The sequence below is a fragment of the Tamandua tetradactyla genome, chromosome 5 (genome assembly GCF_023851605.1).
Source record: "Tamandua tetradactyla isolate mTamTet1 chromosome 5, mTamTet1.pri, whole genome shotgun sequence".
NCBI classification, from domain to species: domain Eukaryota; kingdom Metazoa; phylum Chordata; class Mammalia; order Pilosa; family Myrmecophagidae; genus Tamandua; species Tamandua tetradactyla.
The window spans coordinates 39,037,542-39,096,900 of record NC_135331.1 but is presented as its reverse complement, the minus strand read 5'-3'; the positions used below and the strand labels follow the sequence as shown (position 1 = coordinate 39,096,900).

General features: G+C 37.6%; 1 protein-coding gene across 1 annotated transcript; it reads left to right on the top strand.

The window, feature by feature from the left end:
• Nucleotides 1–8,765: 8,765 nt before the first annotated feature.
• Nucleotides 8,766–51,040, top strand: PLSCR2 (phospholipid scramblase 2). The gene is made up of 7 exons (XM_077159131.1): nt 8,766–8,876; nt 10,765–10,877; nt 25,102–25,144; nt 29,584–29,804; nt 40,164–40,325; nt 44,676–44,837; nt 50,895–51,040. Exons 2-7 carry the CDS (start codon nt 10,785–10,787, stop codon nt 50,922–50,924), a joined length of 711 nt encoding a protein of 236 aa, XP_077015246.1. The 5' UTR covers nt 8,766–8,876; nt 10,765–10,784; the 3' UTR covers nt 50,925–51,040.
• The last annotated feature ends 8,319 nt before the right edge of the window (nt 51,041–59,359 follow it).

Below are 59,359 nucleotides of genomic sequence, written 5' to 3'. Positions count from 1 at the left end.
CTTGTCTTTTGCACATAAAGGCATTCATTTGTTTTTTATTTAAATGGAACCGAATTTAAATGTACTTGAAATCTTAGTGTAGAGTGCTGGATCTTTACTATCATTTCCCTGTCTTCAAGTTTCTAAAGTCACGTTCTTCATTTTCATCTGAGCCTTAACCTACAGTGCCATTAACATCCATATTTCTACCATCAGACCGTATATGACAATTTAGGTGATTTTTGAGACATTTGTCTTACCTTTAACTAGCTCAGTAGCAATCATCTCTAGCAACTAGCTTTTATAAGCATTTTCAAATAATTCAGTCTAGTTTCCGTAAAAGCAATTCTTTTCATATTTATACTTAAGTAAATAATATTTACTTTCTGTAATTACAAAGTAGATATCAGCTTGTATAAACTGATTTGAGTTCTTTGTAGTGACAGAACTCATTTTTAGTAGTGATAGAATTCAACTTGTGAAAGCAGATATACCCAATTAGTAAGGAGCCTCTAATTTCCTAGTCCTGTGTATTCAGCATGATTTGGGCATCATGAATACATTTACAGAGAGAATAAGGAATGTCAACCCAGTGAAGTTGGTAAGTAAAAATCAGTTAAGAGACTGTTATCTTGACTTCCTTTGGTAATTAATTATTTTCTGACAATAAAAACAACTAGTTAGCTAGCATAACAAAACACTTTTATGATATGATTTGAAGCTTCCCTAAAATGCTGCTTGCTTTACAAATCTCTCCTCCACAGCAGCACAAACTTTCTAAATGACTTATATATATATATATATATATATATATATGGTAATTTAGATTAAATAAAACCAATAATCACATCATTCATTTCCCATTTGCATAAAAAAGTTTTTCCCTATAAAAACAAGTCACTTTGATGTAGTAATAGAAATAGATATGTGTTGTTATCTGAGCATGTATGCGTATTGTCCTCTTTCACTAGAAGTAATGACACATCAGCAACAATAAGCACACCCTACTTTCTGATCATGATTTCTAAACTCCAGTCTCCATGCAAGGAATCAGGTTCCTTGGAGAAATGGCTCATTCCAGGGATGGACAGGAAAAATGCAAATGATCTTTCCTCAAGTTTTTAAAATCACATTCTTCATTTTCATCTAAGCCCTAACTTACAGTGCCATTAACATCCATATTTCTACCATCAGACCATATATGACAATTTAGGTGATTTTTAAGATGACATATTTTTCTCTACCATGTGCCCCACTTTCTTCTGAGGTCTTACTAGCAATGTCATTAATACCTATTTTTATGAGTGGTGTTCAAAGAAAATTAGGCTTTTTCTAACATGTTCTCCAAAATTCCTCATCTTTAGGTATTTGTTACAATAGCACCCCACTTCCAGGCACCAAAATATGTATTAGTTTCCTTTTGCTGCTATAACCAATTACAGGTGGGCCATGGTGGCTCAGCAGGCAAAGTTCTCACCTGCCATGCTGGAGACCTGGGCTCGATTCCCAGTGCCTGCCCATGCCAAAAAAAAAAAGTATAACCAATCACCACAAACATAATGGCTTAAAGCAAAATGTATTTATCATCTTAAGGTTTCAGAGAATGAAAGTCTGAAATGAGTTTCAGTGGCTAACATCGAGGTATTAGTAGGGCTGTGTTTCTTCTAGGGGTAAACTCATTTCCTCTCATTTTCCTTCTTTTAGAGGTCATCTATATCCCTAGATTTGTGGCACCCTTACATCTTCAAATACAGCGAATGTGGTACTCCAACCTCTACTTCCATTGTCCATTGTCACATCTCCTCTTACTCTGACTCATCTGCCTCTCTCTGCCATGTTTACAGGTCCTTGTGATTACATTGGGCCCACTTGCAAAATCCAAGATAATCTCCCTAATTTAAAGTCAGTTGATTAACAGTTTCAATTCCACCTGTAATCTAATTACTGCTTACCATGTGCGCTGATTTGAATCTGTGGTGGGCCTCAGAAAAGCCATGTCCTTTAATCCTCATTCAGTATTGCTGGGTGGGAGCATTTTGATTGTTCCCATGGAGATGTGACCCACGCAATTGTGGGTGGTAACTTTTGATTAGATGATTTCTATGGAGGTGTGTTTCCATTCATTGAAGGTGAAGTTGCTTACTGGAATCCTTTAAAAGAGGAAACATTTTGGAGAGAGTCCCTTTTTGTAGAGCCACAAGAAAGCCAGCAGACACCGCCATGTTTGCCATGTGCCCTTCCAGCTGAGAGAGAAACAGTGAACTTCATCGGCTTTCTTGAACCAAGGTATCTTTCCCTGGGTACCTTTGATTGGACATGTCTATAGACTTGTTTTAACTGGGACATTTTCTCAGCTTCAGAAGTGTAAACTAGCCACTTATAAAATTCTTCTTTTAAAGCCATTCCATTTCTGGTGTACTGCATCCTGACAGCTCACAAACTAGAACACCATGTAACATAACATAATTGTATGTTCCGAGGTTTAGAATTTGGTCATCTTTGGGGTAGAGGTGGAATAGTCTGCCTACTACAGGAATTCAATCACACACACCCCAAGAAATGTTTACAGGAACTATCTGAATTACTTTCAGCTAGCTTGAAACTGTTTCAAGATTTATTCTTTTATGAATTATAAAATAACTACATTTAATGCCATCATTCAGGTGCTTGAAAATACCCATAAATTGTATAGTTAGACATGGAGGGAGACAGAAACACTAACTTCCATTTAAGAAAAAAAAAAAGATGGTTTGGAGATTTTATGGACCCCAAAACCATCATGTTCTTAAAGCTAATCCGTTCCTGTGGGTGTAGTCTGTAGTGGTTGGAACCTTTTAATTAGGTTACTTTAGTTGAGGTGTGTGCCAGGCGGGTCATAATCTTCTCACTGTAGTCTTTATAAGAAGATGAGACAGACAGATATAGAAAGAAGTTAAGAGAGACCGAAACTAAAAGAGAGAAACACACACAGGCTCAGAAACAAATCCACAGTTGGAGTATCCAGAAGATGAAAGCAACAAAGTGTGGGAGAGAAGGACTAGCAGACGCTGCCATGTGCCTTCCCATGTGACAGAGGATTCCCACATCGCCATCAGCCTTTCTTCAGGAAGAAGGGATCAACCTGTTGATGCTTTGATCTGGACATTTTCATGGCCTCAGAATTGTAAACTTGTAAACTAATAAAACCCCATTGCCTCAAACCAGTCCATTTCTGTTTGATTGCACTTCAGCAACTTTCACAAGCTATAACAATGGTAAATTAGTTTTGTCATTTTTTGTTCTTTACTCCTCAGCCTGTTCATTCTCCTATGCTGAAGAATTCTAAATTGTGTATGTAGGTACTCTGCCTTCAATAGGATAGAGCATAACTCCCCACTCCTTAAGTATGTGTGGCACATAGTAACTTCCTTCCAAAGAGTACTGCATGGAAATAGGGAGGGGAAAGAGTAACTTTATCATGGAGAAAATATTATTATATAACATCAATAAATAACAGACAAATTGCAATAAAGGGACATTCTATAAAAGAGCTCACTAGCACTGCTCAAAAATGTCCAGATATGACCAGGAAATGTCTAGATATAGCAATGAAACGCAAAGTAGTATCCTGGATAGGATCTTGAACAGAAAAAGGACATCAGGTGAAAACTAAGGAAATCTGAATAGAGTGTGGATGATAGCTAACAATAGTGTGTCAATATTAGCTCATTAATTGTAGCAAATGCACCACACTATTATATTAATAATAAGGAGAACAGGTATGAGTATATGGAACTCTCTGAACAAGGAGACAGAGGATGAAGATCCAAAGACTACTTGGGTAATTGAGCCATTGCAGGGGTTACGAATGGAGTGGGAGGTGGCCAAGCAGGGCTGTGTTCTCAGTTACAGCTGAATCAGTGCGAGCCCCATTCACACCCACCCTGGCAATAGGAAACCCACCGCACCCTTCTGCCTGATCCTAAGGAAAATGTGTGCACTGAAGTCAATAATATTTCAGTGTAGCCACATGTGAAGTAAATGGTTTCCCCACTGGAGGATACTTTTGGGAGAAATTCCTCCCACAAAGGAAAGAGAGAGTAAAGGAAGAATCTGAGCTATGTAAAGAAAGAATCTGAGCTATGTAAAGAATCTTGTCCTTGCACACGTATGTGTTTCCAAGTTTTTCAAACCTCTTGATTCCCCTGTGCACCAAAATCTTTTGGGTATATTCATGTTGTCTTTGCTTCCAGACATGAAATATATTTATTTGTGTGTGTGTGAGAGAGAGATTTCTTTTAATGGGTGGTACTCCTTTTGATAAAGTATTTATGAAGGGTTTAACTTACGTGGTATTGATTTTTCATAAGTATTAGTTGCACAATAGTAGAGAATAACTTAAGGAAAAGATCATTAAAACTATAAAGAGCTTGTATTTTGTGTTTTTCTTATTTAAAGTTGTATGTAAATTGAAATTCAAGGTAACATGTAAAAAAAAATACCTGGGATTGATTCTCCGGTTTTATCATACATGATGTTTCTGTAATTAATATTTTTTGCAGTCTTTAGTAATGTGGGAAGGAAATAGGAATTGAAGGTTGAAAAACTGGGACTTTCAAGCAACAGAAATACAAATTTAAGCTGCTGGCCTTTTTATGGGAATCCCCCCAGCAGTGCTGTTCACTGATATACGGGTAAGGGTGAGGTTGTATTTCATGGCCACCTGAACTCACAGGATGCCCAAGCCCCTTCCCGTGGTTCAGGGAGGGCTTACACGCTTGCGGGACACTTGTTCTGTCCATAGCCAAAGGACTCACGCATGAGCATGGCTTACCATAACATTATGGCATTCTGTTTCCAGGTCATCATGTATTCAAAGTTTCTCCACCTCTCCTCCACTTTTTCAATAAATAATTGAGTTTTAACTTGGGGAATTTTGTTGCCACTTTTATGGGGAGAGGGACAAAAGTGCAAGCTTTTGACTGAGCTCTTTGCTCTTTGCTATTCGGCAAGGCCTCTTAATTATTGCCTAGCTCTGTTCATCCTCATTGGCTTTTTTTTTTTTCTCCTTCAGTTCCAATTTTCATCCCCTTTACTTTTTCTTTCACTTTAGTCCAGATTCAGAGTCTCTTTTAAAGGTGGTGGAGCTTTGATGGTTGGAGATAATTTAGAGGCCCTCAAGAGGCACACACACACACACAGATGTATGACAGAAATCATGATTTCTTGTTTCAACTTTAAGGCTTAAACAAGGAGCAGAAAACAAGACCACATGTAAATTTCAACTGACTTTGGGCCAAACAGTTTACTTTCTTGAAGGAAATTTTCTTATAAAACAAAATATTTGTTCACTCTATTGTGCTGGTCTGAATCTGTTGGGTACCCCCAGAAAAGCCATTTTTCAATCCTCATTTGATATTGCTGGGTGAGATCTCTTTGATTGTTTCCATGGAGACGCGATCCACCCAATTTTCGGTGGTGCTTTTTGATTAGGTAGTTTCCATGGAGTTGTGTCTCCACGCATTCAAAGTGGGGTTGCTTACTGGAGCCCTTTTAGAGGAACCATTTTAGCAGAAGCTCGACGCCATCAAAGCCCACACAGCCAGACCTTGGAAGATGATGAAAGAAAATGCCCCTGGGGAAGACATTTGAGGCAAGAAGCCAGAGACCCCAGCATACGTCACCAGGTGCCTTTCCAGCTGACAGAGGTATTCTGGACCCACTGGCCTTTCTTGAATTAAGGAATATTTTACTGGATTCCTTAGTTTGGACATTTTCATGGTCTTAGAGCTATAAACTTGCAAAATAATAAATCCCCCTTTTTAAAAGCCATTCCGTTTCTGCTATATTGCATTCCAACAAACTTTTACAAACTAAAACACCTATGCTCCAGAAATTCCACTCATAGGCATTTATCCAAGAGAAATTAAAATAAATGTGCACAAAAAAAGTGTCTGTACCAGTTTGAAAGGATTATGTGCCCTGGAGAAACCATGTTTTAATCCTGATTCATCTTGTGGAGGCAGCCGTTTCTTTTAATCCCTATTCAGCGCTGTGTGTTGGGAACTTGATTAGATTATCCCACAGAGATGTGACCCGCCCAATTGTGGGTATTAACCTTTGATTAGATGGAGATGTGACTCCACCCATTCCAGGTGGGTCTTGATTAGTTTACAGGAATCCTTTAAAAGAGGAAGCATTTTGGAGAGAGAGGAGGAGAGTCATGGGAACCACTAGGGCCCATGCAGCCAGAGACCTTTGGAGATGAAGAAGGAATACACCCCCAGGGAAACTTCATGAAACAAGCCTGGAGAGAAAGCTAGCAGTCGTCACCTTGTTCACCATGTGCATTTCCAGATGACAGAAAAAACCTGAATGTCATCAGCCTTCTTGAACCAAGGCATATTTCCCTGGATGCCTTAGATTGGACATTTCTATACACTGGCTTTAATCTGGACATTTTCACAGCTTTGGAACTGTAAACTTGCAACTTAATAAATCCCCCCTTTTTAGAGGTCATTCTGTTTCTGGTATATCATATTCTGGCAGCTTGCAAACTAAAACAGTATCCAAGAATATTTATAACAATATAATTTATAACTGCTAAAGTCTTGAAACAGCCTTTAATTCTACCAATAGCACAATGTGTAAACAAACTGTTGTATATTCCTACAATGGAACACTTCACAGCAATAAAAGGGAATGAACTACTGATACATGCAACAACTGGGATGAACCTGAAAAACAATATGCTGAATGAAAGAAGCCCTCTGTATAAACTACATACTGTATGATTGCATTTATAGAATGTAAAACTAGGCAAAAGCACCTTACAGTGGATAAAACTTAGCACAGTAGTTGCCTCTGTAGGGTGGGCAGTGTGAATTAACTAGGAGAGAAGACAAGGTGGCACTCTGAGCTGTGGCTAAGATTCAGTATGTTGAAAATGGTTTGAATGGCACAAGTGAATGCATTTTTTAGGAATTAATTGCATAGTACACTTAAGATTTGATTATTCAAGTTTAACTTAGTCTTCAAAATAAGTTTCATCAAAGGTGTTAATTTTATGGTACTATGATCGCTTGGTTTCAATGATAATATAGGTTAGATGGTTCTTTTATCCATAATTATGGGAGCATCCATAAACTTGGTAATATACGTGCCTAGGCATGGGAAGCAAGAACTAGAAAGTAGATCTAAAGGAAATGAAATCCATCATCAAAACTGCAAAAGTAAAATATATGCCTTTTGACAATAAAGCTTTTATAATAATCTTCGCATACAAATGCTAAGTAATTTTAATGAAAATAATTATTGAAGGATAATATATTTTATAATATTTGATACTAATTGAGCCATCCTAAAAAAAATCATGGAAATTAATTATTGAATATGTAGTGTACTCAACTAAGTCTTTCAGTGGTCATTGATTTGATGAAGAGATGAATGCTGAAAAGGCAGATAAAACAGGAATCCCTTCCAAAGTTTTCAGGATGAAAACTCCTGATCAGGGTGGTGGTTGTGGTGTAAGGATTTAATGTGTTCATGATGTTTAGACAAACATTTTCTGGGATCTCAAAATGAAAATATCCCTGCTTCTTGCCAGAGCAGATAACAGTCCTCTTGGCTGGAATAAGACTAGACATGTAGATGCTGATGATACGCAAGAGACGAACATTGGGGCAAGTACAGACAAATGGCAAAACCACCAGATAGCATCCTGAGACTAAAAAGTCATAAGAACCACTTGTGCGGTTGCAAGGGCAGAGCCCAGGGAGACAGCAAGATTTCAGAGAAATATTGGCTGGATTGTAAGTCTAGCCAGGTGTGCCAGTTTGAATCTGTTGTATACCCTAGAAAAGCCTAGTTCTTTAATCCTCATTCAATATTGCTGGGTGGGATATTTTTATTGTGTCCAAGGAGATGTGATGCACCCAATTGTGGGTGGTAACCTTTGCTTAGGTGGTTTCCATGGAGAAGTGTCTCCACCCATTCAAGGTGAGGTCTCTTACTGGAACCCTTTAAGAGCAAATCATTTTAGAAAAAGCTACAGAGCCAACAAACCCAGAGACCTTTGGAGCAGAAGGAAGATGACCCCGGGGAATGAGGAAAGAAAGCTAGCAGACATCGCCATGTGCTCTCCCAGCTCAGAGAGAAACCCTGAACTTCATCAGCCCTTTCTTTGGAGTTAAGGAATCTTTCTTTGGATGCCTTAATTTGGACATTTTCACGACCTTAGAATTATAAACTTGCAACTTAAATTTCTTTTTTAAAAGCTGTTCTGTTTCTGGTGTATTGCATTCTGGCAGCTTACAAACGAAAACACCAGGGAACAATAAATGCCTTGCAGGGTTTCCGTTTAGCACGTGAGGTGTGGAATCAGCAGTGTTAATTTAGGAGCACTCAAAAGTGGTATAAGATTAATGAAAGAACAGTTATAGGTACCACTGCTGTGCAGATTTCCATGGTGATCTTAATAGGCCAGTGATTGGAAACCAGATGGAAGGAGTGACACAACAGGTATCAGAGTGAGCCACAATCACTGAGGACCAGATGGACGCCTTCAGGAATTGTCAGCACACCACAAACTTCTTAGATCATAGGATGACAGAGCCTTTAATATTTAGTTAGACTATGGGGAAGTGGTCCCAACTCAGTTAATTATTCAAATTCAGAGCGTGTAGTGCTTGGCGGTCTGCTTTATGCCTCTGTCCAGACTGCAGGACAAATACCAGCTTTATAGCCTAGTGCCCATATAAGTATGCACTGGACTAATTAGCTTCAAAGTTCTGTATGGAATGTATGTTGTCATGGTTACTTAGATCTCCCTATCTTAGACTCTTCCTAACAACAGCTCTAAGACGCTGTGGACGTGGGTCAGACAGAGGACCAAAGTCTCTTCAAACCTCACAGCCCAGGTAACCATAGCATGTGTAATTTCCCAAAATTAATATTTTGTTTCACCTTTACATCTCCATAGATGACTTCTGCCCTTAGTTTATACCTATGGTCTGATCTATGTCCCATCTAATGGGGGCTTTACAAATAATGCGAGTCAACTGTAGTTTTTTCAGACAAAAGGAGCCAGACCTTTGCTAATGCTTCCATACTGCCAGTATATCAGTACCGCTACCTCTGATGTAACAGAAAATCTTGCTGCCATTTTGGCCAAGATGCCCAATCTCTGAGCTTCCAGCTTGGGTGGTCAGCATCCAAAGAAGGAAGACATTTATGCCCTTATCTAGTGAGCAGAAAAACAGTCATAGCTGAGTAGTAACAAAGCCTCCCACCCATTTTATTCTGACTTATAATTAAACATATGTTTAAATTATATCTGACATTTCATAGGACTCTTTTTCCTTTCCTGAAACACTCTTTGGATTCATACATCACACCCCATTCCATGGTCCATCTCAAATGCTCCTGCATAAATAATGTACTCACTTGTGGATACCTGGCTTCTCTTTCTAGTTCTTCTATTAATGAATCTAGGTAATAGAGTCACAAAAATGTGAGGAGCATTTATTCAAGAAAAATGAGAAAAGCTCAGGAAGAACAGTGAGTTTGGGCCATTTTAAATTTCCCTGTCCCCATCTCCCTCTCCCTACTTCCACAGAAGTCTTAAAAACCAATAGCCTCATAATCAGAGTAACCATAGTGTGGTAGACCAAATAATGAACCTCCAAAGAAACCCATGTACTAATCCCCCAAAGCTCTAAATATGCTAACTTCGGTGTGGCAAAAGGAACTTGCAGATGTGATTGATTTAAGCAACTTGAGATGGGGAGATTATCCTAGATTGCCCAGTGGACACAATGTAATGAAAAGGATCCCTATAAGAAAGAGGCAGAAGGTCAGAGAGGAAAGAAGATACTACGCTCATGGCTTTGAAGATGGAGGAAGGGGTCTTCAAGCCAAGGAATGCAGGCAGCTTCTAGAACCTGGAAAAGGCAAAGAAACCCTGCCCTAGCCCCTCAAGCCTCCAGAAGGAACTCATGCCTGTTTATTCATTTTAGACTTCTGACCTCTAAATATGTAATACATTTGTGTTGTATTAAGCACAAAAGTTCATTACAGAAGCAATAGGACACCAGTACAGATTTTGATATGTGGAAACAAGGTGTTGCTGTAAAAAAATACCTAAAAATGTGGAAGTGGCTTTGCAAATGAGGAATTGGTGGAGACTGGAAGATTGATGAGCTTAATAGAAAAATCTTAGATTGCCTTCAGCAGGCTATTAGTAGCAATGTGGATATTAAAGAACTGCTGATGAGGGCTCAGAAGGAGATGAGCATGGTAGGGAAAACCTTATTTCATCATAAAGAACACTTACACCATCAAACAGGTTGTTGGCAGAACATGTTTGCTTAAAGTACTGAAGTTAGGGCTCAGAAGGAAATGAGGAAAACAAAATTGAAAATTGCAGGAAAGAGGATCCTTATCATACACAATGTTTATTCCAGAAAGCTTAGCAAAATTATTGAATTAATAGAATAACATCAGGTGGGACTAAATATATATGTATATATATATGTAAAGCAGAAACCTCTTCACAACTTACACACAGTTTACCATACTGGTATAAACTGGAATTTCTTTTATTCTTGGGGTTCTTTTTTGGTTTAGTTGAAAGATAGGCTTTGTACATAAAATAACAAAACATAGTTAAAGTAAAACATGGATGATGTCTACACCATTGAAAGAAGAAAAACTAAACTTTAATGTACCTGTCGCCAGCATGTGAATATGTTTCTGTAATTTTAGAATTCAAAGATAGGATAAATCTGTTCAATTCTAACACTCTAGGAAATTATATAATCCAGTTTATGGATTTTTACGATCTACAACCAACGATACAATGGATGCCAGCACTAGATCCGATACCTAACTGTCCACCTGGATTGGAATATTTGACTCAGGTATGATAATGTGCTTATTAAAATATTTGATCCATAGTAAGATGAATCTATATAGTTTTAGGGAAAAAACTGAGCCATAAGAAAAATTTTTGAGGATAGATTAAAGTATTATAACACTAACATTAGATTTTTACATTTTACATTTTATTTGAAACTAAATATTTAGCTTCAATTGAGGTAGTAAATATACATTTTAAATATTCTAATTTATTATTTTCAAATTATTTCCTGGAAAGCCTATTTAAAAATAAATGCAAGCTTTTTAAAAGACCAAATTAGATTTTGAAAATTTAATTTAAAATTGACGTCGGGAATAGACCTTTCTTCTAGTGCTTAGGTATTAGAAGCCTGATAAGCAAACACAAAATTCAGACATTGATATTAGGAAACTGTCTCTTGTTCTGTACCAGATTCTGTGAGAATTTCTTCTCCGGGATACCTCACCTTTTGCACTTATGGCCTTCCACTGATCTTATGAGACCCACACACATTATCCAGTATTGAAGTAATTAATAATTAGTAATTAAATTAAATTAAAATTTAAGTAATTTCTTTACTTAAATTCAGCTGACTGTAGATGCTAATCACATCTGCTAGCTACATTCACAGCAATGTCTGTCCTACTGTTTGACTAAACAGCTAAGCACCATAGTTCTGCCAAGTTTACACCTAAAATTAACCATCACATTCCACCCTTTGACAATGTATAAGTATCTCCTTAAACCACGCTTCACCTTCCAATAAAGACAATAACAAAATTTTTTGAAATTCTACTAACATGATACAACTGTGCTGCCTACTATGGAAAATGCACTCTTTCCTCAGATGATGATGCAAAGCCCTTGGGTAACATTCACACTTCTCTCGGATATATTGTAATTTAAAGACAATGATGTAAAGTTAAGACATCTTATATGATAGGAAAAGACAGAGGAAAAAACAAAGATATTTGCTTAATATTTATCATGCATGTTCATTACAAAATAAAGATGAAACACTCAACAATTACGTCCTCATTTCTGCTACTACTCACATGGTCATGGCTGGCATATTCCCTTTCCCCTCAGCAACCATCTCAGCTGGTCTTGGTTCTTTTCTTGGTAGGACAACCCAAACTTTCATCCCTGAGGAGTCTGGGCTCTTAGTGGTCTTGCCTGATTGGGTTGCTGTTGTTTTCCACTGCCTTCAGTTATAGGGCATTAGAGCACCAAATGGTGCCTGAAGGGATCTCCTATATTCCAGACATACCCTTGTTTACCTCCATTGTATAGTAACTGTCCAATTTTCTCTTGGTAATCAGGATCAGTTATCCACTCAGTATGGTAATTCCCTTCTCTTCCTTTTGCTTCAGAATAGTGAGAGCCCAGAGTAGCATGGTGGAATTCCAGTGCAAAGGAATTATTGTTTTGTCTCCTGGCGGAAGCAGTAATCCTTTTGTAACTAAGCTTTCTGGCCAGCAGAGTATAAGGTCATGAGAACAGGAAGTAAAAATCTTGTTAGTAAGTTAGGGATAATAGTGAGTGGTGCTTCTCTCATTTCCATGCCTTGATACTAGGTCCATGGATCAAGGACTTGGGAAAACCAGGCTTATATACTTGATGCTGATTTAGAGCATATACAACTTCCTGAAGAACACTGCTCCAGTCTTACATGGTGTATCCACCTAGCTGTTTATAATCGAGTCTTCAAAAGGCCATTCCACCATTCCATCAAACTAGTTGCTTCAGAATGATGAGGGACATGGTAAAACCAGTGAATTCCAAGAACATGGTCCCATTGCTGTACTTCATTTGCAATGCTATGTGGAATATCATCACGGTGGATAAGGCATTCTGTAAGTTCACAAATGGTGGTTTGGCAGAAGCATTGTATGCAGTGAGAGCAAATCCTATTCAGAGTAAGTGTCTTGATGGATGCCATCCAAATGTTATCAATCTGACACCAGGAAGCTGGCTGATCACTAGTGACTCAGTGTCTGTCTCATTGGAATTTGGGGCACTCAGCAATGGCTATAGCTAGAATGGCATTGGTTAGTGAAAGTGATTATTGCTGAGCCCATGCATAACCTAAATCCCTGTCACCATGGCTACTTTGTTCCTGAGCCCATTGGGCTATTTCAGAAGTGATGGGGAAAAGTGACTAACTGATTGTAGTGGTTTGAAATTGTTATGCACCCCAGAAAAGCCACTCTCTTTTAGTCCAATCTTGTGGGGGCAGACCTATTGTTTAGGTGGGAGCTTTTGATTAGGTTGTTTCCATGGAGATGTGGCCCTGCCCATTCAAGGTGAATCTTAATCTGCTTACTGGAATCCTTTAGGAGGGAGGCATTCTGGAGATGCAAACAGATACTTGGAGAGTTGACACAGAGAGCAAAGAGATGATGCCAAGACAGTTGTTTAGAAATGCTAAGCTAAGAGATGAAAAGTGTTTACTGCATAGAAGCTAAGTGAGGGCCCACAGATATTTAGAGAGAGAGCCACTGGAATCAGAAGATGAATCAACAGAATCAGATGCAAGGATAAGCAGATGCCAGCAACATACCTTCCCAATGGACAGAGGTGTCCAAAAGCCCAGTGGGCTTTCTTCAGAGGCAAAAGAGTTCCCTTAGTTAGAGGTATCTTTCTGGATGCCTTGGTTTGAACATTTTTATGACCTTACAACTGTAATCTTATAACTTAATAAGCTCCTTTTGTAAAAGCCAATCCATTTCTGGTATATTGCATTCTGGTAGCATTACCCAACTGAAACACTAGTTTTCACAGAATAATATCCTATCAATTATGTTGTTGAAATCCTCCTCTACTGAGGTTACCCTTGGGTAAGCATTCTCATGCCATACAAATATATTCATGTTTTCTACCCATTCTGAGAGGTCTACCCACATGTCTTTTCCCCAGACTTCCTTGTCATCGATTTACCAAACATTGTCCTTCCAAATCCCTAACAATCTGTGCCAGTTTGAAATTATGTGCCCCAGAAAAGCCATGTTTTAATCCTATCCAATCTTGTGGGGCAGCCATTTCTTTACTTCTGATTCTATATTGTGATGTGAAACCTTTGATTAGATTATCTCTGCAGAGATGTGAAGTGCCCAATTGTGGGTGTGACCTTCTTATTAGATGGAGATGTGCTCACCCATTCAGGGAGGACCATCACATAGTGATAATCTACTTAAATACTTTAAAAGGGGAAAACACTTTGGAGAAACCTCAGATGCAGACATTTGGAGAACAGTTGCTTCAGAGCTGACAGAGTCATGGATGTTTGGAGATGCTTGGAGTGCTGACAGAGCAGATGCCTAGACATGGGCAGAGCCCAGAAGAGTCAACATGTGCCTTCTCATGAGAGACTAAGCAGGCCAGAACCAGGGTTTTGTCCTGGAGGAACTAAGTGAAGGCCCATAGATGCTCTGAGAGAAAACCACTGGAATCAGAAATTGGAAGCAATGGAACCGGCAACACGGAGCAGCAGATTCCAGCCACATGCCTTCCCAGCTAATAGAGGTGTTCTGGACAGTGTCAGCCTTTCTTGAGGTGCCTTGTTGGCACCTCTTGTTGGTGCCTTGATTTGGACATTTTCATGGCCCTGGAACTTTATATTTGTAACATATTATATTCCCTTTATAAAAGCCATTCAATTTCTGGCATAGTGCATTCCAGCAGCTTAACAAACTAATCCACCATTCCATCAAACTATTGGCCACAGCCCATGAATCTGTATATAAATGCACCTCTGGCTATTTCTCCTTCTAAGCAAAATGAACAAATAGGTGCACTGCTCGAAGTTCTGCCCACTGGGAGGATTTCCTTTCACCACTATCTTTAAAAATCCCAGAAATGGCTCTAGTGCTGAAGATGTCCGGTTTTAAGTGCTGACTCCGTATCATACAGAATGACCTGTAAGCCAGGTCAAGTCTTCTCTTCCTCCATCACTGATTGTAGGGGACTCCTGATGAGACCATAAGTAGAAAAAGGTTCCTAGATTGTAAGCTTTTACAGCAGTCACATCTATTCCAGAAAATTCTGAGATACTGAGCTATTTGAGTATAATCTGGTCCTTCTCAAAAACTTTGGGTATTTATGGGGTACCTGCAACTCAGAGTCAGAGCTCTGAAGCTATGAAAGTCAGCAGTACCCATACAGGAACTGTTTTAAAAGTTGGAAAAGTGATTAGACTTCAACTAGAAATATGAATGAAGTTGGCCTGGACAGGGCCAAGGTAAGTCAGAATGCAGGGTAAAGGATGGTCTATATTTCAAAACTTCAACTTCTGTGTGAGACCAGAAGGTGAGATGTTTATTTGGTGCAAAATTTATATTTTGGGTAGCACATTGTCTAATTTAACTTGTATGGTCAGTTTATTTGAACACCATAATTGCATGGAATCTTGAATAGGGTGTGAGATCTTTCTAGTTTGTACAAGTTAGAGTGATGTTGTGATATATCCCAGAGTAATTTGGGGAGAGAATGAAAAGTATTTTTAAAATCCCCTTGAGGGACTTAGGAGAAAGGAGGAAATATTCGTCTTCTCCATCTGGGGAATTCCTGATGTTCTTGCAAGCAGTGGGAACAACCAATTCAATAGACTGAGCCCTTGATCTTGTGATTTGACCCCATGAAACTTATTCCTGCAAAGGAGAAGCTAAGCCTACTTATAATTATGCCTAAGAGTCACTCCCAGAGAATCTCTTTTGTGCTCAGATGTGGCTTCTCTGTCTAATCCAACTCGGCGGGTGAACTCACTGCTCTCCCCGCTGTGAGTGACATGACTCCCAGGGCATAAATTTCCCTGGTAACATGGGATGGAACTCCTGGGATGAGCCAAGACCCTGCATCATGAGATTAAGAAAGCCTTCTTGACCAAAATGGGGAAAAGAGAAACGAGACAAAATAAACTCCGTGGCTGAGACATTTCAAACGATGTTGAGAGGTTATCCTGGAGGTTATTCTTATGTAGATATCCCATTTTAGTTTATGGTGCATTGGGGCGGCTTGTGGGAAGAACTTGAAACTGTTGAACTGTGGGCATTTAGGCTTCTAACTCACACAAATTATATGTACCTTCAGGGCCTTCTTAATTGGCTTCATGATTAGCAGCTCCAAGTTACATGACGATGCTGTCACCTGGTTAATCATTAAGTCTTTACTAAGGTCCAGTAGCAAGCCAATAAAAATTTTCTCAAAAGGATGGTAGTCTCTGCAGAGGATTCAGGGCTTTGCTCTAATATCCTAAGGGTCTGCGCTTTGAGTCACCCACATGAGCCTGACAAAGACTCAAAACAACTTCTATGTCCACCACTGAACTTCAAGCCCATTATTTCTGCTGGATCTTATGGCAAGGTTGCAGAGCAGTTACACTGCAGCCTGGCCCTCTTGCAAAATGTTCTCTTGTTCTTGATCCCACTCAAAACTGATAGCTTTTAGATCGCTAAGTATACAGTTGAGACTAATGTACCCAAATGAGGCACATGTTGCCTTCACATTCTAAAGTTTACTAGGTTGTGTGCCTTTTTGGGGATCACAGGAGGAGACCATGTAACAATTTATCCTTCAGATTAAAAGGAAATGCCTTGGCATCTATACCACTAGATCATCAGGAATTTCACTGATGTGTAAGGACCCTGAAATTTCTTTGAATTTAATTCACACCTTCTGACACGCATGTTTTAACAATAAGCCTAGCATTGTTGCTATTTCTTGCTCACTAGGTCTAATCAGCATAATGTCATCAATGTAATGGGCCACAGTGATGTCTTATGGAAGGGAAATCATGTTCTCTGTGAACTAGATTATGAAATAGAACTGGGAAGTTGATATACTCTGGAAATAGGACCTAAAGTATACTGCTGATCTTACTGGCTGAAATCAAACTGCTTCTGGTGGTACTAACAGGTAATGAGAAAAAGCATTTTCCATATTAATAGCTACATACCAGATACCAGGGATGTGCCAATTTGTTCAAGTAGTAAAACCATATCTGGAACAGCAGCTGCAATTGGAGTCACCACCATAATCCACTGCCATTATCCAGCATACATCTATTTCTGTACAAACCAATTAGGTGAATTGAATGGAGTGTGGTGGGAATCACCATTCCTGCAACCTTCAAGTCCTTGAGGTGGTATTAATTTCTGAAATTCCTCAAGAAATGCAGTATTGCTCTTGGTTTACTATATTTCTGAATAGAGCCAGTTCTAATGACTTTCAAGTGGCCTTTCCTACCATAATGGTGAGCTCATAATTTTCTTTCTCTACTTTCTGTAGCACAGTTAGGAGCTAATCTCCTTATGCCAGCCAATCTCATTATACCCATTTGTATGGAAAAATAGGTTCTAAGGTATCAAGTACATTGTCACTCAGAGCCTTGCTTCATTAGTATTTGATTAGGAATATCCAATGGTGATGTTCTACATATCTCTATTGCCACATCATGCCTTATTTTCCACTTTAAATAGAGTCATTAGTGCCTTTAAATAGAGTCACTAGTGCCTTTAAAGATCATCAGATTAGAAAACCAATTCCAGAAAACCCAGAACCGAATCAGAAAACTCATTCTTTTAAGTTTCTTTTCTTCTGAAACCACTCTTGGTAACAAAATCCATATCACATAGGGTTATCAGAGGGAAGAGCCAATAGAATGCACCGCACACACACACACACATTCACACAAGATTCATTTTCAGGAATTGGCTCACATGAGTGTGGGCGTTGAGAAGTCTGAAATCTGTAGTGCAGGACAGCAGGCCAAAACTCAGAGAGGAGCTCATGTTAGCGTTGTGAGGCTAAATTTCTTCTTCCCCTTGAAACTTCAGTTTTTGTCTTAATGCCTCAATTGATTGGATGAGGCCCACCCATATTACTGATATTAACCCTTACGTAAAGTCAGCTGATTGCCTCACAACATCTAGACTACTGTTTCACTGAATGATTGGACAGCAGAGCCTCCCCACATTGACATATGTGCGGGTTTGAACCTATTATATACCCCAGAACGGCCATGTCCTTTAATCCTCATCAGACATTGCTGGGTGGAATCTTTTTGAATGTTCCCATGGAGATGCGACTCAACCAGCTGTGGGTGGTAGTCTTGGTTAGATGGTTTCCATAGAGACGTGTCTCCACCTATTCAGGGTGGGATTGCTTACTGGAGCCCTTGAAGAGGGAACAGTTTTGGAAAAAGCTTTAGAGCCACGAAAGCCACCAGAACTAACAGAGTCAACAGAATGGACAGAGACCCAGGGAAGCCATTGAAAATTCCTGGAGAGAAAGCTGTGCCTTTCCAGCTGAGAGAGAGACCCTGAACATCATCAGCCTTCTTGAACCGAGGTAGCTTGCCCTGGATACCTTAGATTGGGCATTTCTATAGACTTGCTTTTACTTGAACATTTTCACAATTTTAGAACTCTTAACTTGCAACTTAATAAATTCTCCTTTACAAAACACATCTCATTTTTGGTATATCGCATTCCGGCAGCTTACTAACTAGAACAACATATAAACTACTGCACTTATGCTATCAATTCTGGTTTGATTTTCTGTAGTATTCTCTCTGAATAATTAACTTTGGAAATTAAGATAAGTATAATAATTTGCCATTTCTTATTTTGCCTTTCAATATTTATAAAGGTGTAATATATTCCTTCTTGACAAAATTGATTAAATTTCTAATGCTTGACTATTTTTTTATACACAAACTGTTTATAAATCTGACTATAAAATATTTTAAAACTTGGGTAAAAACTATACAAAAATACTTTTTTTTTAATATTTTTTTATTAACGGAAAGAAAAAAAAATTAACACAACATTTAGAAATCATACCATTCTACATATGAACTCAGTAATTCTTAACATCATCACATAGATGCATGATCATCGTTTCTTAGTACATTTGCATCGGTTTAGAGGAACTAGCAATACAACAGAAAAAGATATAAAATGTTAATATAGAGAAAAGAAATAAAAGTAGCAATAATAGTAAAAAAAAAAAAAAAACAAAAAAAAAAACCCTATAGCTCAGATGCAGCTTCATTCAGTGTTTTAACATGATTACTTTACAATTAGGTATTGTTGTGCGTCCATTTTTGAATTTTTGTATCTAGTCTTGTTGCACAGTCTGTATCCCTTCAGCTTCAATTACCCATTGTCTTACCCTGTTTCTAACTCCTGCTGGACTCTGTTACCAATGACATATTTCAAGTTTATTCTCGAATGTCCGTTCATGTCAGTGTGACCATACAGTTTTTGTCCTTTAGTTTTTGGCTAGTCTCACTCAGCATAATATTCTCTAGGTCCATCCATGTTATTACATGTTTCATAAGTTTATCTTGTCTTAAAGCTGCATAATATTCCATCGTATGTATATACCACAGTTTGTTTAGCCGTTCTTCTGTTGATGGAGATTTTGGCTGTTTCCATCTCTTTGCAATTGTAAATAACGCTGCTATAAACATTGGTGTGCAAATGTCCGTTTGTGTCTTTGCCCTTAAGTCCTCTGAGTAGATACCTAGCAATGGTATTGCTGGGTCGTATGGCAATTCTATATTCAGCTTTTGAGGAACCGCCAAACTGCCTTCCACAGTGGTTGCACCATTTGACATTCCCACCAACAGTGGATAAGTGTGCCTCTTTCTCTGCATCCTCTCCAGCACTTGTCATTTTCTGTTTTGTCGATAATGGCCATTCTGGTGGGTGTGAGATGATATCTCATTGTGGTTTTTATTTGCATTTCTCTAATGGCCAGGGACATTGAGCAACTCTTCATGTGCCTCTTGGCCATTTGTATTTCCTCTTCTGGTAGGTGTCTGTTCAAGTCTTTTTCCCATTTTGTAATTGGGTTGGCTGTCTTTTTGTTGTTGAGTTGAACAATCTCTTTATAAATTCTGGATACTAGACCTTTATCTGATATGTCATTTCCAAATATTATCTCCCATTGTGTAGGCTGTCTTTCTACTTTCTTGATGAAGTTCTTCGATGCTCAAAAGTGTTTAATTTTGAGGAGCTCCCATTTATTTATTTCTTTCTTCAGTGCTCTTGCTTTAGGTTTAAGGTCCATAAAACCGCCTCCAGTTGTAAGATTCATAAGATATCTCCCTACATTTTCCTCTGTTTTATGGTCTTAGACCTAATGTTTAGATCTTTGATCCATTTTGAGTTAACTTTTGTATAAGGTGTGAGATACGGGTCTTCTTTCATTCTTTTACATATGGATATCCATTTCTCTAGGCACCATTTATTGAAGAGACTGTTCTGTCCCAGGTGAATTAGCTTGACTGCCTTATCAAAGATCAAATGTCCATAGATGAGAGGGTCTATATCTGAGCACTCTATTCGATTCCATTGGTCGATATATCTATCTTTATGCCAATACCATGCTGTTTTGACCACGGTGGCTTCATAATATGCCTTAAAGTCCGGCATCGCTAGACCTCCAGCTTCGTTTTTTTTCCTCAAGATGTTTTTAGCAATTCGGGGCAACCTGCCCTTCCAGATAAATTTGCTTATTGGTTTTTCTAATTCTGAAAAATAAGTTGTTGGGATTTTGATTGGTATTGCATTGAATCTGTAGATCAGTTTAGGTAGGATTGACATCTTAATTATATTTAGCCTTCCAATCCATGAACACGGTATGCCCTTCCATCTATTTAGGTCTTCTGTGATTTCTTTTAGCAGTTTTTTGTAGTTTTCTTTATATAGGTTTTTTGTCTCTTTGGTTAAATTTATTCCTAGGTATTTTATTCTTTTAGTTGCGATTGTAAATGGGATTCGTTTCTTGATTTCCCCCTCAGCTTGTTCATTACTAGTGTATAGAAAAGCTACAGATTTTTGAATGTTGATCTTGTAACCTGCTACTTTGCTGTACTCATTTATTAGCTGTAGTAATTTTGTTGTGGATTTTTCTGGGTTTTCTATGTATAGTATCATATCGTCTGCAAACAGTGATAGTTTTACTTCTTCCTTTCCAATTTTGATGCCTTGTATTTCTTTTTCTTGTCTAATTGCTCTGGTTAGAACTTCCAACACAATGTTGAATAATAGTGGTGATAGTGGACATCCTTGTCTTGTTCCTGATCTTGGGGGGAAAGTTTTCCATTTTTCCCCATTGAGGATGATATTAACTGTGGGTTTTTCATATATTCCCTCTATCATTTTAAGGAAGTTCCCTTGTATTCCTATCTTTTGAAGTGTTTTCAACAGGAAAGGATGTTGAATCTTGTCAAATGCCTTCTCTGCATCAATTGAGATGATCATATGATTTTTCTGCTTTGATTTGTTGATGTGGTGTATTACATTAATTGATTTTCTTATGTTGAACCATCCTTGCATACCTGGGATGAATCCTACTTGGTCATGATGTATAATTTTTTTAATGTGTTGTTGGATATGATTTGCTAGAGTTTTATTGAGGATTTTTGCATCTGTATTCATTAGAGAGATTGGCCTTTAGTTTTCTTTTTTTGTAATATCTTTGCCTGGTTTTGGTATGAGGGTGATGTTGGCTTCATACAATGAATTAGGTAGTTTGCCCTCCACTTCGATTATGTTGAAGAGTTTGAGGAGAGTTGGTACTAATTCTTTCTGGAATGTTTGATAGAATTCACATGTGAAGCCGTCTGGTCCTAGACTTTTCTTTTTAGGGAGCTTTTGAATGACTAATTCAATTTCTTTACTTGTGATTGGTTTGTTGAGGTCATCTATTTCTTCTTGAGTCAAAGTTGGTTGTTCATGTCTTTCCAGGAACCCATCCATTTCATCTAAATTGTTGTATTTATTAGCGTAAAGTTGTTCATAGTATCCTGCTACTACCTCCTTTATTTCTGTGAGGTCAGTGGTTATGTCTCCTCTTCCATTTCTGATCTTATTTATTTGCATCCCCTCTCTTCTTCTTTTTGTCAATCTTGCTAAGGGCCCATCAATCTTATTGATTTTCTCATAGAACCAACTTCTGGTCTTATTGATTTTCTCTATTGTTTTCACATTTTCAATTTCATTTATTTCTGCTCTAATCTTTGTTATTTCTTTCCTTTTGCTTGCTTTGGGATTAGTTTGCTGTTCTTTCTCCAGTTCTTCCAAGTGGACAGTTAATTCCTGCATTTTTGCCTTTTCTTCTTTTCTGGTAAAGGCATTTAGGGCAATAAATTTCCCTCTTAGCACTGCCTTTGCTGCGTCCCATAAGTTTTGATATGTTGTGTCTTCATTTTCATTCGCCTCTAGGTATTTACTAATCTCTCTTGCAGTTTCTTCTTTGACCCACTTGTTGTTTAAGAGTGTGTTGTTGAGCCTCCATGTATTTGTGAATTTTCTGGCACTCTGCCTATTATTGATTTCCAACTTCATTCCTTTATGATCCGAGAAAGTGTTGTGTATGATTTCAATCTTTTTAAATTTGTTAAGACTTGCTTTGTGACCCAGCATATGGTCTATCTTTGAGAATGATCCATGAGCACTTGAAAAAAAGGTGTATCCTGCTGTTATGGGATGTAATGTCCTATAAATGTCTGTTAAGTCAAGCTCATTTATAGTAATATTCAGATTCTCTATTTCTTTATTGATCCTCTGTCTAGATGTTCTGTCCATTGATGAGAGTGGTGAATTGAAGTCTCCAACTATTATGGTATATGAGTCTATTTCCCTTTTCAGTGTTTGCAGTGTATTCCTCATGTATTTTGGGGCATTCTGGTTCGGTGCGTAAATATTTATGATTGTTATGTCTTCCTGTTTAATTGTTCCTTTTATTAGTATATAGTGTCCTTCTTTGTCTCTTTTAACTGTTTTACATTTGATGTCTAATTTGTTGGATATTAGTATAGCCACTCCTGCTCTTTTCTGGTTGTTATTTGCATGAAATATCTTTTCCCAACCTTTCACTTTCAACCTATATTTATCTTTGGGTCTAAGATGTGTTTCCTGTAGACAGCATATAGAAGGATCCTGTTTTTAAATCCATTCTGCCAGTCTATGTCTTTGATTGGGGAATTCAGTCCATTAACATTTGGAGTTATTACTGTTTGGATAATATTTTCCTCTACCATTTTGCCTTTTGTATTATATATATCATATCTGACTTTCCTTCTTTCTATACTCTTCTCCATGTCTCTCTCTTCTGTCTTTTTGTATCTGACTCTAGTGCTCCCTTAGTATTTCTTGCAGAGCTGGTCTCCTGGTCACAAATTCTCTCAGTGACTTTTTGTCTGAGAATGTTTTAATTTCTCCCTCATTTTTGAAGGACAATTTTGCTGGATATAGGAGTCTTGGTTGGCGGTTTTTCTCCTTTAGTAACTTAAATATATCATCCCACTGTCTTCTAGCTTCCATGATTTCTGCTGAGAAATCTACACATAGTCTTATTGGGTTTCCTTTGTATGTGATGGATTGCTTCTCTCTCGCTGCTTTCAAGATCCTCTCTTTCTCTTTGACCTCTGACATTCTAACTAGTAAGTGTCTTGGGGAATGCCTATTTGGGTCTAATCTCTTTGGGGTGTGCTGCACTTCTTGGATCTGTAATTTTAGGTCTTCCATAAGAGTTGGGAAATTTTCAGTGATAATTTCTTCCATTAGTTTTTCTCCTCCTTTTCCCTTCTCTTCTCCTTCTGGGACACCCACAACACGTATATTTGTGCGGTTCACATTGTCCTTGAGTTCCCTGATACCCTGTTCAAATTTTTCCATTCTTTTCCAGATAGTTTCTGTTTCTTTTTGGAATTCAGATGTTCCATCCTTCAAATCACTAATTCTATCTTCTGTCTCTTTAAATCTGTCATTGTAGGTCTCCATTGTTTTTTCCATCTTTTCTACTTTATCCTTCACTTCCATAAGCTCTGTGATTTTTTTTTTAGTTTTTCTATTTCTTCTTTTTGATCAGCCCATGTCTTCTTCATGTCCTCCCTCAATTTATCGATTTCGTTTTTGAAGAGGTTTTCCATTTCTGTTCGTATATTCAGCATTAGTTGTTTCAGCTCCTGTATCTCATTTGAACTATTGGTTTGTTCCTTTGACTGGGCCATATTTTCAATTTTCTGAGCGTGATCCATTATCTTCTGCTCGCGTCTGGGCATTTAATCAGATTTCCCTGGTTGTTGGACCCAACAGGTTGGAAGATTTTCCTGTGAAATCTCTGGGTTCTGTTTTTCTTATCCTGCCCAGTAGGTGGCACTCGTGGCACACGTTTGTCTGCGGGTTCCACCAGTGAAAGTTGCTGTGGGTCCTATAACTGGAAAATTCTCGCCGTAGGGGAGGTTCGGCAGCTGAAGCGTCTTGGAAGAGTGCCAGCCAGCCCGGGGTTCCAAACGCGGGGAGGGTCGCCGGCCGCCGCAGCACGGGAGAGCGTCCGGCCGAATTACCTAGTCGGCCTGGGGCGCCAAGCGTGGCGGGAGGGCGCCAGCTGTCGCAGCCCGGGAGAGTGCACTGTTGCCAGCCAGACCAGGGAGTCACGTGTTTGGAAGGAACCCCCCGGTCACCGTTCTCTGCAGTCTGGGGATTTCCGACCCAACTCTCTCAGTTGGTCCGGGGGGCCTCGCGTGGTGGGGGCACCAGCCGCCGCAGCTCAAGGGGAACGCCTGTCCAATTCTGCCAGCTGGCCTGGGAAGGAGGAAGGGAGGGACTCCGGCCGCTTGCCATCCCACCCAGGAAAGCCCGCGCCCCTCGGTGTTCTCACCGGAGCTGGTTCTCCCAGACAGTCAGCCCTTCCAGGATGGGGTACGCCATCCCTTTGATCTCCATCGTGGCTACGGGAGCTGCTCTGTATTGTCTCCACTCCCCCAGTAGCTGTTCTGGAGGAGAAAAGGTGAGGGTGGCAAGGCTGTCGAGGCCGGTGGCGGAGGAGTCGGTGAAGGCGGAATAGGGGAAAGGAGGGCGGGCGGGTCGGCTGCTGCGGGGCGTATACCAAAATACTTTTAAGAAATTTCTCATGATTAGATTTACTTCAATTCAAGATAGAAATTTGTCTCTGAAAATTCTCTTAGCCAAAATATTGAGCACTATGATAATAGAGGAAAAAGAGATCACTTTTAAAGACTCATAATATTTTTGTATTTGTCATTTCCTATGTTAAAAAATATTAAAATTTACTTTAAAATCAGTATAATAAATAAAATGTGACAGAAAAGATTAGAGAGGTTGATAATAAGTTCATTATTTTAAATATCTGAAATATAAGCATTAATTTGTATTTTTTTAAATGGGCTTTAAATTTAGTTTGATAACATCACTTATTTTCTACCTTAATAGATAAATCAATTACTAGTGTGTCAGCGTGTTGAACTTCTGGAAGGTAGGTATCAAATGCACTAATTTATTTATTCTTGTAGATGTAATTTGTTTTTCTTCAGTTAGATCAATCACTATAAGTTAAAGTACTTATGTCTCCGGGAAACTAAGCACTGGCAACCTGAAAGGAATATAATGACGGTCCTTAGATAACGAGAAAGCAAATGCAGGAGAGTTTTTTTCATGGGAAAGGCAAAAGACAGTGATTCCAGAATCACTCCTGACAATTCTGGTTTACACTTTCAGTTCTACTAAACACTAGGTCAGATTCCCAAAGAGATTTTTCCCATCCTGAATTCCTCAGATACGGGTATTCTAGAGAAGCAGTGACTCCAGATTCTTCAGGAGTTCTGCTAGTAGAAGCATAATTTGGGTAAGTTTCTGATTCTAAGTTTGAGAAATTAATCTAATATTGTGCTTTAGAATGCAGTGCTCTCTATCACCTCACTTATATTCTACTTAATACAGATAATGTCTTTCATGTAGATGAAGCTGTAATATATGTAAATAAAATTGATGTATAATTAAAAATTGTATCATTATTGATGAATTTTTTTATATTGATTAAAAGATCTGACACTAATATAGGCATTCATTCTTTTAAGTAATTCACAAAGCTTTTCTAATTTAGATGTGTATATAGAATAACATTTTCTTTGCTTTTTTCTTTCCATATTACACTAAAATATTTTATTTTACGAAAGACTATTCTAGAAACACCATTGACTGCCTATAATTAAGAAAGTTTACTAGGTGTTTTGACAGAATCAAAGAAGCATCAGACTCAGGTTTACCCTGAAGGGTTAGCACAGAAATGTGAGGGGTGAAAATACTTAACTATATGCATGAATATGGAACTGATTCTCTAAACCAGTGGTCCTCAAAGTGTGACAGTTTGATAGCATCACCTAGAAACATGTTAGAAATGCATATTTTCAGGCTCTATCACAGATCCCACTGAACAAGAAAATCCACGGTTGGGGTTCAACAACCTGTGCTTTAACAACCCCTCCAGATGATTCTGGTGCTGGCTAAAATTTAAGAACTACTGCTCTAAATAATGATACCATCCTATAATTTGACTATGCAGTTATTAACAAGAAAGAGACAACTCTACAGAATTGTTAATAATGTATCCAAAGTATTGCTAAGTGTAAAATGCAATTTCAGAGTGAGGTATATGGTATTCTGTGTGTATGCATTTAAATATATATATATATTGCACATGTTTGGGATATCTCTGGAAGGATACATATAACATGGAAGAAGAAAGGGGAAACAGGATAGGGATGAGTGGAAGAATTATTTTTATTTTGTGTCCTCATTTGAATTTTTAAAAGATTTTTGCCATGCATATGGAATTCATACACATAAAGGGAAATTAATTGTAAAAGACAGTAAGAAAACATTATTTTCATAAGTTTAAAGCCACTATTTATCTTTCAAACATGCAATAAAAATAAAGGCCTTTCCCACTATAATCCTACCTTCTTTTATAAGAAGGAAGCAGTAGGGTCAGAGTCAGAGAAGGAGATGTGAGACTGAAGCAGACGTCAGAATGATGCAATTACTGATTTTGATGATCAAGAGGATTTTGAGAAAAGGAATGCAGGTGGCCTCCAGAAACTGAAAAAGGCAAGGAGACAGATTTTCCCCACAGCCTCCAGAAAGAACCTAGCTCTGTCTTTTGTGGCTCAAAATTTAATCCTTGCCCAATAAACACAGAGTCAATCAGTAGACACTGCAATTTTGAGAAGAGAAAAAGTTATTTAGCAAAATCTAGCCTCACGAAGACGGAAGGGAAGTCCTCAAATCTGTCTCCCCAAAATGGAGAAATTTTCAGTGTTGTATACCATTCAAACAAAGGCAGGCAGGTTTAGGAGATAAGCAAGGTAGTTTGAGATGAGGAGGTCAGGTTAGTGTAATTATTGGGTGTGTGTAGAGCGATTACATACTTAAGTTACTGCATACATCAGGTGTGGTAATTTTTATTAGAACTGGCTTGGTTCAGCAAGATAGTTTAAGAATTTGGGGTGTTTAGTTCTGGGCTGACTGATATTAATAATAAGGTGTTACTTGCAAGGACATTAAATTCTAGGGCTGCAAAACAAGATAGGGGATACAAACAGGGCCAGTCATGAGGTGTCTTGTATTGTCCAGTTATAGGATGCAGCTACCAAAACACAGCAGCAGCAAAACAAGGTTACAGCTCAATGGGTATGCTTTTTGCCATTATAATTGCGCAAAGTTTTTCCTAGGTTAAACTTCTTTTTAAGTGTGCATATTTTGGAGTTTAAAACCAATTAAGGCTGCTTGCCCTGGGACTGTCAAAAACATGAATTTATCTATGAGGTGTGTGGGTGGGAATTTGGAGATCAGACAAAAGAGAAATGGAAACATTTACAACCTAGTCAGTGGGGAGTGGCTTCCGGAAATGGTCAGCAGTGAGGAGAGGGGGCTAATGAAAGACACGTCAGGGTCCACCACATGTCCACCTATTTTAGACTCCTTACCTTGAGAATTGTCAGATAATAAATTTGTTGCTTTAAGCCACTGAAAACATATTCAAAATAAGTACCTTTTAAATACATTGGTAAAATATAAAAATCTAGTTGTGTTCATATGCCCATTAACATAAAAAAGTAAGGAAGGTCAGTGATTATCTATTTCAAAGTTTAACATTAAAACAAAATATTGAATATGTCTCAATAATAGAGTAACATATACTCATTAAAAAGAACATTTGAAAAATTTAGAAAGGTAGGAGAAAAAATCATCCAGAATCTTTTTAAAAAATGTTTCTTATTTATATTTTTATTATAAACAATGAACAGACATACAAACATTCTTGTCATGGTTACGATCAAGGGCTAACAATAGCATCACATAGCTGTGTATCAATCACCATGATCGTTTTTTTTGAATATTTGCATCTCTCCAGCAAAAGAAGGAAAAAAGAAAAGAGAAAAAACTCATACATGCCATACTCCTTACCACTTGCCCTTTCACTGACCACTAGTATTTCAATCTACCAATTTATTTTAACCTTTGTTGAATATTTAAACTTTGTTCCCCCTATTATTTATTTCTTATCCATATTTTTTACTGTCCATACTGTGGATTAAAGGAGCATCAGACACAAGGTTTTCACAATCACACAGTCACATTGTAAACATTATATCTTTATACAATCATCTTCAAGAATCAAGGCTTCTGGAATACAGTTCAGTTTCACGTACTTCCCTCTAACCACTCTAATACACGATAAACTAGAAAGGGGATATCTATATAATGCGTAAGAATAAATTCTCCAAGATCACTCATTAATGTTAGTTCATATCAGTGAGACCATACAGTATTTGTCCTTTTGTTTCTAGCTAATTTCACTCAGTGTAATGTCCTCAAGGTCCATCCATGTTGTTACATACTTCATAACTTTATTCTGTTTATTGCTGCATAATATTCCATTGTACATCCATAATCTTTTAAGAAATTTATATATTTTTAAAAATCCACTTTTAATCAGTTACATGTGATTGCTCTATTTATTCTCTTAATGTTGTTTTTGTTATTTTTGTTTTGTCTTAAATAGAGCATTTTAAATATCGACCTAATAATTCTCAAGAGGGTATACTACATATTGCCTCTTATTGATGGATATTTACTTTGTTTCCTTTTAGGAAAAAATCCAAATAGGGCAGTAATAAATATTTGGGTGCAAAAACTTTTTTTTTAATTTTAAGATTTTGCTTGTAGGATCACAGAAGTACAATTATTGTAACAAAAAAAAATCTCTCCATTTCCTTAGAAAAGAGATGAATTGGGGGGTGCAAGGGTAGTTCAGGAGAAAAATTCTCACCTGCCATGTGGGAGACCCTGGTTTGATTCCCAGCCCATGCATTTCCCATACAAAACAAACAAGCAAAACAAACAAACTGAAAAATTCAACAAATGGTGCTGCAGTAAGGGGATGCTCACGGCAAAAAGAATGAAATGTGACTCCTGCTGTATAGCATGCAAAAGAAAAAAAGAGAGAATTGATTATCTTATCTCGACAGTATATGAGAGGTTTTCTGTCCTAAATTAGTGAAAGTAAATTATTATTTCTTGATGTGGAAGCCTATTATGTTCTTTTTATATCCTGCAAGAAGGAAAATATTAAAAATTATAATTCAAAACATAACTGTAACAGGGAAACTTCTCTGAAATTCAAAAAAGGAAACAAAAAACCATGTACAGAAATTGAGTACTGAAATGATCAAAGAATAGTTAGTCCATCTCTTTCATTTTTCTATATGTGGAAACTGAATACCACTGAAAGTACAGAATGGAATGCCAAGTAGTTTGTTGTCCAACATAAGTTGCATGTTTGAAGGTGCTTTGATATACAGTTTACACAAGTTTGCATAAGTATCCTTAATAATTCAATGCATTGCTTTTTAGTGCTCACTTGTCTTGAAACCAGTAACAAATATGAAATCATGAACAAACAAGGACAAAGAATTTATTTTGCAGAAGAGAAAAGTCATTGGTTTCTCCGGCACTTTTGTGGTCCTCGGAGACCATTCACTATGACAATTTACGACAATGTCGGCCGAGATGTGATTGCTCTCCATAGATCCCTACGGTGCAGCTGTTGCTGGAGTAACTGCTGCTTACAAAAGGTGGGTGAATCTGACTTAAGTCACGAGGTTTAGAATGTGCTTGAGTTCCTTCACAGAAACCTCAACACGGGGAAGTATCTTCAAATTTAAACATTGGGCTTAGCCATGAAGAATTGACTGGAATGAAATATTCCAGAAAGAATTCAATTTTGGCACCACAAACCAGCAGGCTGAGAATCATTCACAACGCTATAAATTTTTTTTTTCAGGCAATGACGATTGTAAGATTTTTACAGGTTTTTTCTCTGAAATAACTAAACATCCATCCAAAGCTTCATTTCTGACCTATGTTCATTTGTGAGGTAGATTAGTCACAGTTTTGAGTTTCTTTATTTTACATTTCTTGGAAGGCTTTTATACTGTAGAGCCCCAATAGCTTCTTATCAGAGGCATGTTTTATGCTCTTCAGTAGACGTGGACTGCACATTTGTTGGGCTTTTGTCCAGTAGTTTGCTATTGTAAACAGAGATGTTATGAAATTTCATGTACACATCACTGTGTAGGTATTTAATTTGTTTTGTGTATCTAAGAATGGCATTTGTGGGTCATTTGGTAGGTAAATGTATGTTAACTTTATAAGAAACTGCCAGGTGGTGTTCCAGTGGGGTTGTACTCTTTCACATTTCCACCAGCAATTGCATGAGTTCCATTTGTCCTCCATGTGAGCCCATATTTGGTTCTGTCTGTCTTTTAAAATTGTAGCCATTATAGGGGGCATATAGTGGCTACACACACACACACACACACACACACATATATATGTGATATTTCATTTTCATTTACCTCCATGTGCTTACTGACAATGTAATGAATTGAATGTCTTCTTTTGAAAAATGTTCACAATTTTTGTCTATTTAAAAAATCAAACTATTTGTCCCTTATTATTGAGCTAAAAGATTTATTTATATATTCTGAATATAAGTCCTTTATCACATATTTATATAACTAATATTGTCTCCAGAGTTATGGCTTGCCTATTCATTCTTCTTACAGTGTCCTTGGAAAAGGAAAAGATTTCAAATTTCAGGCAATCTAATTATCATGTATATCATTTTATGGTCCTTTGTGTATGTGTGTTCAACCTAAGAAATCTTTGCCTACTAGAAAGTAACAAAAAATCTCTCATGTTTTCTCCAGAGTTCAACATTTAAATCTGCGTTCAATTTCAATTAAATTCTGTGTACATGTGAGGAAGGTTTGATGTTTGATGTTCATCTTTTGCCAATTTGACATCCAGTTATTTGAACAGCATTTTTGGGGGAGAAAGACCATCTTTTTTCTTTAAACTGTCTTGATACCTTTCTTGAGAACAACTACTAATATATGTGCATGTCTATTTCTGATATCTATAGTTCCATGGGCTTATATATATTGATTTACATATTAATCCTTATGCCAATATTAAGTTGTTTTGACCAACCTAATTTTAGAGTAAAATTTAATATCAGACAGCATAGGTCTTCCAATTTTGTTTTTATTTAATTGTTTTGGTTCTTCTAGGTTCTTTGCATTTTAAATAAATTTTAGAAAAATATTTTATATCTTTGTCTTTTTGACTAAGATATTGATTGGGAAGGCATTGACTCTATTGATAAATTTGGGAAGAATTAATGTCATAATAGTGAATTCTCTATTCAATAACATGTTACTTGTGTGACTTTGGTATTAGGGTAATACTGGTGTCATAAAAAATATTTGAAAATATTTATTATTCTTTTCTTTTTTTAAAAAGATCACGTAGAATTGAGATCCTTAAAAATTTGATTATATTCCTCAGTGAAGCCACTTCAGTCTGGAGCTGTGTGTATAAGTGATTTTTGTTTCAAAATCAAAAGTTTCTTAATACATATAGGGATGCTCCAGGTCTTCTACTTTTTGTAATTTGAGTCTTTCAAAGAATTTATCAGTTTCATTTAAGTTGTTGAATTTATTGGCATAAAGTTGTTAATATATTACCTTATTATCCTTTTAAGCTTTTAGATTATATACTAATAATTCCTCCTCCATTCCTGACCTTAGTAATTTCTGTTTTATTTCTTTTTCCATGCTTAGTTTAATGAATGTTAGTAGTCATTTCGAGGTCACATTTGATTTCATTTATTTTCCTTATTTTCTGGTGCATTTCCTATTCCATTGGGGTTTTTTTTCCTTTTAATTGTTATTTCTTTCCTTCTACCATTTTTCTCAACTTCTTAAATCAAAACTTTTATCGTTGGTTTTAAATTTTTCTACACTTCTAATATAAGCATTTATTATATATAAATATATATGCTGGCATATAAATCTCTCTAAGCATTGCTTTAGCTGCAAATTCGGTATGTCCTGTTTTCATTTTAATTCAAATAAAATATTTTCTAATTTATCTTTGAAGTTTTTACCTTATGGTATTAGTCTGCATCCAGTGGGAAGACAGAGACCTCACAGTATTCTAAAGAGGGAGATTTAACTATAAAGAATTTTGAAACTATGACAGGAGGAGACTTATGATGCTGTAAAGAAAATTCTAAAGGCTCCCAAGAACTGGAAGAGAGTAGCCATGGAAGGGCGGGGCTTGGATTCATTCCTGCTTGGAGGAGGTATAACTGCAGCCCAGTGTTGGCTGAGAAGTTCACCTGTTTCTCAGATCAGAGTTCGTCCACCACCAATGGGCAAGCAGCAAATCAACTTCCAGAGGGAAGGCAAGTTGTGGTCGGTGGATAGGTGCACAGATGGGGCTGGGATTCTCCTGCGGGTGTGAGGCCTGGGCCACGCAGAGGCCCTGTCCGGAGTTCCACAGGAATGAAAGTGGGTGTGCAGAGGAAGGTGGGGCACCACTGCAGTTGTGAATCCTGGAATAAATGTGCCAGTGCAGAAAGGGTTGAAGAAAGCAAACCTCCTAGGCACCGATGAGCCACATCTGGGATGGAAAGATGCAGGGGTTGTAAGGCAGCCTTGGGTGTGCAGACCCGGATCATGCAGTGAATGCAACAGGAGGTCCCTGGGAGGGTGTGACATCCCAGGCCAGGGGTGCACGTTTGCAGAAGAGGGGCGCCCTCTGAGTCCTTGCTGAGCAGAAAATCACCGTGGATGGTCTCAGAAACCTGCACTGCTAAGCAACCATGAAGAAGGAACAAGAGCAAACAAACAAATGAACAAATAAACTGCTTTTTAATTTCCCTTTAGTTAGGGAAATAAAAAGCAGTCAGAAGTAGGAAAATAAGCACATTCCCTCCTGCAATAACCCTCCAGTGACCTCCGTTGACAAGGGTTCACACAGTGTTCAGTGTGTAGAAGAAATAGAGCCCGTACATTATTGCAGAGCTGGTGTTAAAGAGTGAATTTGGATCTGAGAAGCAATACGGTGATAACAGATGCAGTTGTTTAGAAATATATTGCTTAACTTCTAAATTTTGAGGGATGTTCAAAATATTCCTCTTATTGATCTCTGGTTAAATCCTCTTGCAGTTAGAGAATATATATCATACCATTTCAATCCTTCTAAATTTATTGAAAATTGTTTATTGGGACAGCACATGGACTACTTCATGTGAACTTGAAAAGAAATTGTGCACTATTGTTGAAATGTTGTGTGTCACCGAGACCAGTTCAAGAAACAGTATATTGAGAAGAAACAGTATGCTATTGCTGTTGGATGAGCTGTTGTATGTTAGTGAGATCAGGATTTTTGTTAAATTGAGTAAATTTCTGATATTCTCACTGATTTTCTAGCATCACTCTATAGTGTTTAATTAGTGCATGAAAATTACCCCAAACTTTAGCATTTAAAAGCACAAAAATTTACTATCTCACTTTAAGAACATCAGAAATTTGGAAATGGCTTAGCTAGATGATTTTGGCTCAGGATGTCTCACAAGGTTCCAGTTAAAATGTCATCTGGGGTGGACCACAGTGGCTCAGCAGGCAGAGTTCTCACCTGCCATGCCAGAGACCCGGGTTCATTTCCCGGAGCCTGCCCATGCAAAAGAAAAAGTCATCTGGGCTGTAGTCTTTGGAATGTTTGACTTGGGATAGAGGATGTGCTTCCGAGATGGCTAACGGACATGGCTGTTGGCAGAAGGCCGCAATCCCTTGATAACCGCTGGCAGGAATCCTCAATCCTCTGCCACAATTTGACTTTGAGCACCTTGACTATGATGCAACTAGGTGTGATTTTCTTCATATCTATCCCCGATGATATTTTATGAGCTTCCTGAATCTGTAAATGTATTCTTTTTCACCAAATTTGGGGATTTTTAATCACTATTTGTTTAAGTATGTTTTCTGCCCCATTCTCTCATTCTGTGACTTCAGTTATTGCATGTTAGGCTGCTGGATATGATCCTACAAATCTCTGAAGTGCTACTCATTTTCTTACTATTTTTTCCTTTATTCAGTTGGGCAATATCCATTGGTTTGAGTTTGCTGACTTTTATGTTAATGAGCCCATTCATTAATAATTTTTTATTCCTGAGATTTTATTTTTCAATTCAAGAATTTGCATTTGGTTCTTTTTTTATAGTTTTATTTTACTGCTGTAATTTCTTTATGTCTTTTTTCCTGATGAGCACATTTGACTTAGTTTTTTTACATAATTTTATGTAATGATTAAGTTCACGTGTCGACTTGGCCAGATTATGGTGTCCAGTTGTTTTCCAAGCAAGCACTGGCTTGAATGCTGTTGTGAGGCTTTCATGGACTTAAGCCATGAGTAACTTCACTGCATCTACGGTTGATTGCATCTACAACCAAGTGAGGAAATTGCCTTCAACAATGAAGTGTGTCTCATCCAGTCAACTGAAGGCCTTGAAAGGAGAAATGATGATTTCAGCAGTCGGAAGGGAGAATTTCCATCTCTTCTTCAGCCAGCCAGCTTCTCCCAGGAAATTTCATTGAAAACACTCATTGGCATTCCCAGCTTGCGGGTGGCCCTGTGGAATTTGGACTTGCCCATCGCTACAGTCACATGATGCAATTCTGATAAAAAATCTCATGGTATTTATAGATTCTCCTGTCAATTCTGTTAAGCTAAAGAATCCTGACTAATACAGCTTTGGTGACAAGAATGATTCTTGAGAAACAGAATATTAAAAATGAGTTTTCTGAATTGGTTCTGGGGCTTTTGGAATTGGTTTTTTAACCTGATTAGTTTCAAAGGCACTAATTATTGTATTTCTAACAATCAAGATGGCACTGATAACCCATTGCATGAGCTACCAATAGAGATACACAGAAATTCACCACTGGATACGGCTACTAAAATGCTTAAAGGAATAAAGGTAAAGCTCTGGATTGGAAGGATTTTGATACCTTAACAGAATATTTTGGAATTAAAAGGTATAATTATGTTGGCTAGTTTTTCCTACATACACTGGATATAGAAGTAAAAGAAAGGGATGGGCTCAAATATTCAGATTCTCAACTTAGGAGCCACTTGAAGGATGTGAAATTTTCCAAGTGTGCTCTGAAATAAAATCATATTCCATGTAATCACAGACTTGAGATTTCTGAAAACTATACCCAGACTTTCATTGTGTGAGTGGCTGAATCACAGCACAAACTAAATTCCCAAACTTGCAGGGTATTTGCTGTTAAAGCAAGGGCCTTGATTGGAAATGAGCAGGATCCTGAAAATTGGAATGGGGACATATCAACCCAGATTCTGGTCTTTGCCAGATAAAACTGTAATGGTCTGCTCTGAAGAATCAGCCTCTCAGCCTCCAATCTAACTTGAGGAATTTGCCTGAAGAGATTAATCCCACTGTGCCTGATAAACCTGTAACCCCATCCTCTGAGGAAACAGTCTTGATGCCTCTGTTTGAACAGATTAATCCTCTCACACCAGATGAAACTGCAATGGCATGCCCTGATATAGTTGGCTTGCAAGACACTTCTAATTCTTTTCTTCCAGACATACAACTAGCATGAAGTCCCAACAGGCCCCAAAATGGGAATTCAAGAGGAGGTGCACTACATGCCAAAAGGATTGAATGATTTTTCCATTTTTTCTAAACAAAACTCAGAGGTGTATACATGTAGGAATGGGCTTAAGGGTATGGAATAATGACGGGAGTAACATCAAGTTGTATCAGGCTGAACTTGTTTACATGGGTTATGGGTCAACTAAGCAGAGATTCTGGATTCATTGTTTTAGCGTGAAGGGTTAGAAAAGGCTCTAACAATTTGAGTGATTGGGTGAAACATGGACAAAAGGGTGGCCTACATTGCCTGAGCTCAAAACGCCAGAAATGCCCAGGTATAATGTAGATGGGGGAATCAAAAGACTTACAGGGCGGAGGACTTCTGGGGAAGAAGCATAGGAAACTCTAGGACTCACTCCTCCTCCAAAAACAATAGTGGACATGCTAAAGCTGTCTGAAGCGACTGTCCTGGGGTTCTGGAGGCTAGAGATGCAATGTACAGCATCCAGGGAAGAGTTAGATGAAGACTTGGAGAAACTGCATTGAAGAATCATGAGTAACTCACTCTTTGAAACTGCCAGTGCCCATCCCCCACACTCAAGGTGAGCCACCTCAGGTCCTGTCCCTGGCTGGCTGGTGCAGACAGTGAGGGAAGTGGAAGCCTTCTTCCCAAAGAACAAGGTTGGGGGGCTGGGGAAAGGCTAAGTACTGATCACAGCTTTTGACCGGAAAATTTAGATTGCTGGGTCCCAGTTCTGAATCACTATTTTAACCCACCCCAGACAGGGCCACCACAGCCATTGTTTCAACTCCAGCTGCAACAGGGGTGAAGCAGTGGAGGTTTAAAGATTCAGGTTCTCTTTAAGGCTGCAGGAAACAGTTTGCTGAAGAGTGCCATCTCCTCAGCAGACCAGGAAGCGCAGCTTAGAGGAGCCATCAAAACGGCATTTTGGTGCCGTTCCTGACCTTCTCCTCGAGACTCTTCGGAAAAATCGGTCTGTGTCCAGTACGTGGTTGCCCGGCCTTGTTCTGGCTGGGAAATACTGATTTCTGTTAGTCCTCTCTGGGATGACTCTCACTCCAGAATTTACTCTCCAGACAAAAGAGCTAAAAGCAATGAAGGAAGAGTAAAAAAACAAAATAAATAAGAAACAAACAAACAAGCAACAACAACAAAAAAAACCTAGGGAGGCCAAACAAAACTGGAAGAGACCAATATTCCTGAAGAAACAACTGAGGAAAGGAAGCTTTCTCTTGGGGGTGAAACAATTGCATAAACAGTGCAATCTTCAAAATTCTTCAGCATACCCAGGGTAAGAGTCAGATGAAGAAGAGAAGGAAAAACATGATCAGTTAAACATGGAACATGAGCAATTCTAAAGGTCTAGAAGCCTTATCACAAAGCCAACCAATGATAGAACCCTAGGCAAGAGAGAGAAACTGTCAGAGTAAACTCATCAAGATAGCAGATGCTTACACATCAGTGAAATATGACTATAGAAGAAACAGGAAAATATGACCAGTTAAGGGAACAAATTAAAACTTCAGTGGAGACAAAATTTAAAACAACTTATCAAAAATGTTTAAACAAATCTCCTAAGTAAATACAAGGAAAATATGGCTAAAGATATGAAGGATATTAAGAAGACACTGGGTGAGCATAAAGAAGAATTTGAAACTATGAAAAGAAATGAATGAACTTATGGGAATGAAAGGCACAATAGAGGAGTTTAGAATACAGTAGAGGCGTGCAACAACAAACTGAAGAGAAAGTCGAAAGGACCAATAAACGAATGACAGCATGAGGCACACAAACCTGTGATTCGTGGATGTTCCAGAAGGAGAAGATAAGGGAAAGGGGCAGAAAAGAACATTTGAAAAAATAATCACCAGAAATTTCCCAACCAATACTGAAGAAATAAATATGTATGTCTAAGGTGTGAACATATTCCAAAAAGAATAAATTCTAATAGACCTGCTTCAAAACACATACTAGTCAGAAGTCAAATGCCAAAACTAAAGAGGGAATCCTGAAAGCAGCAAAAGAAAAGAGATTCATCACACACTAAAGAACCACAATAATATTAAATGCCTATTTCTCATCAGAAGCCAGGGAAGCAAGAAGACAGTGATATATTAAGGTACTGAAAGAAAAACGGTCTGCCAAAAGTTCGCCACCTGGCAAAACTGTCCTTCAAAACTGAAGGATAATACTCACAAACAGAAACTGAGAGAGTTCATCAACAAGAGACCTGCCCTACCAGAAATACTAAAGGGAATTCAGCAGATTGAAAGGAAAAGACAGGAGAGAGATGCTTTGAGGAGAGTATAGAAAAGATTATCAGTAATGGTAATAAAAGTGTAAAAAGAGAGACAAAGATAAGATATGACATATACAATGAAAGAATAAAATTATTGAAGTGCTGACTTTACAGAAATTGGAAAGAATACAGGGGTCACCAGACCCAAACAGTTCTGAAAACCTGCAGGGAAAACTCCATTGGATTTCTAATTCTGAGAGCCATTTATCCTCAGGGCTTTAAAAAGTGGCAGTCTCGCCTTTCCAAGGGCCTATGCAGAGGCCCTGCTCTCTGCAAATGCTGGGGTAAAGCTTGTATCACTGGAATCATTGGGAGGACCATTTTTTTCCTCAGTTCCACCCTCTCCAAATATCAGGGCAGCACCCAGGATCTCTGCCATCTCTGGAGCACATGCCCAACTGCTCCAAAATAACAGACTGGCAGCCAGGCTTCCCCCAGTCTCTGATTTGGGTGCCCCACCTTCTCTGAGGCCTGGGGTCAAAAACCTCTCCCTGACCAATGAGGCAGAAGGCTCACCCCCTACTTCCAGGGCACACTCACCTCCTCCATGTGTGTGGATGGGTCCACTCTCCTGTCCTGAATTTCCTGGCTCCAGACCTTAGCCTCTGAGGTTCTGCCTCTGAAGTTATTATTTCCTTAAGATTGTCCCTTTACTGTCCATTTTAGTACAGATTTGCAGTAGTTCCATTCAGACAAATCTCGGGGAAAAAAATATATAGATTTCCCATGTAGCACACAGGGATCAAAGCATTCAGACAATAGAACTTTCCACAGATCCTTTCTAGATAACTCCATTTCTAATCTTGGCTTTTCTGAAATGGAAGATTGGCTCCATCTTTGGTTAAATACTCATATGGGGCTCTATTCACTGGGGTCTCCCATTCTGGAAGCCCATAATTTTCCAGACCATCAATTTCTATTTTCTTTGTATTCAAGAGTTCAGTTTTCAGCTTATCTCTTCCCTGTCACATTTCACTATAAGTTGCAAAGAGAAAGTAGGCTGCACTTTCCTCATTTAACTTGGAAATCTCTTCAATTAAGCATCCCTGCTTGTAGCTTTTAAAATCTGCCTTCCATCTAAAACCAGTACTCATCTTTGCCAGATTTCTATTCTGCAATTTACTTTTAACATATAGCAATGTAACAGAAGATTATATTGATATGTATAGTATGTCTTCATTATTTTCAACAACTACCTATTAGTTCGTTGCATGGATGACCATAATTTATTCATCCAGACACTATTTATTCTACTGAACAGGTATTTAATTGACAATGAAGATAAAACATTTCAAGTAATTCATATTTTCATTGCCATAGAGGTATAAAAATACTTATCATGTTAGGTAATAAACATTTTTTGTTTGATTCTATTTTAGTTTGCTATCCTGCTCAAAGCAGGAACCATGCAATTCATTGGTTTTATAATGGGAATTTATTAGCTTACAAGCTCATTATTCTTAGGTCATGAAAATGTCCAAATCAAAGCATCATCAAGACAATGCCCACAACCCTGGACCACTCTCTCACAGGGCAAGAGCAGTGACTGCCATTTGCCAGTCTCTCTGTTCTCTTCCAGGTTCCATTGCTTGAAGCTTCTTGCTTCTGTGGCTTTCTCTCTTCATCTGAATTTCATCCACTTATAAAAGACTCCAGTAAGAAGACTAAGACCTACCCTGAGCCATGCCATTACTTAATCAAAAGTCCTACTTAAATAAGCTTACAGCCTCAGGAATGGATTTGCTTTAACACCATGATTTTCTGGGGTCCATACAGCTTCAAACCATCACACACAGGGATGGCAATTTACAAAATGATCCTCGTAAGATTCTGAAATGGAACTTATTATTATCCGTCTTTTATAAATGGAAAGTGTCATTCAGAGAGTTTAGTGACTTGTGCATGTTTCATGCAGTTAGAAAGCTGGAGAGCCAGGTCTCAATTCAGGAGTTTCAACACATAAATCCTGAGCCATTTCTTTCCATGCTTATTCCCAAATAATAAGACATGACAGAAACACTTACATTGCTGTTCAAATATATAAAGTGTTAGGTAAAAGCGTAGCATATAACTAAACATAAAAATGTGTTGCTTATAAATCTATCTGTTTTGATCAGTATTGTATTTTCATACTTTTGCAGCTTAAAGTTGAGGCTCCTCCTGGTGAAAAAATTGGATATGTTTATCAAAGCTTTCACCCATTTTTCCCAAAGTTTAAACTAAAAAATGAGAATAAGGAAGATTTAATGAAAATCAGAGGTCCATGTATGGTTTCCAGATGTCTCATGAATGTAAATTTTAATGTGAGTAATTCATTATGCTTTAAGATTATCATGTTCAATTAGTTCATAAATTTGACTATTTTCTAATGCCTAAAATGAATAAATGTGACCAAAGTCATAGAAAATTTAATTAAACAGGTTGTTATGTGTTACTATAACTATTTGCCTATTTTTTTCAAAAAAAAGTTGACTTTCTATTTCAAAGTGTCCTAGTTTAATTAAGACTTACAAATTCAGGCTTCTTGTAAAGCATATTTTTAAGATATCTTTTAAGTATACAGTTATCAAACAACAAGTTTGGCCTTTAATATTTTATTGAAAGGAAAATTGAGATCTATTATAATGGACAATGAAATAATCTGGAGTTACAGATAATATTAATGCTTATTAAGGTAACTTTTAATTTTATAAAATTATAATATTGTGATGATATAATTTTTAAAACTGTAAGTACTTACAAATTTACTCGTCAGACCATGTACAAAATTTAACTGTTAATAAGGGGGTTTAACCACTAAAATGTACTGTATATAATTTTAAAAACTGAACAACCAATGTATGTTGCTTCCTATTGAAACGGAGCTCGAAGGATATTAAGGAATGATGAGAAAAAAAGAAAGGAAGAAAGAAAGAAAGACACAGACGGGCTCAGGGGGTCTGAAGCTTCACTTTGCATCAGACATCAGACTTCAGACAACTTTATTCTTATCCAGACCCTGCTTTAACACTGTAGGGTGACAAAAGGCATGCATGCATTGCTTGAAAGAACAGAGAGCTTATTTTTCAGTGCTCTCTTCCTTCATACTTAAACATAACCATTTACGGTAAACATTTTCTTCCCAGACTGCTCTACGTAACAATCTCCACAGTTTACTGCCATCTCCTGAGGCCAGCTGCTCCCAACAAATTCTGCAGGTCTTGTTTTTAACACTTGGCTCCTACAAATGTACTTATTTAAAGAAGTAGATTTCTAAACAACAGAGAATATTTTTTCAATTTGATTAAAGGTTACATATGAAAAAGAGCAGTATTAGCCAATCTTTCATCAAGGATATTTTAAAAAGCATCAAAATGCTTAATCAGAAATTTGGCCATAGTCTAACTAAAATGCTACAGAACTTTTTTCTTCTCTAGAATTATGTCAATTCATCTTAGTGACGCTGATTCTGATTGACAGCTTCATGTACTGATTAATTAAAGCATATTTAAGCAAATGAATTATAACAATAATATTGTATAGTTCAGAAAATAATAAAACGGAAACCCAGGACCCTATTCTTCTCTAAGAAACCAATGGAATAGTGTGGTCTTTACAAAAAACTTGAAGCCAAAGACACTGGTTCAATTTTACTGCCATCAGCTAATAGGGTGTTTTATCTTTTATTATAAAAGTGCATTGTTGGGAGCGGTGCAACAGTGTCTCAGTGGCAGAATTCTTGCCTGCCATGCCAGAGACCTGGGTTTGATTTCTGGTGCCTGCCCATTTAAAAAAAAGTGCATTTTTTTGTAATTTTCAGTATGACGCAATAAATTTTACTTTATTTAGTTCCCAAGAACTTTCTCTAAGATGTATAAAAAAGTTCTTGATTCTCCTAAGTTTGAAGGAAAACCATTTTAAAGCTGATATTCTTGAGTAGACTCCAAAAGTGAGAAAAGTGGAAGGGAGGTCACAGATTCATGAGGAAGTCACTGTGTGCCTGAATGTGGACACCCCCTTTACTACCCTGGGCTATGGGGACGAGAAGAGAAATGAAGCGGTAGTTACATATAAGGCTAGGTCTGGAGCGAGGCACGTCAGGTACTCACCTCCGGCTCAGCATTTAAGGGGGCACCAAAACTCCCAATATTTGAGATAAATAATACTTAAATGCAATATTTTTAAAAATAAAAATTCAGGCAAAAAAACCCATGTTCAACAAACCCCCAAAATTTAAATAAAAACGGGCACTTTCTCTGTATTTGTGTAACTTGCCTTGCTGCCTTACTGAATGGGGGAGCAGAGTAGAAAGGGAGGCATTTTATGAATGGTGCATGCTTAATATGATTGGCTTTTAAAGGAAAGTAACCAAGACAGAAAGATAGTGGAGGTGCAGCAAAGGTTGCTGTTCTAGTCTGCTAGCTGCCGGAATGCAAAATACCAGAAATGGAATGGCATTTAAAAAGGGGAATTTAAAAAATTGCTAGTTTACAGTTCTAAAGCTGAGAAAATTTCCCAATTAAAACAAGTCTACAGAAATGTCCAATCAAAGGCATCCAGCGAAAGATACCTCGGTTCAAAAAGGCCGATGAAGTTCAGGGTTTCTCTCTCAAGTGAGAAGACACATGGCAAACACAGTCAGAGTTTCTCTCTCATATGGAAGGGCACATGGTGAACACGGCATCATCTGCTAGCTTCTCCTGGCCTCCTGTTTCATGAAGCTCCCAGGAGGTATTTTCCTTCTTCTCCAAAGGTTGCTGTCTGGTGGACTCTGCTTCTCATGTCTATGTCATTCTGCTCTGTCTCTCTGAATCTCTTATTCTCCAAAATGTTTCCTCTCTCACAGGACTCCAGAAACTTATCAAGACCCACTCAAATGGGTGGAGACATGGCATCACCTAATCCAGTTTAACAACCACTCTTGATTACATCACATCTCCAGGAAGATGCTCTGATTACAGTTTCAAGCACACAGTATTGAATAGGGCTTATTCTGCCTTTATGAAATGGGATTTAGATTAGAACATGGCTTTTCTAGGGAACATACATCCTTTCAAACCAGCACAGTTGCCTACTTAATGAGCCTAGCCTCTGACTTGGCATGGGACCTAAGATGCATTTATACAATTTGCCTCAAACTGGCACAGAGAATCCCATTCATCACAACAGGAAAGAGGCAGGAAATGTTAATGTGGACACAATAAGTTCACAGGTTTGCTTTATGGGAGCTTAGTAAGTTCATTCTCAGTGGCTCCTATTTTCATTGCAGTGTAAGATATGAAGATGAAGGGTATAGCATTTTCTTTTCAGAGTTCTGAAAAGACTGGAGTGAGGTTTGACATGGTTAAAATAGAGAGTGAGAGACAGTGATAAGAATACACACATAGAAGGATTGTCAGCATCACTGAGGGCCCAATTGAAAAGCATAACTTTATAGTGAAACAAATATTCTGCCTTATTTGTTTTCACAGAGAAGTTCACTAGAGAGTGGACATAGATAAGGAAAGCAGTAAGATTTGTCCCAGATAAGAGTTTAATCATGTGTTTTTTGCAAGGAAATTCAGGATATTGATAAATCCCTTTACCTCAAATTCAATGTGGAATTCATTACCAATCCATTATCTACTGACTATCCCTCTCAAATATCTCTCAAATCTATTCAACTCCTTTTCATTTCTACTGCACCATCCTAACCCAACTCTGCATTATCTCTTGTCTATACAACTGCAGTAGTTTTCATATTGTTCTTGCAATATCAATCCCTGTTCTTTCTTCCATCTTTTGCATTATGGCTAGACTTCTTATCATAGAAATGCATATCCAATAACTATCTCTCTACTTAAAACTCTTTCATATTTCTCTTTCCCCAAATTACTTAACACTACCTACCAAGCCATGTCTGACTTAGGCTTGTATACCTCTCCTCACTCATTTTCTCCAACTAACTTTGCTCCTGCCATCCTGTCTCCCAACTCAGGGCCTTTGCACATATTGTTGATGCTCCCTAGAGTTGCTCCCTCACTAACTGCTACTGATATTTCCAGTCTCTGCTTAAATAGTGCATTCCTCAAGATGCCTTCTCTAAAACCATCTCCCAAAGTGTAGTCTATCTATTATCTACCTGTTGTGCTCCAGCATATCACCTTACCTTTTCCTTTATGGCACTCATTGCAAGGCATTATTATGATTTATCCTATGCTAATTATTTTATAATTATTTATTTTTTACATTAAATGAATGAATGTATGACTGTTTCTTGGTTATGAGAAGTGAGGGGTAGGAAGTCTGACTGGGTAAAGAGGAAATGGTAGAAAGATTCAGAAAATTAATATCTCTTATTAAGTGCAATAGTACAGATAGCTGTAAAATAGTTGAAAAGTTGGTGGTTTTCATTTTGTAATTAAATTAATGATCAGATAAATTTATACTAATTATATGTATTTATTTTATTTATAATCCTGATCAATTGCATATAATAAATTGTCAAAAATCTGCTTTTAGATTAAAAAGTCTATAGATGTGGCAGGCTATTATGTGTCCATGTTGCATCTTCTTTTTATTGCACTGTGATTATAACTCAAAAGGCCCATGTTTAATAATTAAAATTGCTGTGGGGATATTTTTTCTTTTAATTTCAGAGATTTTCTCTTATGATTATAATTTCTTCCTTTTAGATATTGTCTCTGGATGATGAAAAGGTTATTGGAACTATTTCAAAACAATGGACCGGGTATGTGACAGACATGTTTACAGATGCTAATAAATTTAGGATCCAGTTTCCATTTGATCTTGATGTTAAAATGAAAGCATTAATGCTTGCAGCAAGTTTCCTTATTGTAAGTCTATTTTTACTCTATTTCCCACATTGAAAAAATTGTACTAAGCGCCTTCTTTTACATTTCATTTAAAAATTTATGAATGGTTAATGTAGAAACTACAGATATATAGAAATGAAAATGTCAATCTTATTTATAATTGTATCTTAGAGGCAAAATGACCACAAGAAATTACCTCCTGAATCCAATTATGAAATGACAGAAAATTAAACAGTATACTCTTAAAACCAAATGAAACAATAAAGGATGTCATTATCAAACTTCTAAAACTTGGAGAAATTTATGAAATATGTAAGACATCCAGGAGCAAATCTCTTGTTGGAAAAAAAGAAATAACACACAAGGCAAAGCATGTTCAGAGTAAGACTTCTGTGGTTCTAGAGAACTCCAAGGCAGGTGTCAACATGGAAATAGAAAGATGCCTTGAAAACTTAGTCAGAGTGGTTAGTTTGGCAGCTATATTCAAAGCAGCTACTCTTGTTCAACCCTGTACCCTCACTCATTTATTAAAAGGAGTAGGTTGCAGGAAGAGGCTGCTAGTCATTCAGTCACCCTGTTTCTTCTTCCTGGTACACAGCTTGACTTCATTTCTCATGGATGGACAAATGATTGCCTTTCTGTCACGGAAATTGTGAATAGAAATAATGTGCATCTTTTCCAGTCCCAATTTTTATAAAATTCCCATTCGGTGTCCTTGATATTTTCCCCTTATAGTTGGCTGGGTTTTGATGCCTGGGGATACTCTGAAAGGAACATACTGAAATTGGCAAAGTCTCCTTTATCATGCTCCTTAACGATTATGTGGAGCAGGTTTCTCTGCCATGAACATAAAACCACTTTGAACTATTACATAAGAAAAAAGTAAAATGGAATTGTTTTGAAGCCTCTATGCATTTTAAACTGTTGGTACTAACAATCAGCTTGCCCTCACTTATACTGTCATCTCCAAGAATGGAGAGAGAGGGCATAATTCAAGGAAGGATTAAAAAAAAAACTAAAGGTAGAAGATGAACTACCATCACTGCAACCCTACTAAATCTTGATGCTTACACGTAGTTAAGAGTAGCAAAGAGCAGTTAATACAAAAACAGGAATAAAGAGTCCCCCAAATAAATATAATGTGGGGATGCATGGGTGGTTCTGTGGTAGACTGCTCACCGTCCAAGCGGGAGTCCCAGGTTCGATTCTGGGCCATGCACCGAAAAAGTAAATAAATATAATGTGATGACAAAACAGTTGAGGAAAGACAACACCATGAGACAGACGCATCAAATGCAGAAAACTGAAAAAATAACATTAAGGAGGCAGATGAAATTGAGCAAAGAAAAGACACATTAGGATATGTATTGTTAATAGCACGCAGAGTTTCAAGCTACGTCTTATTCCAAAAACAAACAGACAATGCTATGGAAATCAAAATGTACTAATTGAAATAAGAACTTTTTTGCTGAAGAACAAATTAGTGAGCTGGAAGATTAAGCTAAAGGATTCCCCAAGAATTCAAGGCAAAATATGAAGATTTGGAAAGTGCACGAGGAAATCTGAGACTTAAAAACCAAATTCTGAAATTCCAGCAGCTACATTAAATTCTACCAGAAGGAAACAGAGTGATTGAGAGGGAGGAATAATCAAAGAAATTATAGAAAAGTTACTTTCACTTCCTAAAGTATAATAGACCCAATACTCTTATGGACCCAAACTACAAATCAACCAAATTCTGTATAAAATATATAAGCCTCCACCAAAAACTAAAACAAAGCAGTGCCAAAAATGTGAACTAAAACTGAAGTTGGAGGATGAATGGAGGAAGAAGAAAATATCTTTGAGGGAAAATGCCAGGAACAGCATTATTATTTGAAAACTGAGCCTTGGGTGATTCGTAGTATAGTGAGGAAGCTAATTATAAGACATTTAAAATATGCCCAGGACACTGGGGAAAACACTAATGAAATGTCCGATGGAAGTGTCCCTTTAGTACCATAAGAAGTGGAAGCAAACTATTTCTAGAGGAAAGCCTCTCCACCTAAAGCCCAGGAAATTCCCATAAAATAAGATCAAAGTCTAGCAAATATGAATTCACAATCAACTACCAATAAACACTCAAGCAGGCAAGGGAGCTTGAGTGAGAACAGGAATAAACAATAAATATATTAAACCCTAAAAATTTCATACAAAGAAAATAAAGGAAAACTCAGATACAAGGTGTGGAAAAAACATTGCAGGTTTGAAGACTTACAGACAGAATCTTCCACATCACGCTGAGTTAAATAAGCCAGATAAGGAAGGACAAATGTATGATATCACTGGTACGAAGTAATTCGGAATAAGCAAATTCATAGAGTCAGAACCTGGGAGGTGGTGATGGAAGTGCAACATGTGAATGTAATTAACAGCACTGAATTGTATATGCGAATGTGGCTAAAAGGGGGAATTTTAGGTTGTATATATGTCACTAAAATAAAGTTGTTTAAAAAATCATAGGAATGTACAACACAAACAGTGAAACCTATTGTAAACAATGGCCCATAGTTAATAATACAATTATAAAAATGTTCTTTCATGAACTGTAACAAATACATCACACTCATTCAAGGTGTTGAGTAAATGGGAACTCTGTATTTTATGTATTTTATGCATCACTTCTCTGTAATCTTAAACCTCTCTGATTAAAAATAATGAGATCTTCCAAATGAGTAAATACCAGATTCTATTAATAATGCCTAAGCTTATCTAGAAAAGATAAAAATATTTTCTTTTAAATTTGATTGTTGATATTTAAAAACCAGAAAATAAGTTAAATAACAGATCAGACATAGACAAAGAGAAAATTAGTAACCTGGCTAATATAGCTGAAAAATTTAATCAAAATGCAATATATAGAGATACAGAAATAGGAAATATTTAAAGTCAAGTGTTCCAGAAAGAGAATAGACAGAATAGAGAATAGATACTCGTTAAGAAATTTCTAGAATGGAGAAACATGAATCCAATGTATATCCCAAATAGTGTAATTAAAAATAAATTGACATCTATGTAAATCTGAGCTAAACAAACTATCAGCAAAGAAAAATGAATATTCATAAAGTAAGGACAGATCACTGACAAGCTGACAATTAGACTGACAATGGACTTTCCACAGAACAGTGGCAGCCAGAAGCCAGTGAAATAATACCTTCAAAGTACTGAAGAAAAGAAATACCCTTAACTCTAAAACGCTATATTCTTCAAAAGTCTTTCAAAGATGAGAATAAAGATATTTTCCAGCCACTACCCATTCCGCAATAAAACAGAGTTTTGAGACATACAGACTGTCTCTAAAATATATACTTCAAGGTAAAGGAAAATGATCCTAGAAGGACCACCTGAGGTTCAAAAAGAGCTGTTAAGCAAATAAAATGCTAACTATATCTGTGAGTATAAACATGCATTTGAAAAATAAAATAACAGCAAATTGTTGAATTGTGAGATTAAAAAGAAACAAATCTAAAACACCAGCCAACAAAAGTACTTAAGTTGTGAGTGAATGATGGGTCAGCAGGCAGAGTTCTCGCCTGCCATGCCAGAGACCCAGGTTTGATTCCTGGTGCCTGCCCACGCAAAATAAATAAATAAGGAATAAAAATACAAGCAAGCAAAAAAAATCATTTTAAAAAGAACAAATTAGGGGAAAATGCATAGAGAAAGTGGGACTAATAGGAATTGAAAATATAATGGTAGAACATATCTGCTTATCTAGCTATGTCAAAGATTTCAATTAAATGCATTCTTTATAAGACTTTTAAATAATCACAATAAATGTAAATCAGCAAAGCTCGCCAATTAAAAGATAAAAATTGTTAAATTGGAGTTTAACGTCTCTATAGGTTCTTTATCAAGGCAAACATAAAATACTAAGGACAAAAAATTTGAAGGAAACAAAGATGGGTAATGTTACAGCATGAAAAGCCAACCACAGAAAAAGAGAGGAAACTAAATCAATTCCACAAAAATTAGATTTCCAGACCAAAACAAACAAACAAAAAATTAGTGGGGAACAGAAGAAGAGAGAAAAATTACATGATGATAAAAGTTTAGATTCAAAAGAAGATATAATTAGACTGATATAGACCTGATACCAATCTCAAAAATTAGTTTAAAAATATTAGAAAGTGACAAATTTACCATAATAGTATAAAATTTACTCACACCTCAATTTTTACTAAGGACAGGAGACAGAATATCAGTCAAGTCATTCAAAATTTGTACAACAAAAGCAACAAAATTGGCAAGCTTGATTGACGGTAGAACTTTGTAACAATTAAATAACATACATGGTTTTCAATTAAATATTGTGTTTACAAAAATTGATTGACAAAATCAGGGAATCGGTATCATTCAGACCTTGTCCTCTAAGCAAAGTGCAATTAAATTAGAAGTTAATAAAGGTAAATATTCTTTAAATGTTTTCAACATTTGGAAACTTGTAAATAACACACTAAAAAAAGCAAACTGAAACTTTAACAAGAAAATATATAATAATTGAAATATTACATTTTAAAACTTTTAGTATGTTACTAAAGAGAAATGTATAGCTATACTTTATTGAAGAAAAGAAAATAAGTTGAAAATTAATTAATTCTATACCTCCCTCTTTAAAAAGTAATAAAAGAACAGAATAAACACAAAGGATATATAAGGAAGGAGACACTGAACTGTTGATTAAATAAATAAACAAACAGCATCAACATCTCATCCCTAGATGCAAAAGGACTTTCAAAGCAAAAAAAAAAAAATCACAAAGTAAAAAGCTGTTAAATTAGAAAATCTTAACCTTTTAAATCTCAAAACTAATCATAGTATTAGGCATTAGAAAGGAAATAATAAAGGAAAATACATGCTGCAAGTACAATAAAGGGTTATATCCTTATCCTAATAAAAAATTATTTAAAGAAGAAAAACATCACATTCCCAATGTAAATGGACAAAAAAGTATGAAAATGTATTTCAAAGAATTATTAAAGAGAAGCTGCAAATAACCAACGACCCTAAGAAAATGTTTTCAAAAACATGTGATGGGAAGCACAAAAGAAAAGTGAAAAACAATGAACTACTTCTATACGATTACCATATAATAAAGTTTTGATAAATCCTCAAATCTGGTGAAGATTTTAGTGCTAGGCACTCACAAACTTACAGGTACAATTTTTCTGAAATGAATTTAAAATATCCATCAGGAATCTTAAGGTTCATATTCTTTCATATGTCTTTGTCTCTTCCAAAAAATTGAGATGCAGACTAACTATGTATGCTCTAGTAAATATAACTTATACTCTGTGTAGCAAACTGCACTCCAATAAACAGCAAAAAAACTTTAAAACTTAGATGTTAAAGGTATCAATTTATTAAACATACTATAGGACATATCTAAAATCAAATATCAAATAGATATTAAACAAATACATTAAAGACTCAAAATAGATGTTTTTAAAGGGACATTAATGATACGAATTCTTGAGATATTATGCAGTGAAAACATCAGAATAACAGCATGTTATGAATCAAATAATTGTATATGTGTCTGGAAGAAATCTGAACCAAAACATCAATGGTAGTTTTTCTGGGTAGATGGGGTTGATAAGATCGATAATATGATTTTTCTCTCTTTCTTTTCCTCCAGATATGTGCAAACACAAATGAAAGAATATGAACTTTAAGATTCTTTACGGATATTTTCAATTCATTTCAGAAATGTACCTGTACATATATGTATGGGAGAGAATGGCCATATAATGAGTGCATATTGATGAAATACATTTATAAAATGAGTTAAAATTAGTTGCTATTCTTGAAGGACTTTTATACCCAAATATATTATTTTGGTGTATTTAGAAACAGCCAACCATTCTTTTGCCCTTAGAAGTTGGTTCCTTATAGATCTGATCCTCAAAATTTTGAGTTTCAATTTGTTTTCAGTATGTCCCTTACAAAAGGACACAAAAACAGTCTCATGTCTAAAGTGTGAACCTGGTTCTCTTATTAAACCAATATAATTGGATTTATTTTTCAATTTCATTCTAGGACTACATGTATTTTGAACTTTGGTCATAAGAATCAGCCTGAAAGAGAATTCCAGAGATTATTGGCATTCGATTTTGCCAGCCACTCAGCAAAATTTAAGAACTTTCACCAGGAATATCTAAAAATAAAGTTTTATTTCACTGAAATTGTGTGGATTAGTTGTGGGTTATTTTGCTGCACCAAACAACACTAAAATCAAGTGACTTAAAATGCCATTTTATTTAGCTCAGGATTTTTGTTTTTCCGGTCAAGACCACACTCACTCATGCATGTGCAGCCATTTAGCAAATTGTCTGGGAAGTATCTCATCCCTCATGGTCTCAATCATCATTTTCACTGTTGGCTGTGGCAAAAGGGGCAACTTCCTCCGTATCTTTTATCAGCTAAGAGGCTAGTCAAAGCTTTGCCACATGGTGGCTATGTTTCTAAAGCAGCCAGAAAGCAAGCCCAGTGTGCAAATTCTTTGCAAGCCAGACCTTGCATCTCATTTACTAATGTCCCATTAGCCAAAGCAAAGCACATAGCCAAGCCCAGATTCAAGACATTGGAAAAATAGATTACGTCTCTGGATGTGAGAAGCTATAAAATATTATGGTTTTGTTTCCCTCAAATTTATCACTGTTCATGCTCTGGCCACAATGATTTGTATTCTTCCCATTTGCAAAATATTCCCAACTCTCCTAGGACTCTTAAAAATCTCTTTCAATTGTGGCATTAGGTTCAAGAGCAGTGTCATGTGATCTGTATCGTTTGTGAATGCAAATGAGGCTCTGTGAATATGGCTCCTCTTGACTCAGAATTGAAAACTCAAAGGACATGCCAAGCATTCAACACCAAGCCCAGGACAAAGCAACCACTGTAAACACTCCCATTCAAAATGGTTACAAATGGAATCCACATAGCAGACACTAATCAATAGCAATTCAAATGGGTGCATGTTTCCAGTTCTTAAAATTGCTATTGAAGAGAATATCCTGCTCCTTCAGAGTGGCCAGCTAATCCATTGTTCTCCAAGTCTCTTGTCTCTGTCCTCCGGGATTTTGGCTCTGCAGTTTGAGACACCTTCACTTTTCTAAATGAATGGCCATGCTTTTGCTGAGTAGCTTTCTCAGCCTTCTTCCTGCATGTAAAAAGTCGGTAACAAAGGTCTCTTTTCATTTTGAACTACCTCAGTTCCTTTTTAGTCCATGCGGGTATGACTTCCTTAAAATCTGTGTGGGATTCCATGCATAGATTTAATTGACTCTATTGGATAAAATCCACATCCAGTATTCTTTTCAAGGCAGTTTCCTCTCTAGACATTCTCATAGCTAGCCTAGCTTTTCATGGTAGCAGCTGGATTCCAAAGGCAGTCAGCAAACAAGCTTCTTTGCAGAAGCTTTTCAAGCCTCTGCTTGCATCATGTTTATTAATGTTCCCTTTGGTTAAATCAAGCCACACAGATAAGCCCCCATTCAAGGAACGTTTAAAGAGGTCTTACCTGTTGCTGGGAGGATTTATAAAATATTGTGGCCATTTTTTTCACAATCTATCACATTACTTAACTGGTGATTTTCCTTTATTTGTATTACCTATGAAACAGCTTTTAATTTGTGATTTTCAGTTTAAATTATTTCTCACTTTTATGTAAACTAACTGACAAATACCTATGATGATGCTTACATATGGTTAGTTCCAGTGAGAGATAATATCCAAAGAACAGACTAGCCTAACCTGAACAGAATATCAGAAGGGGAAGCAAAAGAGATAAAGATTTAGTGAAATATAATAATATGAGACTTGAGTCTTTCCAAACACAAACAAAACTACTCATCCCTTCTATTAAAGTGTCTGGATAGAGCAGTCCTTATCATACAAAAAATTACCGTTTTTACTCTGGGTGAATCCTGTCCTGATGGTATTTCTGTACCCAAAAGAAAATAGCAGGCTTTTGTTTGCAAAGTCTCATGCTTAGAGTGGGTATGACCTACATCATTATAAACTTACATGGCTCAAAAGTTTGAAGGGATCAGAAGTGGCTCATCTAAAGAGAGAGGGTAGACTTGAGGCAGATATTGCCCTGCTCGTCCTCAGTGATGCAGATATAACAGACTCACAGGCATGGCTGAAGGTGCTATTTTCTGGGGGTTGTGGCCTGGGAGACTCATAAACAATCACAATCTCTGCTTTGGCCAACAGGAATTGGAGTCTCCTGCCTCCCAGAGTACTACAGGGTCTTGGCCTCTGAATTTCTCCTGAATTTTCTGTACTTTATAACATTTCCTAGGAGACATTTATAACCTTTTAGTGGGAGAGCAACACTGCCTGCTTAAAAGAAAAATTGAGATGACATTTTACTGTATTAATGAAAAGGGACTGCGACCAAATTCATTTGAGGCAAATAACATGACAGTTTGTTCCTGAATTTTGTGCACTAATTTCATGGCCAGATTATATGTTATAATCTCAATTCCTTCTACAAAGCTTCTCTGTTTAAAACTACTGGGAAAAATAAGATCTTTTCCCTCTCCATTCAGAGCTAATGGAATCAGGACTTCACACCTTTGGGCAAGGTACCCAACTCCTCTAAGCTTTGTATAGGGTAACAATACCTACTTACAGCATTGTATGAAGAATAAAATTATTTTAGCATAGTCATGGTGCGTGCTGAATGCTCAGTATATGTTAGTCATCGTGATTACATCGGATGTTTAAGTGCTGATGACATTCACAATGGAAGATTAGCATATGAATGAAGTTGAAAGTTGTTCATACACTAGTATTTAGTTTGTTTACTTCCATTCATATTCACAGTAGCATTGTTTTATAGGATACAAGAGTTCTCATTGGAGATGTTAGCATTATGTTAAAATAGAATATTTTTTGCCTTCATTTCACCCAAGTTTCCAAAGCCTGAGCACAGACAGTAAGAATTCGGGTACTTTCACATTGCAGACTAAGGTTTTAAACATTTATACAGGACATGGTGGGGAAAAAATAAAGTTACCTTTAGCTCATAACTTACCACATACATCTTATGCAAATAAAACAGCTACGCAGGAGAAAGAGGAGGGTGCAGTTGATGTAAACGTGTCTCTTTGCAGTCTGATCCTTTGTGGCTTGGGTATTGAGGACCAAAAACTAATAAAACTGAACGTATTAGAAGAGAACGTGTGAACAAGCTTACTGTTTTAGGAACAAAATTTAGCCTCGTCTCTGCAAGTAACATGATGTTCTTCTAGGGCCCAGAGAACTGGAAGCTTTGACAGCACTTGGAGTCAGTGTCCTTGGTATGAATGTTAACATTCCTCAAACAGATCATGACACACGTGAGATTTGTGCAGTAATTGTTAAGTGGGAGCAAGGGCTCAAGAAACAGAGACACACATAGTGTGGGACTAATATGGACAGACTGGCACATCTATAGCACTCTTTGATATAATTTGGGAACGTGGGGAGTGCCTGGTTGAGTAATAACTCTTATGTGGTTGTGAAACTCTATTTTATCCTGAAAAAAATTATGTCATGCTATAAATTATTTTCCAAATTTCCCATCAAGATAATTGACTGATAATGCATACAGACAGTTTTGGAAACTTCAGAATTCTTGATTATTATATTCTGGTGATTCTTAAACTTTAGCATGTATCAAAATAACCTGGGGAAGTTTTAAACCAGATTGTTCAGCTCCATCCCCTGAATATCTCCATAAGTAGGTCTCTGGGTCTTGGGCAGGATGCAATAATTTGCATTTCAGACAAGTTCCCAGGTTCCCTTTGAGAACTTTTGGTACCAGAACAAATTGCCAGGTTTCAGCCAGATACCCATGAAATGCTTATAAGACCAAGTTATGCAAATCGTGAATACTTATTAAAAATAGAGGACCACTGGAATCAGCCAAGTAACCCATCTTCCAGCAGTGTGGCTAGGGATCTTCAAGTATACACTACAGAATGTTTTAGAGATTCAATGAAACCATAACAATCACATCAGCTCACAGGAGCCATCACTAGGACCCAGAGACCTCCTAAGTTCCCAACTTTACCAGAAATTCTGGTATTTTTTGGCTTTGGATGAGCATGTGGAAATGTCAACTTTGCTGGCCTTTTCTGCCCTTAAAGTCTGTGTTCTCTGACATTGTCTACAACCATTCTTCAGGGATCTTTTTTTCCAGTGAGCTTAGTGGTACGATTGGCGCAGATGGTATGTGTCCCACGTGCAAAGCCTGCAGGATAATTTGGGACTATCATCAGCCTTCAAAATACTGGATAACTAGAGGAGTTCTTAACTTTGCTTTGGTTTGAATTCCAAATGTTTGTCACCCAGCATGTCTCACTGAGTTGACTGATTAAAGATAACTCCTAAGCAGGAACGTTGGCATTGCAACATTGCTCAATTAGTTTTTACATGATGAAACAAAAGCTCAGACTCTATGTGGTTCTGAGTACACACACATATCGGAGTAAAACATTCTGGCCGTATACATCAGTGTAACTCATGGATGTGGCTGTCCAGAATTTAACTTTGCCACTACATGAGTTATTGTTATAGATGATTACTTCTTGACTGTATGTATGTCAGATCTGTGCAGCTATTCTAGACTAACAATCCTGGCCTAAAATGTTTAGTGTCATCAGAGCAGACCTTCCTCAATATCCAGCCAACGTACAAATTTACTTGAAATCACACCCATACTTTTTCACTCCTTGTCACAAAAGAAGAGGTACTTGCTTTTCCTCCCATCAAAAGGCAACCAAACCACTGTGTAGCAGATGCTTCCAGCCTCCTAAATCACCTTGCCTAATCAATTATCCCTTTTCTCTCTTGTACTATCAAATTTGTCACATAGCCGAGATGTCAGGGGGACAAGAAGAATTGTTGAATTTAACCACCATTTATCAAAGTATAGCATGTGAATAGCCTAAAAGAGCAAACATCGATAAAAGGCCCATTGCAAAATCAGCAGTCTCTGACTACTTCCTTCTATTGTTAACACCTACCGTTTCATGTGCTTCCTTGGCATCGAGGAGTTTCACAGTGCTCCTAAGGCCTTGATTTGAGTTTCCTTTCTCTCACTAGGTATGATCCTACCCACAGGAAGACTGCCTTCCCCACTAGTCCCCCTTTCAGTCATCTCTTCCCACCCTAAAGTATTGTTCTCAAGGTAAAAAATGCAGTTAATTGGCTATATCACAGCATGAGGGACCATCAGGCACAGCCTGGTCTAGCAGGTGGTCTCTAGGATTCCTACCACCCAGTCTAAGGTGGGGAGAGCACTGATAGTCCTACACAGGAGATGATGGATGACATGACGCTGACATACCAGTAGAGGCTGGGGGGGGTGGAATAGTGCAGCACCTTAACTGGCTGGCACTTGAGTTCCACTTAGTGGTCGGATTACAAATCTGAAAGGTAAAGAGTCCAATAATGTGTCTTGCTTATTGACTGGAGATGGATCCCCTGGCCATCATTTAAGAAGATGCCCTCACACCTACCCCTAGGATGGGCCCAGCGGCCACCTCCTAAGGGCTTATAGAAAGCCAGAGTCCCAGGTTACCAACAATGGAAAAATTAAAAATGGCTCCCTGATTCCCTTGAATGAGTGGTGATTGGTCTGGCAAGAGCTGCCTTCTTCCCCATCTTCTGTGTTGCTGCTTCCACTGCTGCTGCCTTAGTCACTTTCCTGACCCTGAAGGGTATAAGGTGCCCATCAGGCAACTCATGGTCCTAGAATTGATAAGAAAGAAAGAGGAAAGCAGCATTTGCTGCGTAACAGCTGTCCCATGCAGAACCCCTATTCAATGTGCCTGGACTTTGCGTAGCACTGCTGCTCACCATCATGCCAATGCACTGATCCTGCAATCGTGATGCTGTGCATCTCCCACCTGCGACACGGGTAAAATCACCTGAATGGACGCAGACCCTAATCCTGGGAGACTGGCATTTCTTTGGAGGAAGATGTTGGCCACCTACGAGGCAGGGCACAGTGACTTCTCCTATCCAACACTCTCCTCATTGCCACACAGAAGGACTTGACTATGAGTGATTAGATGGGTATGGAAACTGAAAACCACCACTGTGCAGCTAGAAACCCAAACAAGAAAAAAAATGAGGGAGTGCTGAGTGACAGGAAAAGACCAAGTGGCGGCAGAGGACAGTTAAGTTCCTCTGAACTCCGTGCTGTGGGCCCAGCAGTCTGTCACTGTACCACTTAGCTACCTATGACTTTAGTGTAACAAAGAGCCCAATCCTCAAGATTATATGGGGAATTCGTGCAGCACCCTTGTGGCATAGCAAGAGGTTGATGCAAATCCAAGTTGAGCCCAGTGTCTTAAACCCTGAAAAATGGCCAGTAACGTGGAGGAGGCCCTAACTCTGATTTGAGATGCTTTGGGAAATGAATTTACAATATGAGCTGGGTAGGGAGAACTCCCCTGAAGTATATCCATAGCCGAAGCAAAACAACAAAATGGTGGGGAAGGTACAGTGGAGGGAAAGAGAGAAAGAAGGAAGGAGGGAGGGAGGGAAAGGAGGGTGGGAGGGACAGAGGAGGGAGGAAGGAAGGAACTTGGACCCAGGTGGTGTGTGTGTGTGTGCAAAAACAAATTTAAAACAAAAGTCTTCAATTTAACCCAACTGGAAATCTGAAATGTACTATAATTATTTATACACCAAAATAAATATATAAATAAAGGATGTTGGTTGGCTTTTCTGCCTCTACCATATAGACTCTAAATTACCTTCAGCATCTACTGAAATGCATTTAGTTACTCACTGGAAGGTCTGCCTCCCACAGCCCTGTTGGCTCACTCTGCTCTGGAGCGCAGCCTCTGTGAGGCCTTGTATGGTGTGCAGTACCCTCCTTTCCCAGACTGTGAGGCCATGGGACTTATAACCTCAGTTAATCTCAAGTTCCGGGCAGAAGCCCAGAACCCTCAGGAGTGCACAGACAGGAAGGCAGGGACTAGGAAGTCAGCCAGGCCATGTTCCTTGAACTCTCTGCCCTCACCAGCACAGCTCTGTGACCTGAAACTGCCCCCACACCCCACCACCTAAACCCCATCACTCACCCCCACTCCCCATGCTCCAAGCACCCCCACTTTATCCATCCCCAGCATGCGTACCCACCCCCACCTCCACCAAATGCAGCCCAGCCCACCTCTCCTTCCCCCTCTCAAACACTACCTCCCCCTCCCTGCTCCCTGATGGTTGTTGCCAGCGCAGAAAGACTGCAGGGGGCAACCTCCACACCCAGGCTACACCCATCTGCTGTCCATGGTGTCGCAAAGCCTCACACTGCACCCCCTGAGCTCTGCACATCAGTTCATGGCACTACTAGACACTACTGAAGGAAACCAATTCCCAAAGTAAATCAACCAAGATATTTACATGTGACGAAAACCACAGAAGATCTCTAAGCATATCACAATGCAGACAGTATAGCCCAGCCTAACAAGCAAAATAAAACACCAAAGGAGACACAGACACTGGAACAACTAAGCAAAGATATTCATATAATTCTACTTAAAATAAGTGGGATGGCAAATGACATAAAGTAGATCAAGAAGACAGTAGAAGAGCATAAAGAGAAATATGAAAGAATAAATAGAAAAATAGCAGATATCACAGGGATTAAATACTGTTGACCAAATAAAAAACATGCTAGAGGCACACAACAGCAGATTTAAAGAGACAGAAAGAAGAAAAAATAAGCAATATAGAGCACAGGATAACTGATTTCTAACACTCAAAACAGCAAATGGCAAAAAAGATGGAAAAATTTGAATTGGATCTCAGGCAAATGATAGACAAAACAAAACATGCAAATATAAGAATCACTGGTATCCCAGAATGAGGAGAAAGGAGCAAAGGGCTAAGAAGAGTAGTTGAGGATATAATGGGGAAAAACTTCCCAACCCTTATAAAAGACATAAATATGCAAGTCAAAGAAGCCCAAAGAACTAGAAATAAAATAAATACAAATAGGTCTTCCCCAAGACACATGCTAATCGGTCTGTCAAATGTTGAAGAAATGCAGAAAATTCTGAAAATGGCAAGAGAAAAACAATCTACTACACACAACCAAAACCACATAAGACTGAGTTCAGACTACTCAACTGGCACAATGGAGGAGCGAAGGCAGTGGTATAATATATTTATTATATAAATATATTACATTTATTTATAATATATAATATTATATATTATAATATTATGAAATTATAATTTCATAATTCAGACCCTGAAAAAGAAGGACTTCCAGCCAAGAATACTATACCCAGCCAAATTGTTCTTCAAAACTGAGGGAGAGATTAAAATTTTCAAGACAAACAAATCCTGAAAGAATTTGTCAACAAGAGACTGACTCTATAAGAAATGCTAAAGGGAGTTCTGCCAGTTAAAAAAAAAAAAGACGAGAGAGAGGTCTGGAAAAGGGCACACAACTGAAGAGTACCAGTAAGGGTAACTTATAGGATAAAAAGAGA

Excerpts from the sequence above, each read along its gene's own strand:
- PLSCR2 (XM_077159131.1), top strand. The coding sequence starts at position 10,785 with ATGGATTTTTACGATCTACAACCAACGATACAATGGATGCCAGCACTA. Across the intron at positions 25,145-29,583 it reads GCGTGTTGAACTTCTGGAAG|TGCTCACTTGTCTTGAAACC; the intron begins GTAGGTATCAAA and ends ATTGCTTTTTAG. Across the intron at positions 40,326-44,675 it reads TCATGAATGTAAATTTTAAT|ATATTGTCTCTGGATGATGA; the intron begins GTGAGTAATTCA and ends TCTTCCTTTTAG.